This window comes from Pagrus major, chromosome 8 (genome assembly GCF_040436345.1).
Source record: "Pagrus major chromosome 8, Pma_NU_1.0".
NCBI classification, from domain to species: Eukaryota; Metazoa; Chordata; class Actinopteri; order Spariformes; family Sparidae; genus Pagrus; species Pagrus major.
In genome coordinates this window covers 4,218,976-4,291,064 of record NC_133222.1, presented here as the reverse complement: position 1 = coordinate 4,291,064, position 72,089 = coordinate 4,218,976, and the positions used below count along the sequence as shown (strand labels likewise).

General features: G+C 37.9%; 1 protein-coding gene and 10 non-coding genes across 11 annotated transcripts; 9 read left to right on the top strand and 2 right to left on the bottom strand.

Moving 5' to 3' along the window:
• The first annotated feature begins 16,035 nt into the window (after positions 1-16,035).
• On the top strand, positions 16,036-16,117 carry trnal-aag (transfer RNA leucine (anticodon AAG)). Its single transcript has one exon. It is a non-coding gene; the product is annotated as a tRNA-Leu (tRNA).
• A 1,817-nt stretch (positions 16,118-17,934) lies between these two features.
• trnal-aag (transfer RNA leucine (anticodon AAG)) lies at positions 17,935-18,016 on the top strand. Its single transcript has one exon. It is a non-coding gene; the product is annotated as a tRNA-Leu (tRNA).
• Positions 18,017-19,519: 1,503 nt separating this feature from the next.
• Positions 19,520-19,601, top strand: trnal-aag (transfer RNA leucine (anticodon AAG)). Its single transcript has one exon. It is a non-coding gene; the product is annotated as a tRNA-Leu (tRNA).
• A 1,356-nt stretch (positions 19,602-20,957) lies between these two features.
• trnal-aag (transfer RNA leucine (anticodon AAG)) lies at positions 20,958-21,039 on the top strand. The gene has a single exon. It is a non-coding gene; the product is annotated as a tRNA-Leu (tRNA).
• Positions 21,040-22,918: 1,879 nt separating this feature from the next.
• On the top strand, positions 22,919-23,000 carry trnal-aag (transfer RNA leucine (anticodon AAG)). Its single transcript has one exon. It is a non-coding gene; the product is annotated as a tRNA-Leu (tRNA).
• Positions 23,001-24,378: 1,378 nt separating this feature from the next.
• On the top strand, positions 24,379-24,460 carry trnal-aag (transfer RNA leucine (anticodon AAG)). Its single transcript has one exon. It is a non-coding gene; the product is annotated as a tRNA-Leu (tRNA).
• Positions 24,461-29,248: 4,788 nt separating this feature from the next.
• On the top strand, positions 29,249-29,330 carry trnal-aag (transfer RNA leucine (anticodon AAG)). Its single transcript has one exon. It is a non-coding gene; the product is annotated as a tRNA-Leu (tRNA).
• Positions 29,331-30,414: 1,084 nt separating this feature from the next.
• On the top strand, positions 30,415-30,496 carry trnal-aag (transfer RNA leucine (anticodon AAG)). The gene has a single exon. It is a non-coding gene; the product is annotated as a tRNA-Leu (tRNA).
• A 1,084-nt stretch (positions 30,497-31,580) lies between these two features.
• trnal-aag (transfer RNA leucine (anticodon AAG)) lies at positions 31,581-31,662 on the top strand. The gene has a single exon. It is a non-coding gene; the product is annotated as a tRNA-Leu (tRNA).
• A 2,871-nt stretch (positions 31,663-34,533) lies between these two features.
• Positions 34,534-34,615, bottom strand: trnal-aag (transfer RNA leucine (anticodon AAG)). Its single transcript has one exon. It is a non-coding gene; the product is annotated as a tRNA-Leu (tRNA).
• Positions 34,616-41,286: 6,671 nt separating this feature from the next.
• Positions 41,287-71,687, bottom strand: osbpl5 (oxysterol binding protein-like 5). Its single transcript, XM_073471684.1, is given in 23 exon segments — positions 41,287-41,629; positions 41,934-42,036; positions 42,131-42,245; positions 42,498-42,627; positions 42,752-42,931; positions 43,058-43,194; positions 43,548-43,637; positions 43,763-43,860; positions 44,917-45,015; positions 45,180-45,276; positions 45,452-45,513; positions 45,516-45,549; positions 46,396-46,477; positions 46,594-46,778; positions 47,037-47,250; positions 51,544-51,706; positions 51,800-51,884; positions 52,526-52,729; positions 53,088-53,189; positions 53,519-53,599; positions 54,923-54,996; positions 55,216-55,371; positions 71,631-71,687. Coding segments are annotated over 22 exon segments (2,607 nt in total). The 5' UTR covers positions 55,352-55,371; positions 71,631-71,687; the 3' UTR covers positions 41,287-41,493.
• Between the last annotated feature and the right edge of the window lie 402 nt (positions 71,688-72,089).

Genomic DNA, 72,089 nt, shown 5'->3' with positions numbered 1-72,089 from the left:
TTGGGTTTAGTTTAATGGGAGTGAGTCAGAGTCGGATACAGCAACACTTCTTATTCGTATTCTAGAAAAAAATATGGAGCTTGGAAATCTCCGGACAAGAGATGAGGTTATACTCGACCACAAAAATGACAAAAAATAAAATGTATCTGGTATCTTAGTGTAACATTTGTCCTCATGATGTATATTGAGTCCATATTTGACCAGATATGGAGCATTTCAATAATACTTTTCCTTGTTAGTTACATACAAAGTACACATGGTGGGTTTTTTTTAAACTTAATCCCATTACATCTGATTGTTTTTAGACACACATAAAAAAAATACAACATTCTTGTATGGATATCTATTTTCTAACATCATGTACATATATTGAAATATCTCATTTTATGTGATGTCGTTTTGTTGTTTGTGTCAGCTCATTATTTGTTGAACCTGTCCTGGTATTATCCGTGTCATTTCATTGGCCACACGTGTTGCTGTGTTGACTTTTTTAACGATTTTAATATTATTTAGCATTTCACTCCTTGTCTGTTACATTTTCGTGTATTTGGAGGGCTTGGATCTCCTTCTTCGTCTTTTAAAAAACTTATTTGTGCTGCCAGATTTATATTCAGGTCAAAAGGCTTTAAGATTTCCATTGTATAAATAATCAGATCACCCAAAAAGTACCAAGAAATTTCTTCATGATGAGTGTACAGGGTTTGTTTTGTTTTGTCAGATGAGGAGTTCAGATGAGGAGTTTTGACCTCTCACGATTTGAAGTAAACACTCAGGAGGCCGGCAGGACGGGGAACAAAAGACAAGCTTTAATCACAAGCTGCAAGATCCAAAAAACAAGAAGTGCTAATAGTGAAACAAAAGCTAAACAAAGCACAACCAAGAGCAGAGTACAAACTAGGAACAAAAAAACAGGAACAAGGAGGAGAAACAAGATGAACACGGGAACGAACTGACAAAGACAGAATGAAGCACGAAGGCTTAAATACAAACAAAACAAATGAGGGGATGAGGAGCAGGTGGAGAAAACACAGGTGAGGGAAACGAATGGAAAAACACTGGAAGGAGGGAAAGTGCTAGAGAGGAAGATGCAGACTGGTGAAGACCACGAGGAAACAAAATGACAGAACCATGACAGACCTTATTATTTCTAAACAATCCTGGTTATCTTATCGTCCTGTTTTACACGCTGGCTCTTCTAAATGTCACATTTAAGGATAAAAGTTAAATCTTCTGCTCTAATCTCAAAGGTCCATCTACTCGCTTTTACAGATCTTTCAATCACATCTCATCTTCAGTCTTCTCGTGATCTTATTATATCACGGCTGAAAGTTACAAACTTAGATCACATGATGACACCTGAAGATTTTTATATTAACAACTCCTTGATCAGAGGTTATTCTGGATTTAAAGGATAAGGATGAAGGAGGTAAAGATCTCACCGTGGTGGAATCATCTTCCTCTGGATTGGAGAATGAAAGGATCTCGATTTCATAGCTGGGAGGTTCAGACTCTAAATATAGACAAGTTGTGATTCAGGTCGTGATGATGAGTCTGTTTTTACCTTAAATCTCACCTTGTGCGGCCTTGCAGCTCATTAAAAAGCATGTCTGGGCATTTCAGAGAGTTATAGCACTTTCAGGGAGCATAGTTTGATGACACGTTGACACCACTTCACTCCACAGCCCGACTCGTCGGTTCATTCACGTATGCGTCATCAGCGCGGCTCTCCACGCTGATTGAGGGTATCGCCCTGCTTCCTGTAAGCCACTATGATGTCGGAACTCGTGCCTTTGTTTTCACGTTAACCTGTTGTGTCATTTCCTCCCTCGCTCTTACCGTCAGAGACCAATCTGACGCAGGCGGGTCAGGACACAACACTCGTGGTTCGTGTAAATATAAACCTCCTAAAACCCAAACAGCGGGAGGCTACCAGGATATTATGCAAGGCCTTGAGAGATTGTCTGATTACTAACAACCTCCACGATCTGTGTCATGTCTCTGTGGTGAGCAGCAAACACAGCAGCCGTCTCTACAGGCCTGCAGCACTTCACTCGGTATTTTGAAAAGACATAGGAATGGCATTATCTCAGAGAGGTGCTATTCATGGGCTTGTTTTACAGGAAAACGACCTCCCTCGGTATTTCACCTTGTGACGCATGGCTCAGGTGAGCGCATACCTGAGGGCATACCTCAGCAGAGAGCGACACACACCCTGAGGCCACACCTGAGGTAACAGTCGCAAGGAATTTGCAGTAAAACAGAACTTCTTGAGAATCAAAATTGGGCTTCCAACGGGGAAAAAGATGACCGTCCAGCCCTCCACGGATCACTGCTGTTTCACATTCATCATTCCTTCATCCAAGTTAAGGTCATCCGATTCCCAGATCTGGTGTTGTGGATAAAATTGACCGATCCTCCCCCCTCCCCCCTTCATTTTTAGCCACAAAGGCGTCATTCTCCTAATCGGCTGTTGCCATGTCAACAGTGTTTGTGTTTTTCAGACATCCATTTTTGTCTGCTGAGTCACTGGGAAAGAAATCTCCAGACCCGCATCTTCAGGTCCATCGTCCCACAATCACAAACCTGTAACTTAGTGTATATTATGTCCTATACACTCAGACTCAACACGTCTTTATAAACCCTCCTGTCGCAGATTACGACAACAAAATAATCAGCAGAGGGTCTGACTCGTCATTTTATGTTTGTGGGACATTCCCCTGATGTAACCCAATCGCTCTCTGCATCCAGACCACTTCCGCTGCTCCGAGAAAAAAAACCTACAACAACAAGAAACTCAACACATGTCAGAGTAAGGCGATATTTTCCCAAATATAGCTGGAGTCTCTGTCTTTGTAGGCCTGTTTTCAGTGAGAATCTTACGAATGTGGCACCTCTCATATGTAAGACATGCGTCTGTATTGGATATACGCAACCACACACACACACACACATGCTGTATATATACACACACAAAGTGTCGGCAGGGGCTGCACTGCTGAGTGGGATCATGTTGCTTAAGACCCAGCTGTCCGGAGAGAAGCCTCAGACAGAGAGAGGAGACGCTGTCAGGAATGTCTACAAGGCAGCGAGGGGGCGGACGGCCGAGGACGAGGGAGCTCCACGTGCACTCTGTGGCCTGAGTGGGCGGCAAAGATCAGTATCAGATCCAGACGTGAGAGGTTAGACTTGGACTTAGACTGACCTACCTTCCCCTACCATGTATTCACACTAACGGACCGGATCACTGTGATGTCGCGCCAACAACAGTCACCTCCGGGTAGACGAGTGGCGGTTGACGTTTCTGCTTCTGCTTTTTAAAGAGGTCATATTATGCTAATTTTCAGGTTCATACTTTTATTTGGGGGTCCTAGTAGAATAGATTTACACACTTTAATTTTCAAAAAACACATTATTTTTCTCATACGGGGCATTGCTGCAGAACCCCTTTACACACTGTGTCTTAGCTACAGAGTGAGACATCTCGCCTCTGTTCAATCTTTGGTGAGAGTTGCACATGCGCATTACTTAACGGGCAGGATGTAGCCAATCAGAGGCAGAGTAGGGCGGGTCATGCCGAGCGAGGTAGTGTGATCTAAAATAACTCCGCTACAGCAGTAGCAGCTGTATGTCTGCTGAGTTACGGAAACGTACAATTAAATTACACGTAAGCAGTTTTCACAAGAGTCTGTCTTATCAGCTGTTTAAAGTTGCATAATGTTCACACGTGCGAATATTTGCTAATTATCACTAAGAACAAAGTACAGCTGAGGCTGATGGGAAAAGAGCAAAATGTTGGACAAATGACATTTTCTAAAGGTCGATGAAATGTCAGGGGATCACTGAAGTTATTGCAACTCATCCTGAAGGTGGAAATGAACATCTGTGTCAAATTTAAAAGCAATTGCTCAAAATCACAAAATGCCACCCTCCCTCACGGTGAAAAAATAAAAGGTCAGGTTCACCAAAGTCAGGAGGATTCGTCACCTGGGAAGACGACTGTCTCACAAAACACGTGTGCCGATCCATTTGGAGGTATTTTACATATTCAGATATTTTTTCAAAGCTGTGAACTCAACATAAGAATTCTTAGAAACTCAGTCATGGTTTCAGTTTTTGGTTGAGTTATTTTCTGTTTTATTTTCTCTCCTCGTGTGTCACTTTCCACTTCCTCCCTTTGTCTGTTTTCCTGCCCTTTTTCTTTGTACACCTGTGTCTCATTAGTTAATCACCACCTGTATACTGAGCCAGTGTTTTCCCCTCAGTCTCTGTTTGTTTGTTTGGTTCGTGTGTTTCCTCGTCCTGTCGACATATCGTGTTCTCCTGCATTTGCTTCCTGAGTCCTTGTGGTTTGTTCTTTGTTTTGTGTTTTTGGCTCTTGGATTACTCCTGTTTTTGTTGTCTGCCTTTTCCCCTTTGTGTTAAAAAGAAACAATACTGGATGAGTAAGACAGAAACTGCGTGAGAGGTAATTGATTACATTTCGGTGAAACCAAATCCTTCAACTTGTGTGTAACAGAGAGATGCGGATCACAGCAGGACGATGATAAGACTGTGAGCGGTGGAGCAGAGCAGCTGGGGTTCATGAGTCTGATCACAACTGGGCTCCTGAGGGGGGGGTTTGGTTACCAGCACCTGCCTGAGTGGGTGTGTGAAGAGATGACCAAGAACAGATTACAATAACATTACATTTCCCAGCCTGGAAGTCTAATGTTAGACATCACACAGAACGACAAATCCTTGCCTTTTTTTTTTAATAGAAGTAAATGTCTGTTTTGACCATCTCTGCAGACAGTGTGTGTGGAGAGTCAGTGATGCATGGTGATACAATGTCTGGAGAAAAGATGAACCCATAATGGATGAGATTTTTGATTAATCCTCCAGATTCTTTGTTCATTATGCATAAATAGCAGCTGATATAATCATGAGTGCCTAGTTTGAGAAATCAAATGAGAACAAAGCAAAAAGCCTCAAAACTCAGCTGTAAATCTGAGGGCAAAGTGCGGGTTAGACTATGTCATGATATGTCATGATGCGTCTTCAAAGTGCAACTTAATAACTGCACGGCGCCTGATTGTCTGTCACATGATTCACCGACAGTTACATCAGACTGTTGCCGCAACCAAATAAGGCTCCAACATGATCGACGCTACCTGACATGAAACTGAAGGTGAAATAAATGGCTGTAATAACCTGTAATGATGACCCCGGGTCCAGAGCTGCTATCAGGGCGGGAGGAAATGAGTTCACTGCAGATATTGCGCAAGAGGATGGCAAGGGAAAAAGAAAGATAAAGATAAATGAGCGCATAAAGGGAGGGAGGAAAAAATTCCAGCACGGAGAAGATTACGAGTCAGAGAAAAAAAAAAAAATGGATGCAGGAATTCCCCCGGTGCCGCACCAAAGCCAACAACACATCAGCCAGGATCTAATCAACGGGTAACTCAGCAGGGATACTGCACCCTGCACAAACAGCCGGCTAAATGATTTTCAATCTATCTTTGACTCTGTGTTTATTCTTAGGAAATGTCGTGACATGAGCAAAGAAATGGAACATAATGAAGAATGACGAACCTTTATGAGAAGAGCGTTTTACGATCTGTTCATCGGAAGCTTATCTGTGTTTTTTTAACCATAATGAGTTGAAGAAAGATGTTTATAAGTTAATTATGATCCTAGTTCCTCATAGTCATGTGCTGACAGACCATGTGGTGATGTAGAGGGGGATTTAGGCCAAGCCAGAGACCACTGTTCACGACTGTGTTTCAACATTTCCTTGATGTTTTTCTTAAACCTAACCAGAACATAAACACAGCGTTTTCACAACATTAAATTGAATATGCAACCTTAAAAAACACCCAAAGAAAGTTTGAATATGTCCGTGGTTTTCAGAATTGTACACTGGCAACATTTATTTTGCCGTTTGGGTTGGTTTAGGTTCTGGTTTTGGTATTTTGTGTACAAAACAGTCGGCGTTGGAGGTTCAGGAAATCACTGTTTGCTTTTTGAAGAAACCACAAACTCTAATTACTTCATCGTTAATCAGTTTCATCCGTCTCCAAAGGATATTTTGTCAATATTCCATAATTACATGTTATTACTTTAACAAAAGAAGAGTGAGAGAGAGACGTATCTGTTATTTACCTTTGTTCAGAGAGTCCTGTGGAGAGAGTACAGTTATTTGATATCTTTAGTTGCTACTTAATTTGCAGATTTAACACTGAATCAAAGGCAAAGTAGCCTCTTTTTTTGATTAATTTATTTAATTGGCTGTAAATTGCAAAGAAAACAAAAAACAAAACGTCGATTCCAATAATCAGAAAATATAAATCGGCCCGGCTGATAATCAGTCAACACGTAGTATAACTGTACACACATGTTATAATTTACTTGTCCTTCTGATACTTCAGCACATTTAAAGACTCAATAACTATCCATATAAGTGATAATATTTTTACTTTTTATTTTCTTCTACTTTTGGGCAACACTGTGAGAGAAACATTTGGAAAACGTTATATTTTACTGGACATTTAGTGTTGAGTGTACAACTGGGAGATTAAGGGGCTGTTTTGTCTGAAAATGTCTCTTTCAGTGTAATGAGGCCACAAGGAGCAGGCCGGGGGAAGCTGGAAAGTCCCTTTATAAGACTACAGATTCTCACACAATGCATTCCTGTTAGTCCCAGGTCCTATGTATTGTTTCGCTGCCTGGCTCCGGCTCCCTGATCACTTCAGCAGTGTGGTATTGACCCAGCAACAAATGTCTCCATCAATCATAGCAGGACGCAGCAGGGGCGTATTGTTCAAAGGGTGTTTAAACACTGATGATCGGGGTGTAGGTTTGTGTTTCCGAGTCTGCATACCTTTAACTGAGGTGAGGTGATCTCTCAGCAGCCGCACCAGGAACTGGACGCCCGCGTGGGTGGATATGTTGATCTGGTGGACAGATGGATGGATGGATGGAGGGCAGGAGGGTGGAAACAAAGGAAACACCAGGTTTCACATGTGCTTCTCTTATTTCTTTTTCTTCTTATTACAGGACAACTTAGATTTATTACAGCCTGGGTATTATTACTTTCACAGCTCTGATCATCAGTTATCAGTTCTGATAATACTGCATTCAGCAAAATAAATGCTGAGATCTCAAAGCATGGCTACACGGCTGAAAAGAAGCTCCACCATGGCAAAGTAAACCATAGTTTTTGTTTAATACAGGTTTTAAAAAAACACTATGTAGACAGTTGTAGCATTAGCTAGCTACTAGCTGGCCTATATAAAATTAGGGCAACTAGCAGTCCTATAAGTAATACTGCGATAGCAATGGCTAGAGCTCCATTAGCATTAATTTAGAGTCATGTTTCAGGCCAACTTACAAATGTATTTCAATAACTCCTCCTGTATTTTATGTGTTTTTGTTTGTATTTTGTCGCCATCAACTCCTTATACATAGATAAGAAGACATAGAAATTAAGCTTTTTAGCAGCTAATGTGCGGCCTCCTTCACATGAGGGGAGAGCGGGGTAAGATGATCAGTTTACTGCAAAGTAAAAGTGTTTTTGTTTCTAATAATGGTTGCTATTTATACCTCAGGCTGGTGTGTACCCATGGAAATTATCTAATTATGATGGTTTCAGAACAATGACCAATCAAAAAAGAAAAAGAAGTCCTGTGGCACAACCCAAGGTCGGGGTAAAATGAGTCCTCTAGGGGTGAACAGCGACTGTTAAATACTGATATAACGATAAGTAGAGTAATTCAGTGAGTTGTAGTTATGAGTTGGTACAGTAGGGTGCTAGCTGCTGATTATCAGTTAACATGAAGCACATCAACACTAATAAAGCTTTAATTTGAGCTAAACTGCTGCTCATCCATTGATAATTCCAGTACAGTCCACATAAAGTGTTTTTTATCTTTGCTTCGTGGTTTAGTTGAATAGTTAAACGTCTTTAATAGACTGTAGGGCCTTCTCACAGAAGCCAGGAGAGGCACAGGTGGAACTAATTACCTTAATGACTCATCGTGTTTAACAGGGCCTCGCCAACATATCTGTCATTAAATACACCTGTTCTTTTCACATGCTGCGACAGGTCAAAATGTCTGCTGCGAAAACTTTTGTCACACATTTGAAAATCTGAGCAGAACATAACTCAGCAACACTCCGACCTCGTCAAACCCCGCTGCTGCCCGAAGCTGAATTTATGTGACACTAAAGTAGCTGCTCCATAAATCCCCCATAGAAGACGGACATGGGAAGACTGAAGCCCGAAATAAGAGGAAATCCTGTTTGTCATGGCTCAAGGGTCTTTCCCAAAGGAGCAGGGAGACTCACAATGGTCCTCTCTGTCCACACGCTGCCCCTGCGACTGAGCACAGTGGCAAACCTTTTGCCAAATAGGCTACGGTTGTGTTGGAGGTCAGCGTGAATCAAATTAGACAGCACGCTTAAAATGCAGCACGAGCGCACTCCAGCAATGTAAACACGGCATTCACACAGACCTGTTACATCTGTCGGCACCTCATCAGCAACAGCTTCCTTAATCTTTCTCATCCTTACTAACATCACACAGTCCTGTCATTTATTATATGCCAAGAGGAACACAACTTACATCTTGAGCTGTGGTTATTGAAGCTTTTAATTTAGCAAACTGTTGACTTCTTCTTTAAAACTCTGCTTTAGTTTTGATTTTGGACGAGAGGTTTGAAAGCCCTGCACTGCACAGCAGCCTCACCGACTCCACTTGTTTTCTCCACCCTGCCTCGTGATTAACGCTGAATCAGCCCGAGCGCAGACTGTGAGGCGGGAGTTTCACATTACACTTCATGCTCATTTATAAATGCAATGTGTTCAAGCTTTTTTGAAACATTTTCCCATGAATGCAGAGGAACGTTTGGTGAAGCAGAACATATTTTAAAAATCTAATTTTGCTCTTTGTGCTCCAGACAGGAAAGACCGAGTGATGTCACCTCCTACGGATGTCATCTCTAATGAGCACGCTCGTACACAGACACCCAGCAGTATGTTAAAAACATACACTTCTCCCCGACCCGATTGCTAAAACATGGGGCGCAGATGTCTGGATTCGTCCCCCCACGAGATATGTCGCAGATGTGTGTTCACACCAGTCAAAGGTGGGGGTATGACCAGTGTGAGGCTGTGGGAACGGGAGTTTGAGGTGTAGGTTTACACAACCCCCCCCAAGGAAACATGAAGAAACAGCTCCAGCAGATCTGGAGGCACAGATTAGGATGTCAGGTTTATACATGAAAAGTTAAAAGATTACATATGAAAACTGAGATCTGGGTCTGGTAAAACTCGTTCCACATGTTGATAAAACCTGAGAAATATTAGATGAGTTGGTGCATTAGCTGCATGCATGCACACTGACGTACAGTACAACATCTACACACACAGAGGAGTCTTTCACAGCGGTTCGATCCACACAATCCCTGTTACACTGAAACAGAATCTCTTTTCTTCACGATCAGTGAGTGTGTGTGTGTGTCAGTGTCAGCTAACTGTGCCAGAGGACAAGGGGCAGGGGCGGTGGCTGGGGCAGGGGCGAGGATGGAGATGTTTGGGGGGTGTAGAGGACATGGAGGGTGGGTGGATTGTTGGGTAATGAGTCACTGGAGCCTCCTTCAAAGTCTGCTCTCCAACCCCAACACCCGAGCAGGGAGGTCCGCTGGAATCTGGGCCTATGGATGGAAGAGCTGAGTGGGCAGGCCACATGCACTCATGCACACACACTCTCACACACACACACACACTTCTTGTCTTTCTAACTAGGGTCAGGATCTCGTCGCAGAGGATGTGGCCCCTGCAACAAAGACCTCTACTGTAGAATATCTGCAGGGTGCATAGACAGTGTGTACTGTGTCTGTACTTTGTGTAAGTGCAACGCAATTTATTATCTTTCCATAGCGAGCTGCTTTCCACGCCGTGAAGCTGTGGCTTGTATGTCCGAGCGTGGGGCCGAACACAGTTTCAGTTTTGTGTGGACTCATTCTGAACCTAAAGGATTCAAAATGAAACTATCTACTTGCCCTCGAGCAGATAGAACGTTTGGGGATATTTTTTTTTGTCCATGAAACATTACTGGAGCTTCACAGCAAAATAAGTAGATATGGACATGCTTTAAAATGTAAAAAAATAAATAATAAGATAAAATGGCTCCATACATCACGTCTCAAGAAGCCCAGAGATCCTAAATTAAATAAAGCTGAAATTTTCACTGTAGCTGCAAAGCTAAAAGTGTTAGCATGCACCCTGTCTGTGTGGGTACGTGGGTGAGTGGGTGCTCAGCCACATGTCAAGGGTTGTAAATAAAGTCTTTTCAGATCAGTTTGGGATCTCAGGAGACTTGGATTACGCTGTACGAGCTGTACGGAGCCATTTCATCTTTATTTCAGTTGTTTTGTTACTTTTAAAACAAAGTTCCCGTCTTCTTCAGCTGTTCAGGAGAATGCTGTTGTTTTGTGGGACTTTCCATCAGTATGTGGGTGAAGAGCTAATGACTGAATATTCATTCCTGGCTCAACTTATCCTTTAACGATCCTTTAACTCATCTTTACCAAAAGATGCAAGGGCAGGAGTGTTTCCTGGACGTCTGGACTTTGTTAGACGTGCTCTTTTAGACATAAAAATCACAGTAAGACAGTTTGTTTTTAGGTCTTACACGACCATGAAAGTATTTTAATTGTTCAGGAAGAGAGCGCCTCTGAGTTTTCATGTGGTTTTTAAGATATTCGGTGTTTCGCGGTCTGTGACTTCCTTGTTTTAATGTCTCTTCCTCTGGTTTTCATGCTGTCGTGTGACGTCCTTCGACCCGGAGACGAGCTTGTGTTTGTTTGAATAACACAACAACAACCTGCTGGCAACAGACTCTCTTGTGTCACATAACTGTGTCAACTCACAGCTAATGTTGCTGCTGGTAGCAAGTATAGGAAGCAAGTGCGTATAGGATTTCAAACACACACACACACACATTCAGCATACACACCAGCTGTGACCTCATGTCACGGCTTTCACTCTCCGGTTTATTAGATCACGAGCAACTGTTTGACCGACGGACGGAGAAGAGAAGAGAAGAGACGAAGGCGGCAGTTCGAACAATCACTCCTCCCTGAGTTTCAGTAACTGACCGATGCTGAAAGGACGAAACAATGAGACGCAGACAGGAAGCAGGAAGCTGAGATCAGCCAGCAGCAGCTTTAACACGTGTAAACAAGACACACAGAGGAACACGATCAAACAGGCTCGAGCACAAACACAACCCCGGCACTGCACTCCATACATAGATGCCACGACTATATTTAGACACCATACATCCTCATGCGACCGCAGGATTGCCCGCATTGCTCTAAAGGTCAAAGGTCACTCCTCCGGTGACACGGCAGTTCGTAAAAGTTTAAGAGAAGCGATTAAAAACGATCGATCCTCCCTTTTCCCGCAGTCACGCCTGATCTCTCGTGTGTTTGAACAGACGGGACCCGATGGCCTTTTTTATTTCCGAGGAGACTGTAAGTTACAGGGAGGTGCTGATGGGTGTGTGTGTGTGTGTGTGTGTGTGTGTGTGTGTGTGTCTCGTAAAAACTGGGACAAGACTCGACATGAGCAGCAGCTCCACTTGGAAACCTGACAGGCGGGCGGCGTTACACCGTGCAGCCGGTAATAACTGTGATTGAAAGTTATGTAATTGCTGCTCGGTGGTGATTTTCTTACATTAGAACTGAGCGAGAGGCTGTTCATTATCACGCCTGAACGCTTTTTTAATGTTTTTTTTGCACCTCAACTGTGGATGCATCCTGCGAGGTTGAAAGAAGACCTCCTCGCGTCTGTGTTTTAACAGGTCGTGTCTTACCTGTCTGCACAGGAAGACGACCCCGCATCCTTTTCTTCCTCACGATCACATCACACGCTGTGGGCGGATTGGCACGGCAGCAGACAGGCAGGGCAGCGCCAACAGCCACCGCAAACAAATCAGCACTCGCCTTAAAGAGTTTTCCTTTTATAGTGAGACATAATGATTCATCCTTTGAATCATCAGGAGTTTAACGAGGAAACAAAAAGTCTGAGTTTGGTTTTCATCTTTTTAAGGAAGTGGAGTTTGTTCACGGTCAGTGAACACTAATGACATAAAGACACTTAGACAGATGATCCCACACTAAATACAGACGATGCTTCAGAGCGCTGCAGTCTCAAGGCTCAGACACACATCACATGAATTATTGGATTGAATTAAATCAAACTGAATGAGGTTAAATCATTAACCTAAGGGCTTCATCTGGACTCTGACATGTCGATCCTCCCTTTAAACAAGAGAAGAAGAAAAAAATATGACTGTGAAAACATTAAAAACACTCATCAGATGACCTTGAGAAGCTTAAAGGTGCACCGTGTATTAAAAATGTATCGTGTTAGTCTGACTGACATCGTACTAAATCAGATTTCTCAAAGTCGGACCAGCACACCCAGATAATGTGGTTGGAAGTCGATTTACTCTTTCATGTATACGTCTTAGTCGGACCTGAACTGGACTAATTTTGACTTTTTGTCTCATAATTCTGACTTTTTGTCTCATGATTTCAACTTTTTATCTAATAAATTTGAGTTTTTCTCATAATTTCGACTTTTTGTCTCATAATTTTGACTTTTTGTCTCATGATTTTGACTTTTTGTCTCATCATTTTGACTTTTTGTCTCATAATTTCAACTTTTTGTTTCATAATTTCAACTTTTTATCTGATAATTTCAACTTTTTGTCTCATAATTTCAACTTTTTATCTGATAATTTCGACTTTTTGTCTCATAATTTCAACTTTTTGTCTCATAATTTCAACTTTTTATCTGATAATTTCGACTTTTTGTCTCATAATTTCAACTTTTTGTCTCATAATTTCAACTTTTTATCTGATAATTTTGACTTTTTGTTTCATAATTTCAACTTTTTATCTGATAATTTCAACTTTTTATCAAATAATTTTGACTTTTTGTCTCATAATTTTGACTTTTTGTCTCATAATTTCAATTTTTTGTCTCATAATTTCAACTTTTTATCTGATAATTTCGACTTTTTGTCTCATAATTTCAACTTTTTGTCTCATAATTTCAACTTTTTATCTGATAATTTTGACTTTTTGTTTCATAATTTCAACTTTTTATCTGATAATTTCAACTTTTTATCAAATAATTTTGACTTTTTGTCTCATAATTTTGACTTTTTGTCTCATAATTTCAATTTTTTGTCTCATAATTTTGACTTTTTGTCTCATAATTTCAACTTTTTGTCTCATAATTTTGACTTTTTATCTGATAATTTCAACTTTTTATCAAATAATTTTGACTTTTTGTCCCATAATTTTGACTTTTTGTCTCATAATTTTGACTTTTTGTCTCATAATTTTGACTTTTTGTCTCATAATTTTGACTTTTTGATTTGAATTTCTTCTCCCAAAACTACATTGTGCCCCTTTAAACAACATCCATGTCTCACATGTTGACCCAGTAAAATGCTAAGTGGACACAAGCTCTTAGCGATCGTTCACATCAGTGTAATACATTCTGTATTACAGAAATGATTTCCCTTTTTCCTGGGGATCCCATTGAACCCCCCCTCAAGGACCCCAGGGGGTCCCAGGACCCCACTTTGAGAACCACCAGCCTGAGCATTAATAGGGACTCAGTGTCAGCAAGTATTCAGAGACCTTAGACACTCTGTAACAGTGATTATTGCTGGAATAAAGAGCTATTTACACTTATCTTAATAAAAAATACACTTTAAATATTCAATATTAGCTGAATCCATATCACTATTTGATAAGCTGATCATATTGTGTATGTAAAAATATTATTTTAAAAGGTAGCTAGCTGTAAAGTAAGAATAAAAGAAATACTTGGTTTTGAAATCTAGTGGAGTGCAAGTATAACATACAGCATAAAGTTCAGCTCATGTGACGGGGCTGAAAGCTCCAGATGAAGCAGGAAGGTGGACCTTGAGTGGAGACTGTTTTTGTCAGAAGCATTAAGTAGCTTAAGAGAAATCTTCAGCTACAAAGTAAAGTAAAACACCAGTAAATGTGCAGCTGTGTGTCTGTTTCTTTACTGGTGCAAAGTTAAGACAGTAATAAAAGTATTCCAGTTCATTAAACACAGAGTTCACTTCATAAAGGGACTTTTGTTAAAATCAGGATCATCAGTAAATCACTGAATCATTCACCTGACAGCCTGTCATCTTCTCGTGCATAAAGGAACAGACACATGACACATTAGCCTCAGGCTGCTCCACACTGCCAGCCTCCCTCCCTCTGTTCTCCATCTTCTCCTGTTTGCTCTCTGAAGGCAAGTCCAGACAAGTCCTCTGTCTCTGCCTCATTCGGGCCGGGCCTGCCCGAGCTGCAAAACAGGGCTGCAGCCCGCAGAGCAAACATCCGACACGACTGCTGCTGCTGCCGCTGCCCTTCAGCCAAAACAAGCAGCACACGCCTCAGAGCAGCTGGCCTCCCCGCTCGCTTACCTGGGGAGGAAATACAGAGGAGGAGAGGGTGGAGAGGCCGCGGCTCACAGACAGAGAATAAAGGGATTATTGATGTCTAAGTTTGGCTCAGTGATGTTAAAAGTTGGAGGGATAAAAGCTAAAACATTAAACAATGATAGTGATTCAAAACTGATTTCTGCCCATGACAGGAAGTCCATCTTTTAGATTCTATCAGATGATCAGTCTCATGTCGACTTAAATTGAAAGGTACAGTTCGACAGTGTTGGATTTACATGCTTCTGATGAAAGTGTCAGTTCCCTCCTCAGGTCTTCACAGGAGCTGCTCATTGTTCTGACGGCACATTATTACAAAACCCAGATATAGTCTGAAAAATGTCCCAGTGGAACATTTGTGTGTAATTTTGGAACAACGGCCGTTTGTTTTCAGGATAAAGAGCCGCTGGACTCATGAGCTCAGTCCAATTCTGTCAGCCACGAAACAAGATGATGAAAACAAGCCTTGATTAGAATAAATCATGATTATGAAACTTTTCAAAATGAATAAAAGTCACTTTTTGTCTCATAACTTTGACTTTTTGTCTCATAATTTTAACTTTTTGTCTCATAATTTTGACTTTTTATCAAATAATTTTGACTTTTTGTCTCATAATTCTGACTTTTTATCAAATAATTTTGACTTTTTATCTCATAATTCTGACTTTTTATCAAATAATTTTGACTTTTTATCTCATAATTCTGACTTTTTATCAAATAATTTTGACTTTTTGTCTCATAATTCTGACTTTTTATCAAATAATTTTGACTTTTTATCTCATAATTCTGACTTTTTATCAAATAATTTTGACTTTTTATCTCATAATTCTGACTTTTTATCAAATAATTTTGGCTTTTTGTCTGACAATTTTGGCTTTTTGTCTGACAATTTTGACTTTTCATCTCATAATTTTGACTTTTTGTCTCATAATTTTGACTTTTTGTCTGATAATTTTGGCTTTTTGTCTGACAATTTTGACTTTTCGTCTCATAATTTTGACTTTTTGTCTCATTATTTTGACTTTTTATCAAATAATTTTGACTTTTTGTCTCATAATTCTGACTTTTTGTCTCATGATTTTGACTTTTTGTCTCATAATTTTGACTTTTTGTCTCATAATTTCAACTTTTTATCTAATAATTCTGACTTTTTATATAAGAATTTAAAACATTTATCTAAGAATTTCAATTTTTTATTTAATAATTTCAACTTTTGAACATAATTTCAACTTTTTGTCTCATAATTTTGACTTTTTGTCTCATAATTTTGACTTTTTGTCTCATAATTCTGACTTTTTGTCTCATAATTCTGACTTTTCGTCTCATAATTTTGACTTTTTGTCTTATAATTCTGACTTTTCGTCTTATAATTTTGACTTTTTATCAAATAATTCTGACTTTTTGTCTCATCCCAGGATGGAGCTGGCCTTCTTGATAAGTTTATCAAGTCTCTTCCTACCTGCTGCCCAGATGCTGATTCTCCAGCAGACTACTTCATAGAAAATAGTGCAGGTAGTGTGGCCGAGTGGTCTAAGGCGCTGGATTAAGGCTCCAGTCTCTCAGGAGGCGTGGTTTCAAATCCCACCACTGCCATATAACAGTGTTAGTCATCTGTTAATATGATGGCATTACACAGTTCAAACATGTACAGGGCTCTTCCAAATCCTTAGTCTATGAAGAAGAGTGTATACTGCAGCCCAAATCTTTGCTAAAGACGTTTGCAGCTGATCATGCTGACAAATGCTTCATGCATGTTTGTGGTGGCTGTGGCTCAGGGGTAGAGCCAGCATCTTGTTATCAGAAGGTTGCTGTTTGGTTCTCCTGGTCTGCGGTTTTTGTCTCATAACTTTGACTTTTCGTCTCATAATTCTGACTTTTTGTCTCATAACTTTGACTTTTTGTCGTATTATTTTGACTTTTTGTTTCATAATTCTGACTTTTTGTCTCATTGTTTTGACTGTTTGTCTCATAATTTTGATTTTTTATCTAATAATTGTGACTTTTTGTCTCATAATTTTTTTTTGTTATCTAATAATTCTGACTTTTTATCTAAGAATTTAAAAAAATTATGTAATAATTCTGACTTTTTGTCTCATAATTTTGACTTTTTGTCTCATAATTCTGATTTTTATCTAATAATTTTGACTTTTTGTCTCGTAATTTTGACTTTTTGTCAAATAATTTTGACTTTTTGTCTCATAATTTTGACTTTTTGTCAAATAATTCTGACTTTTTGTCTCATAATTTTTACTTTTTATCAAATAATTTAGACTTTTTATCAAATAATTCTGACTTTTTGTCTCATAATTCTGACTTTTTGTCTCACAATTTTAACTTTTTGTCTCGCAATTTTGACTTTTTGTCTCATAATTTTGACTTTTTGTCTCTAATTCTGACTTTTTGTCTCTAATTCTGACTTTTTATCAAATAATTCTGACTTTTTCTCTCATAATTTTGACTTTTTGTCTCATAATTCTGATTTTTATCTAATAATTTTGATTTTTTGTTTCATAATTTTGACTTTTTGTCTCATAATTGTGATTTTTATCTAATAATTTTGACTTTTTGTCTCGTAATTTTGACTTTTTGTCAAATAATTTTGACTTTTTGTCAAATAATTTTGACTTTTTATCAAATAATTCTGACTTTTTGTCTCATAATTTTGACTTTTTGTCTCATAATTTTGACTTTTTATCAAATAATTCTGACTTTTTGTCTCATAATTTTGACTTTTTAGCAAATAATTTTGACTTTTTGTCTCATAACTTTGACTTTTTGTCTCATAATTTTGACTTTTTAGCAAATAATTTTGACTTTTTGTCTCATAACTTTGACTTTTTGTCTCATAATTTTGACTTTTTGTCTCATAATTTTGACTTTTTGTCTCATAATTTTGACTTTTTATCAAATAATTTAGACTTTTTATCAAATAATTCTGACTTTTTGTCTCATAATTTTGACTTTTTATCAAATAATTCTGACTTTTTGTCTCATAATTTTGACTTTTTATCAAATAATTCTGACTTTTTGTCTCATAATTTTGACTTTTTAGCAAATAATTTTGACTTTTTGTCTCATAACTTTGACTTTTTGTCTCATAATTTTGAGTTTTTGTCTCATTATTTTGACTTTTTAGCAAATAATTTTGACTTTTTGTCTCATAACTTTGAATTTTTGTCTCATAATTTTGACTTTTTGTCTCATAATTTTGACTTTTTATCAAATAATTTAGACTTTTTATCAAATAATTCTGACTTTTTGTCTCATAATTTTGACTTTTTATCAAATAATTCTGACTTTTTGTCTCATCCCAGGATGGAGCTGGCCTTCTTGATAAGTTTATCAAGTCTCTTCCTACCTGCTGCCCAGATGCTGCTTCTCCAGCAGACTACTTCATAGAAAATAGTGCAGGTAGTGTGGCCGAGTGGTCTAAGGTGCTGGATTAAGGCTCCAGTCTCTCAGGAGGCGTGGGTTCAAATCCCACCACTGCCATATGACAGTGTTAGTCATCTGTTAATATGATGGCATTACACAGTTCAAACATGTACAGGGCTCTTCCAAATCCTTAGTCTATGAAGAAGAGTGTATACTGCAGCCCAAATCTTTGCTAAAGACGTTTGCAGCTGATCATGCTGACAAATGCTTCATGCATGTTTGTGGTGGCTGTGGCTCAGGGGTAGAGCCAGAGTCTTGTTATCGCAAGGTTGCTGTTTGGTTCTCCTGGTCTGCGGTTTTTGTCTCATAACTTTGACTTTTCGTCTCATAATTCTGACTTTTTGTCTCATAATTTTGACTTTTTGTCGTATTATTTTGACTTTTTGTTTCATAATTCTGACTTTTTGTCTCATTGTTTTGACTGTTTGTCTCATAATTTTGATTTTTTATCTAATAATTGTGACTTTTTGTCTCATAATTTTTTTTTGTTATCTAATAATTCTGACTTTTTATCTAAGAATTTTAAAAAATTATGTAATAATTCTGACTTTTTGTCTCATAATTTTGACTTTTTGTCTCATAATTCTGATTTTTATCTAATAATTTTGACTTTTTGTCTCGTAATTTTGACTTTTTGTCAAATAATTTTGACTTTTTGTCTCATAATTTTGACTTTTTGTCAAATAATTCTGACTTTTTGTCTCATAATTTTTACTTTTTATCAAATAATTTAGACTTTTTATCAAATAATTCTGACTTTTTGTCTCATAATTCTGACTTTTTGTCTCACAATTTTAACTTTTTGTCTCGCAATTTTGACTTTTTGTCTCATAATTCTGACTTTTTGTCTCTAATTCTGACTTTTTATCAAATAATTCTGACTTTTTCTCTCATAATTTTGATTTTTTGTTTCACAATTTTGACTTTTTGTCTCATAATTCTGATTTTTATCTAATAATTTTGATTTTTTGTTTCACAATTTTGACTTTTTGTCTCATAATTGTGATTTTTATCTAATAATTTTGACTTTTTGTCTCGTAATTTTGACTTTTTGTCAAATAATTTTGACTTTTTATCAAATAATTCTGACTTTTTGTCTCATAATTTTGACTTTTTATCAAATAATTTTGACTTTTTGTCTCATAACTTTGACTTTTTGTCTCATAATTTTGACTTTTTAGCAAATAATTTTGACTTTTTGTCTCATAACTTTGACTTTTTTTCTCATAATTTTGACTTTTTGTCTCATAATTTTGACTTTTTGTCTCATAATTTTGACTTTTTATCAAATAATTTAGACTTTTTATCAAATAATTCTGACTTTTTGTCTCATAATTTTGACTTTTTATCAAATAATTCTGACTTTTTGTCTCATAATTTTGACTTTTTATCAAATAATTCTGACTTTTTGTCTCATAATTTTGACTTTTTAGCAAATAATTCTGACTTTTTGTCTCATCCCAGGATGGAGCTGGCCTTCTTGATAAGTTTATCAAGTCTCTTCCTACCTGCTGCCCAGATGCTGATTCTCCAGCAGACTACTTCATAGAAAATAGTGCAGGTAGTGTGGCCGAGTGGTCTAAGGCGCTGGATTAAGGCTCCAGTCTCTCAGGAGGCGTGGTTTCAAATCCCACCACTGCCATATAACAGTGTTAGTCATCTGTTAATATGATGGCATTACACAGTTCAAACATGTACAGGGCTCTTCCAAATACTTAGTCTATAAAGAAGAGTGTATACTGCAGCCCCAATCTTTGCTAAAGACGTTTGCAGCTGATCATGCTGACAAATGCTTCATGCATGTTTGTGGTGGCTGTGGCTCAGGGGTAGAGCCAGAGTCTTGTTATCGCAAGGTTGCTGTTTGGTTCTCCTGGTCTGCGGTTTTTGTCTCATAACTTTGACTTTTCGTCTCATAATTCTGACTTTTTGTCTCATAATTTTGACTTTTTGTCGTATTATTTTGACTTTTTGTTTCATAATTCTGACTTTTTGTCTCATTGTTTTGACTTTTTGTCTCATAATTTTGATTTTTATCTAATAATTTTGACTTTTTGTCTCGTAATTTTGACTTTTTGTCAAATAATTTTGACTTTTTGTCTCATAATTTTGACTTTTTGTCAAATAATTCTGACTTTTTGTCTCATAATTTTTACTTTTTATCAAATAATTTAGACTTTTTATCAAATAATTCTGACTTTTTGTCTCATAATTCTGACTTTTTGTCTCACAATTTTAACTTTTTGTCTCGCAATTTTGACTTTTTGTCTCATAATTCTGACTTTTTGTCTCTAATTCTGACTTTTTATCAAATAATTCTGACTTTTTCTCTCATAATTTTGATTTTTTGTTTCACAATTTTGACTTTTTGTCTCATAATTCTGATTTTTATCTAATAATTTTGATTTTTTGTTTCACAATTTTGACTTTTTGTCTCATAATTGTGATTTTTATCTAATAATTTTGACTTTTTGTCTCGTAATTTTGACTTTTTGTCAAATAATTTTGACTTTTTATCAAATAATTCTGACTTTTTGTCTCATAATTTTGACTTTTTATCAAATAATTTTGACTTTTTGTCTCATAACTTTGACTTTTTGTCTCATAATTTTGACTTTTTAGCAAATAATTTTGACTTTTTGTCTCATAACTTTGACTTTTTTTCTCATAATTTTGACTTTTTGTCTCATAATTTTGACTTTTTGTCTCATAATTTTGACTTTTTATCAAATAATTTAGACTTTTTATCAAATAATTCTGACTTTTTGTCTCATAATTTTGACTTTTTATCAAATAATTCTGACTTTTTGTCTCATAATTTTGACTTTTTATCAAATAATTCTGACTTTTTGTCTCATAATTTTGACTTTTTAGCAAATAATTCTGACTTTTTGTCTCATCCCAGGATGGAGCTGGCCTTCTTGATAAGTTTATCAAGTCTCTTCCTACCTGCTGCCCAGATGCTGATTCTCCAGCAGACTACTTCATAGAAAATAGTGCAGGTAGTGTGGCCGAGTGGTCTAAGGCGCTGGATTAAGGCTCCAGTCTCTCAGGAGGCGTGGTTTCAAATCCCACCACTGCCATATAACAGTGTTAGTCATCTGTTAATATGATGGCATTACACAGTTCAAACATGTACAGGGCTCTTCCAAATACTTAGTCTATAAAGAAGAGTGTATACTGCAGCCCCAATCTTTGCTAAAGACGTTTGCAGCTGATCATGCTGACAAATGCTTCATGCATGTTTGTGGTGGCTGTGGCTCAGGGGTAGAGCCAGAGTCTTGTTATCGCAAGGTTGCTGTTTGGTTCTCCTGGTCTGCGGTTTTTGTCTCATAACTTTGACTTTTCGTCTCATAATTCTGACTTTTTGTCTCATAATTTTGACTTTTTGTCGTATTATTTTGACTTTTTGTTTCATAATTCTGACTTTTTGTCTCATTGTTTTGACTGTTTGTCTCATAATTTTGATTTTTTATCTAATAATTGTGACTTTTTGTCTCATAATTTTTTTTTGTTATCTAATAATTCTGACTTTTTATCTAAGAATTTTAAAAAATTATGTAATAATTCTGACTTTTTGTCTCATAATTTTGACTTTTTGTCTCATAATTCTGATTTTTATCTAATAATTTTGACTTTTTGTCTCGTAATTTTGACTTTTTGTCAAATAATTTTGACTTTTTGTCTCATAATTTTGACTTTTTGTCAAATAATTCTGACTTTTTGTCTCATAATTTTTACTTTTTATCAAATAATTTAGACTTTTTATCAAATAATTCTGACTTTTTGTCTCATAATTCTGACTTTTTGTCTCACAATTTTAACTTTTTGTCTCGCAATTTTGACTTTTTGTCTCATAATTCTGACTTTTTGTCTCTAATTCTGACTTTTTATCAAATAATTCTGACTTTTTCTCTCATAATTTTGATTTTTTGTTTCACAATTTTGACTTTTTGTCTCTAATTCTGACTTTTTGTCTCTAATTCTGACTTTTTATCAAATAATTCTGACTTTTTCTCTCATAATTTTGACTTTTTGTCTCATAATTCTGATTTTTATCTAATAATTTTGATTTTTTGTTTCATAATTTTGACTTTTTGTCTCATAATTGTGATTTTTATCTAATAATTTTGACTTTTTGTCTCGTAATTTTGACTTTTTGTCAAATAATTTTGACTTTTTGTCAAATAATTTTGACTTTTTATCAAATAATTCTGACTTTTTGTCTCATAATTTTGACTTTTTGTCTCATAATTTTGACTTTTTATCAAATAATTCTGACTTTTTGTCTCATAATTTTGACTTTTTAGCAAATAATTTTGACTTTTTGTCTCATAACTTTGACTTTTTGTCTCATAATTTTGACTTTTTAGCAAATAATTTTGACTTTTTGTCTCATAACTTTGACTTTTTGTCTCATAATTTTGACTTTTTGTCTCATAATTTTGACTTTTTATCAAATAATTTAGACTTTTTATCAAATAATTCTGACTTTTTGTCTCATAATTTTGACTTTTTATCAAATAATTCTGACTTTTTGTCTCATAATTTTGACTTTTTATCAAATAATTCTGACTTTTTGTCTCATAATTTTGACTTTTTAGCAAATAATTTTGACTTTTTGTCTCATAACTTTGACTTTTTGTCTCATAATTTTGAGTTTTTGTCTCATTATTTTGACTTTTTAGCAAATAATTTTGACTTTTTGTCTCATAACTTTGAATTTTTGTCTCATAATTTTGACTTTTTGTCTCATAATTTTGACTTTTTATCAAATAATTTAGACTTTTTATCAAATAATTCTGACTTTTTGTCTCATAATTTTGACTTTTTATCAAATAATTCTGACTTTTTGTCTCATCCCAGGATGGAGCTGGCCTTCTTGATAAGTTTATCAAGTCTCTTCCTACCTGCTGCCCAGATGCTGCTTCTCCAGCAGACTACTTCATAGAAAATAGTGCAGGTAGTGTGGCCGAGTGGTCTAAGGTGCTGGATTAAGGCTCCAGTCTCTCAGGAGGCGTGGGTTCAAATCCCACCACTGCCATATGACAGTGTTAGTCATCTGTTAATATGATGGCATTACACAGTTCAAACATGTACAGGGCTCTTCCAAATCCTTAGTCTATGAAGAAGAGTGTATACTGCAGCCCAAATCTTTGCTAAAGACGTTTGCAGCTGATCATGCTGACAAATGCTTCATGCATGTTTGTGGTGGCTGTGGCTCAGGGGTAGAGCCAGAGTCTTGTTATCGCAAGGTTGCTGTTTGGTTTTCCTGGTCTGCGGTTTTTGTCTCATAACTTTGACTTTTCGTCTCATAATTCTGACTTTTTGTCTCATAATTTTGACTTTTTGTCGTATTATTTTGACTTTTTGTTTCATAATTCTGACTTTTTGTCTCATTGTTTTGACTGTTTGTCTCATAATTTTGATTTTTTATCTAATAATTGTGACTTTTTATCTAAGAATTTTAAAAAATTATGTAATAATTCTGACTTTTTGTCTCATAATTTTGACTTTTTGTCTCATAATTCTGATTTTTATCTAATAATTTTGACTTTTTGTCTCGTAATTTTGACTTTTTGTCAAATAATTTTGACTTTTTGTCTCATAATTTTGACTTTTTGTCAAATAATTCTGACTTTTTGTCTCATAATTTTTACTTTTTATCAAATAATTTAGACTTTTTATCAAATAATTCTGACTTTTTGTCTCATAATTCTGACTTTTTGTCTCACAATTTTAACTTTTTGTCTCGCAATTTTGACTTTTTGTCTCATAATTCTGACTTTTTGTCTCTAATTCTGACTTTTTATCAAATAATTTTGATTTTTTGTTTCACAATTTTGACTTTTTGTCTCATAATTGTGATTTTTATCTAATAATTTTGACTTTTTGTCTCGTAATTTTGACTTTTTGTCAAATAATTTTGACTTTTTATCAAATAATTCTGACTTTTTGTCTCATAATTTTGACTTTTTATCAAATAATTTTGACTTTTTGTCTCATAACTTTGACTTTTTGTCTCATAATTTTGACTTTTTAGCAAATAATTTTGACTTTTTGTCTCATAACTTTGACTTTTTTTCTCATAATTTTGACTTTTTGTCTCATAATTTTGACTTTTTGTCTCATAATTTTGACTTTTTATCAAATAATTTAGACTTTTTATCAAATAATTCTGACTTTTTGTCTCATAATTTTGACTTTTTATCAAATAATTCTGACTTTTTGTCTCATAATTTTGACTTTTTATCAAATAATTCTGACTTTTTGTCTCATAATTTTGACTTTTTAGCAAATAATTCTGACTTTTTGTCTCATCCCAGGATGGAGCTGGCCTTCTTGATAAGTTTATCAAGTCTCTTCCTACCTGCTGCCCAGATGCTGATTCTCCAGCAGACTACTTCATAGAAAATAGTGCAGGTAGTGTGGCCGAGTGGTCTAAGGCGCTGGATTAAGGCTCCAGTCTCTCAGGAGGCGTGGTTTCAAATCCCACCACTGCCATATAACAGTGTTAGTCATCTGTTAATATGATGGCATTACACAGTTCAAACATGTACAGGGCTCTTCCAAATACTTAGTCTATAAAGAAGAGTGTATACTGCAGCCCCAATCTTTGCTAAAGACGTTTGCAGCTGATCATGCTGACAAATGCTTCATGCATGTTTGTGGTGGCTGTGGCTCAGGGGTAGAGCCAGCATCTTGTTATCAGAAGGTTGCTGTTTGGTTCTCCTGGTCTGCGGTTTTTGTCTCATAACTTTGACTTTTCGTCTCATAATTCTGACTTTTTGTCTCATAATTTTGACTTTTTGTCGTATTATTTTGACTTTTTGTTTCATAATTCTGACTTTTTGTCTCATTGTTTTGACTTTTTGTCTCATAATTTTGATTTTTTATCTAATAATTGTGACTTTTTGTCTCATAATTTTTTTTTGTTATCTAATAATTCTGACTTTTTATCTAAGAATTTTAAAAAATTATGTAATAATTCTGACTTTTTGTCTCATAATTTTGACTTTTTGTCTCATAATTGTGATTTTTATCTAATAATTTTGACTTTTTGTCTCGTAATTTTGACTTTTTGTCAAATAATTTTGACTTTTTATCAAATAATTTTGACTTTTTGTCTCATAACTTTGACTTTTTTTCTCATAATTTTGACTTTTTGTCTCATAATTTTGACTTTTTGTCTCATAATTTTGACTTTTTATCAAATAATTTAGACTTTTTATCAAATAATTCTGACTTTTTGTCTCATAATTTTGACTTTTTATCAAATAATTCTGACTTTTTGTCTCATAATTTTGACTTTTTGTCTCATTGTTTTGACTTTTTGTCTCATAATTTTGATTTTTTATCTAATAATTGTGACTTTTTGTCTCATAATTTTTTTTTGTTATCTAATAATTCTGACTTTTTATCTAAGAATTTAAAAAAATTATGTAATAATTCTGACTTTTTGTCTCATAATTTTGACTTTTTGTCTCATAATTCTGATTTTTATCTAATAATTTTGACTTTTTGTCTCGTAATTTTGACTTTTTGTCAAATAATTTTGACTTTTTGTCTCATAATTTTGACTTTTTGTCAAATAATTCTGACTTTTTGTCTCATAATTTTTACTTTTTATCAAATAATTTAGACTTTTTATCAAATAATTCTGACTTTTTGTCTCATAATTCTGACTTTTTGTCTCACAATTTTAACTTTTTGTCTCGCAATTTTGACTTTTTGTCTCATAATTTTGACTTTTTGTCTCTAATTCTGACTTTTTGTCTCTAATTCTGACTTTTTATCAAATAATTCTGACTTTTTCTCTCATAATTTTGACTTTTTGTCTCATAATTCTGATTTTTATCTAATAATTTTGATTTTTTGTTTCATAATTTTGACTTTTTGTCTCATAATTGTGATTTTTATCTAATAACTTTGACTTTTTGTCTCATAATTTTGACTTTTTAGCAAATAATTTTGACTTTTTGTCTCATAATTTTGACTTTTTGTCTCATAATTTTGACTTTTTGTCTCATAATTTTGACTTTTTATCAAATAATTTAGACTTTTTATCAAATAATTCTGACTTTTTGTCTCATAATTTTGACTTTTTATCAAATAATTCTGACTTTTTGTCTCATAATTTTGACTTTTTATCAAATAATTTTGACTTTTTGTCTCGTAATTTTGACTTTTTATCAAATAATTCTGACTTTTTGTCTCATAATTTTTACTTTTTATCAAATAATTTAGACTTTTTATCAAATAATTCTGACTTTTTGTCTCATAATTCTGACTTTTTGTCTCACAATTTTAACTTTTTGTCTCGCAATTTTGACTTTTTGTCTCGTAATTTTGACTTTTTGTCAAATAATTTTGACTTTTTATCAAATAATTCTGACTTTTTGTCTCATAATTTTGACTTTTTATCAAATAATTTTGACTTTTTGTCTCATAACTTTGACTTTTTGTCTCATAATTTTGACTTTTTAGCAAATAATTTTGACTTTTTGTCTCATAACTTTGACTTTTTATCAAATAATTCTGACTTTTTGTCTCATAATTTTGACTTTTTATCAAATAATTCTGACTTTTTGTCTCATAATTTTGACTTTTTATCAAATAATTCTGACTTTTTGTCTCATAATTTTGACTTTTTATCAAATAATTTAGACTTTTTATCAAATAATTCTGACTTTTTGTCTCATAATTCTGACTTTTTATCAAATAATTTAGACATTTTATCAAATAATTCTGACTTTTTGTCTCATAATTCTGACTTTTTGTCTCACAATTTTAACTTTTTGTCTCGCAATTTTGACTTTTTGTCAAATAATTTTGACTTTTTGTCTCTAATTCTGACTTTTTGTCTCTAATTCTGACTTTTTGTCTCATCCCAGGATGGAGCTGGCCTTCTTGATAAGTTTATCAAGTCTCTTCCTACCTGCTGCCCAGATGCTGCTTCTCCAGCAGACTACTTCATAGAAAATAGTGCAGGTAGTGTGGCCGAGTGGTCTAAGGCGCTGGATTAAGGCTCCAGTCTCTCAGGAGGCGTGGTTTCAAATCCCACCACATGTACAGGGCTCTTCCAAATCCTTAGTCTATGAAGAAGAGTGTATACTGCAGCCCAAATCTTTGCTAAAGACGTTTGCAGCTGATCATGCTGACAAATGCTTCATGCATGTTTGTGGTGGCTGTGGCTCAGGGGTAGAGCCAGCATCTTGTTATCAGAAGGTTGCTGTTTGGTTCTCCTGGTCTGCGGTTTTTGTCTCATAACTTTGACTTTTCGTCTCATAATTCTGACTTTTTGTCTCATAATTTTGACTTTTTGTCGTATTATTTTGACTTTTTGTTTCATAATTCTGACTTTTTGTCTCATTGTTTTGACTTTTTGTCTCATAATTTTGATTTTTTATCTAATAATTGTGACTTTTTGTCTCATAATTTTTTTTTGTTATCTAATAATTCTGACTTTTTATCTAAGAATTAAAAAAAATTATGTAATAATTCTGACTTTTTGTCTCATAATTTTGACTTTTTGTCTAATAATTCTGATTTTCATCTAATAATTTAGATTTTTTGTTTCATAATTTTGACTTTTTGTCTCGTAATTGTGATTTTTATCTAATAATTTTGACTTTTTGTCTCGTAATTTTGACTTTTTGTCTCTAATTCTGACTTTTTGTCTCACAATTTTAACTTTTTGTCTCGCAATTTTGACTTTTTGTCTCATAATTCTGACTTTTTGTCTCTAATTCTGACTTTTTATCAAATAATTCTGACTTTTTCTCTCATAATTTTGATTTTTTGTTTCACAATTTTGACTTTTTGTCTCATAATTCTGATTTTTATCTAATAATTTTGATTTTTTGTTTCACAATTTTGACTTTTTGTCTCATAATTGTGATTTTTATCTAATAATTTTGACTTTTTGTCTCGTAATTTTGACTTTTTGTCAAATAATTTTGACTTTTTATCAAATAATTCTGACTTTTTGTCTCATAATTTTGACTTTTTATCAAATAATTTTGACTTTTTGTCTCATAACTTTGACTTTTTGTCTCATAATTTTGACTTTTTAGCAAATAATTTTGACTTTTTGTCTCATAACTTTGACTTTTTTTCTCATAATTTTGACTTTTTGTCTCATAATTTTGACTTTTTGTCTCATAATTTTGACTTTTTGTCAAATAATTCTGACTTTTTGTCTCATAATTTTTACTTTTTATCAAATAATTTAGACTTTTTATCAAATAATTCTGACTTTTTGTCTCATAATTCTGACTTTTTGTCTCACAATTTTAACTTTTTGTCTCGCAATTTTGACTTTTTGTCTCATAATTCTGACTTTTTGTCTCTAATTCTGACTTTTTATCAAATAATTCTGACTTTTTCTCTCATAATTTTGATTTTTTGTTTCACAATTTTGACTTTTTGTCTCATAATTCTGATTTTTATCTAATAATTTTGATTTTTTGTTTCACAATTTTGACTTTTTGTCTCATAATTGTGATTTTTATCTAATAATTTTGACTTTTTGTCTCGTAATTTTGACTTTTTGTCAAATAATTTTGACTTTTTATCAAATAATTCTGACTTTTTGTCTCATAATTTTGACTTTTTATCAAATAATTTTGACTTTTTGTCTCATAACTTTGACTTTTTGTCTCATAATTTTGACTTTTTAGCAAATAATTTTGACTTTTTGTCTCATAACTTTGACTTTTTTTCTCATAATTTTGACTTTTTGTCTCATAATTTTGACTTTTTGTCTCATAATTTTGACTTTTTATCAAATAATTTAGACTTTTTATCAAATAATTCTGACTTTTTGTCTCATAATTTTGACTTTTTATCAAATAATTCTGACTTTTTGTCTCATAATTTTGACTTTTTATCAAATAATTCTGACTTTTTGTCTCATAATTTTGACTTTTTAGCAAATAATTTTGACTTTTTGTCTCATAACTTTGACTTTTTGTCTCATAATTTTGAGTTTTTGTCTCATTATTTTGACTTTTTAGCAAATAATTTTGACTTTTTGTCTCATAACTTTGACTTTTTGTCTCATAATTTTGACTTTTTGTCTCATAATTTTGACTTTTTATCAAATAATTTAGACTTTTTATCAAATAATTCTGACTTTTTGTCTCATAATTTTGACTTTTTATCAAATAATTCTGACTTTTTGTCTCATCCCAGGATGGAGCTGGCCTTCTTGATAAGTTTATCAAGTCTCTTCCTACCTGCTGCCCAGATGCTGCTTCTCCAGCAGACTACTTCATAGAAAATAGTGCAGGTAGTGTGGCCGAGTGGTCTAAGGCGCTGGATTAAGGCTCCAGTCTCTCAGGAGGCGTGGGTTCAAATCCCACCACTGCCATATGACAGTGTTAGTCATCTGTTAATATGATGGCATTACACAGTTCAAACATGTACAGGGCTCTTCCAAATCCTTAGTCTATGAAGAAGAGTGTATACTGCAGCCCAAATCTTTGCTAAAGACGTTTGCAGCTGATCATGCTGACAAATGCTTCATGCATGTTTGTGGTGGCTGTGGCTCAGGGGTAGAGCCAGCGTCTTGTTATCGCAAGGTTGCTGTTTGGTTCTCCTGGTCTGCGGTTTTTGTCTCATAACTTTGACTTTTCGTCTCATAATTCTGACTTTTTGTCTCATAATTTTGACTTTTTGTCGTATTATTTTGACTTTTTGTTTCATAATTCTGACTTTTTGTCTCATTGTTTTGACTTTTTGTCTCATAATTTTGATTTTTTATCTAATAATTGTGACTTTTTGTCTCATAATTTTTTTTTGTTATCTAATAATTCTGACTTTTTATCTAAGAATTTTTAAAAAATTATGTAATAATTCTGACTTTTTGTCTCATAATTTTGACTTTTTGTCTCATAATTCTGATTTTTATCTAATAATTTTGATTTTTTGTTTCATAATTTTGACTTTTTGTCTCATAATTGTGATTTTTATCTAATAATTTGGACTTTTTGTCTCGTAATTTTGACTTTTTGTCAAATAATTTTGACTTTTTATCAAATAATTCTGACTTTTTGTCTCATAATTTTGACTTTTTATCAAATAATTCTGACTTTTTGTCTCATAATTTTGACTTTTAATCAAATAATTTAGACTTTTTATCAAATAATTCTGACTTTTTGTCTCATAATTCTGACTTTTTATCAAATAATTTAGACTTTTTATCAAATAATTCTGACTTTTTGTCTCATAATTCTGACTTTTTGTCTCACAATTTTAACTTTTTGTCTCGCAATTTTGACTTTTTGTCAAATAATTTTGACTTTTTGTCTCTAATTCTGACTTTTTGTCTCTAATTCTGACTTTTTGTCTCATCCCAGGATGGAGCTGGCCTTCTTGATAAGTTTATCAAGTCTCTTCCTACCTGCTGCCCAGATGCTGCTTCTCCAGCAGACTACTTCATAGAAAATAGTGCAGGTAGTGTGGCCGAGTGGTCTAAGGCGCTGGATTAAGGCTCCAGTCTCTCAGGAGGCGTGGGTTCAAATCCCACCACTGCCATATGACAGTGTTAGTCATCTGTTAATATGATGGCATTACACAGTTCAAACATGTACAGGGCTCTTCCAAATCCTTAGTCTATGAAGAAGAGTGTATACTGCAGCCCAAATCTTTGCTAAAGACGTTTGCAGCTGATCATGCTGACAAATGCTTCATGCATGTTTGTGGTGGCTGTGGCTCAGGGGTAGAGCCAGCGTCTTGTTATCGCAAGGTTGCTGTTTGGTTCTCCTGGTCTGCGGTTTTTGTCTCATAACTTTGACTTTTCGTCTCATAATTCTGACTTTTTGTCTCATAATTTTGACTTTTTGTCGTATTATTTTGACTTTTTGTTTCATAATTCTGACTTTTTGTCTCATTGTTTTGACTTTTTGTCTCATAATTTTGATTTTTTATCTAATAATTGTGACTTTTTGTCTCATAATTTTTTTTTGTTATCTAATAATTCTGACTTTTTATCTAAGAATTTTTAAAAAATTATGTAATAATTCTGACTTTTTGTCTCATAATTTTGACTTTTTGTCTCATAATTCTGATTTTTATCTAATAATTTTGATTTTTTGTTTCATAATTTTGACTTTTTGTCTCATAATTGTGATTTTTATCTAATAATTTGGACTTTTTGTCTCGTAATTTTGACTTTTTGTCAAATAATTTTGACTTTTTATCAAATAATTCTGACTTTTTGTCTCATAATTTTGACTTTTTATCAAATAATTCTGACTTTTTGTCTCATAATTTTGACTTTTAATCAAATAATTTAGACTTTTTATCAAATAATTCTGACTTTTTGTCTCATAATTCTGACTTTTTATCAAATAATTTAGACTTTTTATCAAATAATTCTGACTTTTTGTCTCATAATTCTGACTTTTTGTCTCACAATTTTAACTTTTTGTCTCGCAATTTTGACTTTTTGTCAAATAATTTTGACTTTTTGTTTCTAATTCTGACTTTTTGTCTCTAATTCTGACTTTTTGTCTCATCCCAGGATGGAGCTGGCCTTCTTGATAAGTTTATCAAGTCTCTTCCTACCTGCTGCCCAGATGCTGCTTCTCCAGCAGACTACTTCATAGAAAATAGTGCAGGTAGTGTGGCCGAGTGGTCTAAGGCGCTGGATTAAGGCTCCAGTCTCTCAGGAGGCGTGGTTTCAAATCCCACCACTGCCATGTGACAGTGTTAGTCATCTGTTAATATGATGGCATTACACAGTTCAAACATGTACAGGGCTCTTCCAAATCCTTAGTCTATGAAGAAGAGTGTATACTGCAGCCCAAATCTTTGCTAAAGACGTTTGCAGCTGATCATCACAAATGCTTCATGCATGTTTGTGGTGGCTGTGGCTCAGGGAAGGTTGCTGTTTGGTTCTCCTGGTCTGCGGTTTTTGTCTCATAACTTTGACTTTTCGTCTCATAATTCTGACTTTTTGTCTCATAATTTTGACTTTTTGTCGTATTATTTTGACTTTTTGTTTCATAATTCTGACTTTTTGTCTCATTGTTTTGACTTTTTGTCTCATAATTTTGATTTTTTATCTAATAATTGTGACTTTTTGTCTCATAATTTTTTTTGTTATCTAATAATTCTGACTTTTTATCAAAGAATTTAAAAAAAATTATGTAATAATTCTGACTTTTTGTCTCATAATTTTGACTTTTTGTCTCATAATTCTGATTTTTATCTAATAATTTTGACTTTTTGTCTCGTAATTTTGACTTTTTGTCAAATAATTCTGACTTTTTGTCTCATAATTTTGACTTTTTGTCAAATAATTCTGACTTTTTGTCTCATAATTTTGACTTTTTATCAAATAATTTAGACTTTTTATCAAATAATTCTGACTTTTTGTCTCATAATTCTGACTTTTTGTCTCACAATTTTAACTTTTTGTCTCGCAATTTTGACTTTTTATCAAATGATTTTGACTTTTTGTCTCATAGTTTTGACTTTTTGTCTCATTGTTTTGACTTTTTGTCTCATAGTTTTGACTTTTTGTTTCATAATTTTGACTTTTTATCAAATAATTCTGACTTTTTGTCTCATCCCAGGATGGAGCTGGCCTTCTTGATAAGTTTATCAAGTCTCTTCCTACCTGCTGCCCAGATGCTGATTCTCCAGCAGACTACTTCATAGAAAATCCTTAGTCTATGAAGAAGAGTGTATACTGCAGCCCAAATCTTTGCTAAAGACGTTTGCAGCTGATCATGCTGACAAATGCATCATGCATGTTTGTGGTGGCTGTGGCTCAGGGAAGGTTGCTGTTTGGTTCTCCTGGTCTGCGGCTTTTGTCTCATAACTTTGACTTTTCGTCTCATAATTCTGACTTTTTGTCTCATAATTTTGACTTTTTGTCGTATTATTTTGACTTTTTGTTTCATAATTCTGACTTTTTGTCTCATTGTTTTGACTTTTTGTCTCATAATTTTGATTTTTTATCTAATAATTGTGACTTTTTGTCTCATAATTTTTTTTTGTTATCTAATAATTCTGACTTTTTATCTAAGAATTTAAAAAAAATTATGTAATAATTCTGACTTTTTGTCTCATAATTTTGACTTTTTGTCTCATAATTCTGATTTTTATCTAATAATTTTGACTTTTTGTCTCGTAATTTGACTTTTTGTCAAATAATTTTGACTTTTTGTCTCATAATTTTGACTTTTTGTCAAATAATTCTGACTTTTTGTCAAATAATTTTGACTTTTTGTCTCTAATTCTGACTTTTTGTCTCTAATTCTGACTTTTTGTCTCATCCCAGGATGGAGCTGGCCTTCTTGATAAACTTATCAAGAAGGCCAGCTCCATCCTGGGAGACTGGAGCCTTAATCCAGCGCCTTAGACCACTCGGCCACACTACCTACACTTTTCTATGAAGTAGTCTGCTGGAGAATCAGCATCTGGGCAGCAGGTAGGAAGAGACTTGATAAACTTATCAAGAAGGCCAGCTCCATCCTGGGATGAGAGAAAAAGTCAGAATTATTTGATAAAAAGTCAAAATTATTAAACAAAAAGTCAAAATTATTAAACAAAAAGTCAGAATTATTACATAAAAAAATGTAATTCTTAGATAAAAAGTCAGAAGTACGAGACAAAAAGTCAAAATTACGAGACAAAAAGTCAAAACAATGAGACAAAAAGTCAAAACTATGAGACAAAAAGTCAAAATTATGAGACAAAAAGTCAAAATTATGAGACAAAAAGTCAAAGTTATGAGACAAAATGTCAAAATTATTTGCTAAAAACTCAAAATTACGAGACAAAAAGTCAAAATTGTGAGACAAAAAGTCAAAATTGTGAGACAAAAAGTCAAAACTGTGAGACAAAAAGTCAAAACTATGAGACAAAAAGTCAAAATTATGAGACAAAAAGTCAAAACAATGAGACAAAAAGTCAAAATCATTTGATAAAAAGTCAAAATTACGAGACAAAAAGTCAAAACAATGAGACAAAAAGTCAAAACTATGAGACAAAAAGTCAAAATCATTTGATAAAAAGTCAAAATTACGAGACAAAAAGTCAAAATTGTGAGACAAAAAGTCAAAATTGTGAGACAAAAAGTCAAAATTGTGAGACAAAAAGTCAAAATTATGAGACAAAAAGTCAAAATTATTTGCTAAAAAGTCAAAATAATGAGACAAAAACTCAAAATTATTTGATAAAAACTCAAAATTACGAGACAAAAAGTCAAAACAATGAGACTTAATTCTTAGATAAAAAGTCAGAATTTCAAGACAAAAAGTCAGAATTGTGAGACAAAAAGTCAAAATTATGAGACAAAAAGTCAAAGTTATGAGACAAAATCCGCAGACCAGGAGAACCAAACAGCAACCTTCCGATAACAAGACGCTGGCTCTACCTCTGAGCCACAGCCACCACAAACATGCATGAAGCATTTGTCAGCATGATCAGCTGCAAACGTCTTTAGCAAAAATATAGGCTGCAGTATACACTCTTCTTTATAGACTAAGTATTTGGAAGAGCCCTGTACATGTTTGAACTGTGTAATGCCATCATATTAACAGATGACTAACACTGTTATATGGCAGTGGTGGGATTTGAACCCACGCCTCCTGAGAGACTGGAGCCTTAATCCAGCGCCTTAGACCACTCGGCCACACTACCTGCACTATTTTCTATGAAGTAGTCTGCTGGAGAATCAGCATCTGGGCAGCAGGTAGGAAGAGACTTGATAAACTTATCAAGAAGGCCAGCTTCATCCTGGGATGAGAGAAAAAGTCAGAATTATTTGATAAAAAGTCAAAATTATTAAACAAAAAGTCAAAATTATTAAACAAAAAGTCAAAATTATTAAACAAAAAGTCAGAATTATTACATAAAAAAATGTAATTCTTAGATAAAAAGTCAGAAGTACGAGACAAAAAGTCAAAATTACGAGATAAAAAGTCAAAATTATGAGACAAAAAGTCAAAACAATGAGACAAAAAGTCAAAACAATGAGACAAAAAGTCAAATCTATGAGACAAAAAGTCAAAATTATTTGATAAAAAAAATAAATTCTTAGATAAAAAGTCAGAATTTCGGGACAAAAAGTCAAAATTACGAGACAAAAAGTCAAAACAATGAGACAAAAAGTCAAAACTATGAGACAAAAAGTCAGAATTACGAGACAAAAAGTCAAAACAATGGGACAAAAAGTCAAAATTACGAGACAAAAAGTCAAAACAATGAGACAAAAAGTCAAAATTATGAGACAAAATGTCAAAACGATGAGACAAAAAGTCAAAATTATGAGACAAAAAGTCAAAGTTATGAGACAAAAAGTCAAAGTTATGAGACAAAATGTCAAAATTATTTGCTAAAAACTCAAAATTACGAGACAAAAAGTCAAAATTGTGAGACAAAAAGTCAAAACTGTGAGACAAAAAGTCAAAACTATGAGACAAAAAGTCAAAACAATGAGACAAAAAGTCAAAATTATGAGACAAAAAGTCAAAACTATGAGACAAAAAGTCAAAACAATGAGACAAAAAGTCAAAATTACGAGACAAAAAGTCAAAATCATTTGATAAAAAGTCAAAATTACGAGACAAAAAGTCAAAATTGTGAGACAAAAAGTCAAAATTGTGAGACAAAAAGTCAAAATTATGAGACAAAAAGTCAAAACTATGAGACAAAAAGTCAAAATTATGAGACAAAAAGTCAAAGTTATGAGACAAAAAGTCAAAGTTATGAGACAAAATGTCAAAATTATTTGCTAAAAACTCAAAATTACGAGACAAAAAGTCAAAATTGTGAGACAAAAAGTCAAAACTGTGAGACAAAAAGTCAAAACTATGAGACAAAAAGTCAAAACAATGAGACAAAAAGTCAAAATTACTAGACAAAAAGTCAAAATCATTTGATAAAAAGTCAAAATTACAAGACAAAAAGTCAAAATTGTGAGACAAAAAGTCAAAATTGTGAGACAAAAAGTCAAAACTGTGAGACAAAAAGTCAAAACTATGAGACAAAAAGTCAAAACAATGAGACAAAAAGTCAAAATTACTAGACAAAAAGTCAAAATCATTTGATAAAAAGTCAAAATTACAAGACAAAAAGTCTAAATTATGAGACAAAAAGTCAAAATTATGAGACAAAAACTCAAAATTATTTGATAAAAAGTCAAAATAATGAGACAAAAACTCAAAATTATTTGCTAAAAAGTCAAAATAATGAGACAAAAACTCAAAATTATTTGATAAAAAGTCAAAATAATGAGACAAAAACTCAAAATTATTTGCTAAAAACTCAAAATTACGAGACAAAAAGTCAAAATTGTGAGACAAAAAGTCAAAACTGTGAGACAAAAAGTCAAAACTATGAGACAAAAAGTCAAAACAATGAGACAAAAAGTCAAAATTACTAGACAAAAAGTCAAAATCATTTGATAAAAAGTCAAAATTACAAGACAAAAAGTCTAAATTATGAGACAAAAAGTCAAAATTATGAGACAAAAACTCAAAATTATTTGATAAAAAGTCAAAATAATGAGACAAAAACTCAAAATTATTTGCTAAAAAGTCAAAATAATGAGACAAAAACTCAAAATTATTTGATAAAAAGTCAAAATAATGAGACAAAAACTCAAAATTATTTGATAAAAACTCAAAATTACGAGACAAAAAGTCAAAACAATGAGACTAAATTCTTAGATAAAATGTCAGAATTTCAAGACAAAAAGTCAGAATTTCAAGACAAAAAGTCAGAATTGTGAGACAAAAAGTCAAAGTTATGAGACAAAATCCACAGACCAGGAGAACCAAACAGCAACCTTCCGATAACAAGACGCTGGCTCTACCTCTGAGCCACAGCCACCACAAACATGCATGAAGCATTTGTCAGTATGATCAGCTGCAAACGTCTTTAGCAAAAATATAGGCTGCAGTATACACTCTTCTTCATAGACTAAGTATTTGGAAGAGCCCTGTACATGTTTGAACTGTGTAATGCCATCATATTAACAGATGACTAACACTGTTATATGGCAGTGGTGGGATTTGAACCCACGCCTCCTGAGAGACTGGAGCCTTAATCCAGCGCCTTGAGACAAAAAGTCAAAATTATGAAACAAAAAGTCAGTATTATGAGTTAAAAGTCAAAATTACGAGTTAAAAGTTGAAATTATTAGATAAAAATTTGATATTATGAAACAAAAAGTTTAAATTATGAGACAAAAAGTTTGAATTATGAGACAAAAAGTTTGAATTATTATATAATAATTATTTTATATATATTCTCGACAGAAAGGGCCTTCTATACTGTTCTGCTGTCTTTAGCCTGCAGTTTCCGTGCTTAGCTAAGCTAACCACTGCTAAGCTAACGATTTACTGAGCGAGAAAGCGAACAAACATTCTCATAATGTCAGAGAGAAACATTTTGACTCAACGTTAGAGAGAAGCAAAGTTTGAACAGATCCATTTAGTCTGTTTGAGGTCACACTCCTCCACTTCCATGTGACTCAGTGTTGTTTGTACGTTCCCCTCAGTGTGTTCATTGATGCTGGCAGTGTGTGGGCATCTGACCAGAGAGCAGTTTACACTCGTCGCTCCGCCAGTGCCAGGAGAAGTAAACACACACCGACACACACACGGAGACAAAGAGGGATCCAGAGCAGGGGAACTGTTACAAACACACACATTGACAGGAATCTCCTTTGATGGAGTTCTTACAGGCTGCAAAACAAACACACACACACTCTCCTCTGGCCTAATTTGGGCAGCCGCTCCTTCCGCCCCACACATACAGTCGGGCAACACAATGGCTCAGTGTGCAACCCACTCAAACATCCAGCTAACTGGAGCTAACTGGAGAACAGAAACACGCCACGGGGGAGGAGATTACCCTTTTGATCCTTACACTGCTACCAATCTGCCCACTCTGCCGCTTCAACCCGCAAACCCGGTCCACCTCACGAGAACACAGCATGTGACCATCTGGGTCAGAGATGGAGGGAATGTGGCTTTACAGGTTTTAGATCTGAGGTGCTTGTTGGATCTTCATGGTGGCAGCGAGGACATTTTTTAGCAAATATCTGCCCTGCTGTAGCACCTTTGAGCAAGGCACCAGATCCCTACCACCTGCATCTAATTGTTCTGGTGCTAAAACTGTAAGCGACTCTCAGAAAGATATATAAGAGCTAGTTTAAACTCTTTCATGGTGACAGTAACAATGGAGCAGAGCTGCAGGCCGTACTTTGTGTCACAGGGCTGACAGTTACTAACAACTCAATGTTTTTAAGGTTTTATGCTCCAGGTAACTACAGTGACCGCTAAGCCGCACACGCGTTCCACCTGTGCAGATAAATGTGTGTTTGGATAGACCTGACACTCAGATATGACAGGTATTCACCTCAGCACACTTCAAAGGCTCTCTCTGTGAAGCGGACGGGAACTAGACTCATCAGTGCCGTCATTCATCGTCTCATGTGTGGCGGCTGTGTACGTTGGCACAATTCATCCTATAATGAAGTATGAGTAATTTAAAGGTGCATTATGTAGTTTTTTAGAAATACATTTTAATCAGAAGAGAAAGATCTTCATGGATTGATGTTTTTAATGCCTAAATAAACAAACTCTCTTTGTTTTCATGACTGAATAAACAAACTGATCTTAAAGAACAACACAATTTCATACTGTTTGAGTGCATATGTGGCGGACCCTGCCACCTTTCCAGCTTCAAACAGTGGTCTGGGGACCTCATCTTCCTCTGAGAGCAGCTTGTTTATTCAGTTATGGAAAAAAATATTGTAAATATTACAATTCTGAGTTTTAATTTCTTCTCTACAGCCACGTAGTGCCCCTTTAAGAGTTTTGTTTGAGCGTGTTTAAGCCAGTGATGCCGTTCTTACTTTAGATTTATTGGAGCTTTACTAGTCGGGACATTTCTTAAACTAAAAATGGTGTCGGCTTCCTATTAAGCACCGTAACACTGGACAGCTGTAGGGTCACTCAGAGAGTTTATGGGGAGTTTCTCCTTTTCAACTCTGGGATCTAGACTGTGTCATGTGGTAAAGATTGTAAAGCTCGTTGTGGTTTGTGATATTGGACTGTTTAACACAATTGACTTGCTTGTGAGCATTATTTTATATCAGCTGAATCCAGTTTGAATTCACATAGTAGTGCTGCTCCTTTCTAAAATCCAGCTTTGTAACCTCAAGAAATAAGCTCATCTTTACATTTACTAATCCACAAGCAGGATAACTGACAGTATGTCAGCAGTGTTTGAGCGTCAGTCGCTCTCCCGGCCTCCTGCGTTGTGTGAAGGCTCCTGAACACAATGCAGTTCCCCCTCACAGGGGCTTAAATCTGTGAGTGTGGCAGAGATGTTGATCCATGTGGTGTCTACAAAGAGATTTACACCTGCTCAGGTTCAACTCTCAGGCCCATGAGAGGGATCAGCAGTTAGCATCAACCACGCAGCTCACACCTCGCGTAGTTTGCAAAACAATGTTGCCACCAACGTCGTTCAGTCTCGTGTGTGGGCCGCTGTGAGGATCTGTCGCCTGTGGTTATCCTCTAGTTTTGTCTATTCATTTGTATCCAACGCCTCAAAGAGTTTCCAGCCTGACTGCAGAAGTCTAGTTTTGAAAAAGGACATTCACTGCACTGATACTTTTGGTTTGGAGTTTACCCACAGCAACATCTCCCTCTAGTGGACAATACGTAAACACACAGGAAACAAATTTCTTATGTAAAAGTTAAATATTTCTTTCCTCTGGATGCAATTTTCTATTATAAACACATTAATGAGAGTCAAAGACAGTGTCAGGGTTAAAATGTTTTTACTGTAGTGCTACAGTACGCAACAGGTATGAATGAAAACATCGGGCAACATCATGTTTTCTGTAGTTTCGTTCCATATGACAAAAGTATCTGGCATGTAGAATCCCCACAACATGGCAGTAGAGTAGAAAAAAGGAAAATAATGAAAAAAAACATGAACAGATTAAAGTGTAAATAAAAGCATTCAAAGAGTCGACTTCCTTCTTTGTGCTCCCCGAGTCTCTCCCATTGGGTAGATCAGTACTGACAATGGAGACCGAAGTGCAAGGGGTTTAAAAACCGGTAAAAGCCACGATCACAGACCTGGCTTTGTATAGCACAACCAGAATGGCTTACTCGCACACATGTGCTCCCTCACACTGACACACACACACACACACACATACACACACATACATACATACACAAATATGACGAACCCACGCAACCCTGGGAGAGCGATTGTCACCCCTGGTCTCCGTCCTCCAAGCTGAATTAGATTAGGAAAGTCAAGGTTAATCACCCAATAAATACATTCTGAAATCTCTTTGTGAAACAACAGACAAATATATACAAATTGATTAAAACGAAGAAAAAAACAAAACAAAACAAACAACAACTTATTACTAAGTGTTTACATCTTTAAACAGTCACTTGAACATGGTGTGGACCGAGATGCACACACAGACTCATTCTATTAGGCCAAAGTTATTTAAGTATTTTCTTGTTTTTTTCTTCCCACTCGCTCCTTCTGTCCCTTCCTCCACACGCTGCCTCTCTATGTAACTGATTGTACACACTAGTGTCATGGTCTAGACCAGAGCAGTGCTATGCTATTATCCCTTCTGTTACAGCACTACAGGCACACAAATACAAAGACACTCTGTTTGGCTCTCTGCCCCTGCTTCATCCCCATTATCCCTCCTTCCTTAAAAACACACACAGTGCTCCCTGTAAACAAGTAGGCTTTGTCCTTTTTCGGATTATAAATACTGTTTTGGTAAAATCGTCATCATTAAAAGATGAGACAGAGTGTATTTGAGCGCACATCGATATAAAACACACAGAATTGCACTGTTGGAAGATATTTCCTTCTTCGTTTGTATTTGTCGTGTTTTTCTTCTTCTTCTTCTTCTTCTGCTTTTTTTGGCTTCAGCGTTAAGGCCCAAGAATCTGGAGTGGAAGGAGAGTAGAAGTCCAAGCGGTGATCTGCCTGCGCCCATAGGGCCTACTGTACTGTAGGTACGAACAACACACATACAGTCACACGAACAGAATAGACGGTATTGCAGGGCGATATATAAAAAGACACTAAGGAATGGTGAAACATCCTCTCTGTCATTTCTTTTTGCAAAATCATTCTTCATCATACATTTCATCTTGTTTTATTCAAAATCTTTTTTTTTATTTTTTTTTTAGCCGTGCTCGTCTCTCATCCCTCCTTTTCCTGTCCAAAGTGCGTGGGTGCCGGTGCTGTTTCAGTCTGGCTACACTAGGGGGTGCCGTTCCTCTCTGCAGATGACTGACAGGCGGTGGCTGTGGCTGTGTTTATTGCTATAATGTCCGTGCTCCTCCCCTCTTAGAGGAAACAAAAAAAAAGGGGCAAAGTTTCCCGTCGTATCACTGATCTGAGGTCTCTGCCCTCATCTGCTGATTAGAGTCTGTGCTTTTTTAGAGGGATCGAATGACAGATCAGTGCCGGAGGGAAACTCCTCCCAGCCCCCCACAGAGGAGCAGGGCTCAGGTGAAGACGTAGTTGAGGAGGAGCTGTGAGAGAAGCAGGACACAGAGGATGAGACAGTGACGGCCTGTCAACGACACGCCGTCGTCTGTCGCCCTCTGACGAACCATCTGACGACTCAGAGCCACCAGGTTCCTACAGGGAGAGAGAGGGGTCAAGGTTAACAAGTGTTAATGAAGCTGACACTGAAGGAAGTAATCCTGGATATTATTTTTAATACATGTACTGACTCCATTTTGTTTTCAGCCAATAGTGGATATGAATGTGTGAGTTTATAATTTTGGTCTTACCATGTCCTTACCCTAAATCTAAACATGACTTTTCCCATTTGTTTCTTTCCACCAGTAAGAAACTGATTACAGTCAACATATTCAAGGTCCATATGAAGTCATTAACCCCAATTCCCTCCATAAATGTGGGAGTGAGAGTTATTTTTCACCTCTGGATGTCCTGCTGTGTCTTCTGTATAGATGTGATGGAGGCCTCTATCAGTGCGATGTCCTTCACTTCTTTATTGCACCGTGCACACTGGTTTGAAAATCCTGCGCACATGAACGAAGAGAACATTAGACTGAAGAGAGCATTTTGTGAAAGAAATTGTTTTTAAGTGTGTGTGTTTGTGTGTGTGTGCCTCACCTTCATTGTCAGATGACTCATGTGTTGGCTCTGGGGTGGTGCTGCTGCTCTCAGTGTTCTGGCTGCAGCTGGACGGCTGGCTGCTGGCCTTCCTGCGTTTCCCGTTGACCTCAGCCTGCGAGGAGGCAGAAGAGTCACATTGACCACGAGCTGCTAGCCGCTATATTCAACATGCTAACACTTAAATCAAGACGGGTTTTAGCCGTCTGGGCGTCACTGAATAACAAGTGAGACAGAACAGGGTTGATCTTGCTTGTCAGTGACGTTGGAGCAGGTGCAGTTTGCTTTTTCAGGAAGCAGTGTGCCTTCATTTTGATTAAACAGATATATCAATATAACTTGGATGTGTCTGTTTTGACTGGCTGACCTTCTGTTGGCTGGCCCAGCTGTGACTGTAGGAGAGCCCGTTGTGCTGCCTCTGGCTTTTCTCGTGCGTCTGAATCACTCCGTCCTTCTCAAACTGAACCAGACAGCGCTCTGGGTCCCATGGCTGCACACTGTCAAACAGGACAACATATCACGTTGAGGATGCGGTGTAATTTAAATAGAACATGTCATCCTGACCTAAACTCTAAATCTCAATCTGTGTTTTATCTGCCCGGTGTGAGAGTGTGTTCATACTCCATGTGTCTGTAGCTCCACTCCGAGGAGACGGGGTCCTGATGGAAAAGTCGTGGGATCCAGGGTTTGTCTCCTCTCTCCCTGGCCTCTCTCCGCTGAGCCTCCTCCAGCACAAACTTCTCCTGGGTGGCCCGCACCTGGTCCCGATCCATGATGGCACTGGTCACGTGCTGCCACAGTCTGTCAGGAGTACATTAAACTTACGTGAACGTGAGGGGCAGACATATTATTATTAGTAAACTTCAAATTAAGTGTATGGACATATATAGATGACATGTGAATTCATTAAAGAAACAAGCGATTTACCTTTCAGACTCAAACTCCCCCTGCTGGTCTATTTGTACCACTTGTCTCTTGAGGCGGCTGTTGCGGATCTCCTGGCTCGGGTTCCACAACGTCTCCTGTATTCCTGAGCGCTTCTCGTGAATGAACACCTCACTGTCCTGAATACGACAAAAAAAAAAAGCAACAAAATATTCAGTCCAAACGATCAGACCTCTTGATTATTTTGTCTCTGGAAGAACTGGACAATATTTGTGGTTTCGTCAAATAATTTCAAGAATGTAAAATTAGCTAAGCTTTAATCTTTTCCTTACTTTCGTGCTTTTTCAGACCCTCCCTGCTGCTCCTAAACCTCTAATCACCACTTCTGCCTCCGATTACTACAGAGAATTACTGAATATCAAGTCGCAGCGAGTAAGTAGCAGAGAGGGATGCTAACAGATGCATTTAAGAGGGGAGATTGAGGCGGAGGGAAGGGATAAAAGGATTAAAAAAGCTGGATAAAAGCTCTCACCCAGTGTCCATCAACAGTGGCCAGTAGCTCCTCTCCTACAGAGATCTTCCCGCTGATCTGATTCACAGAGCAAGAGCCTCCAAGGAAAGGCTGCAGTAAACAAAGAGAGACTGTAACGCTTGTACTGAAACTGCTGTTACCTCAGATAAATGTAAGAAAACAGCAAATTTACAAACTTTACTGATGTGCACAAAATCTTTAGTTTAAAAATATACCTTTAGTTTGAACTCCAGCTCTGTGAAACATTTGGTTTTCTCACACTCGATGGTGACCTTCCCACCCAGCTCTAGTGTCATAGTGCCATACAGGATACCTTTTGAGGGACAGACACAGTTTTACAACATCAGACCAACAGAACATCAACAAACAGAATGAAGATGATTCTGCTGGAAGTCTATAAATAAATCAAACCATTCCCTGAGTTTTTGTATGGTTCGTTGTTAATTTATGATTTAGGGACTCACAGTGACACATTCTTTGACTGGACTGTGAGACAAGATAAAGGCGATAATTTACAATTCACTCAGAGAATGAAGAGAAACTCAGCCCGACTTAGATCATCCGTCTCTAATTTTTGCCATGTGAGTTGTCATGCTCAGAGCAGAGCGCTATTTGATTTACAGTAGCTCAGACATATTGGCTCCGACAGATGGCTGCAGAACTTTCCGCCCACACATGATTTGTCACAATATTTGTATCCATGGTGGATGAGTTTGTGTGTTGAACTCCTTAAGTGTGATAATGAGACAGGAAGTACAAAGAAAAAACAAGGGGGACCAAACATGTTTCCTAATCATACTTTGCTTTCGGGCACAATACAGACTGCAGTTCACCTGAATTTTTGGCAGCGCTCAGCACCCGACAAATAATCAGTGTCGTTGTTTGAGGAAAAACAGAAGAAAACGCTTGATGCATTAAAAATGTGCTTCGAGCTGTTACGCAGCCTGTGGAGACAGACGGATTGAATAAAAGACGAGCACATCCTATTTTTACATGAACTACTAAAAAATGCGACTGGAACATTTCCTGTGTAGACAAACTAAATCCATCTTTTTCTGCATTAAATGTGAGTGAATTCATTGTGTAAGAACTTTGATTGCTCCCTGCGATCGTCTTAAGTACGGTACTTTGGTTTGCTTTTAATATAACAGCTCCAAGGACGACATCGACACCAAAGTCGACCTGTTATCCGCCCTGAGAGTATCAACAATGTGTTGCAATAAAAACCTCCTCACAATATATTTTTCCAAAAATAGATGAGGCAGCGTTATGGAGATTAAGGGAAGCTACTGCCGATACCAACATAGCAACATGGTACATGGACAGAATAATTAATAGTCATGGTCAATATTTACTGCAGATCTATTACCTTTGCAGTGAGCGTAGGGCATGGTGATGACATACTCCTCGTCCCTGCTCAGGAACAGCAGCCTGGCTTTGCCATCCAGAATAGCTGACAGAGAGTTACCTACAACAGCAGGACAGAGAAGCACCATATTCAAGAACACAACTATCAATTTCCCTTGTAGATCCTAATTAAAAAGCTTATATTCGTCATGCCTCAAAGCCAGTGTGAGAATTTCTCGAGACGTACATGGACAGCTTTGAAAAACAGATTACATATTGCTGTACCATAGAACTTGGACTTTGCCAAGATGCTCCCGCTGATAGAAAAACCATCCTTCCTGTTGCAGACATAAAAGGCAGAGATGGGCGGATGGTGGGACACCTGGCAGAGGAAGAAGAGAGAGACATTTGAGCAGACTGCAGGGAGAGAGAGAAAGATGTGCAAGCCCACAGGCATGGATTCATTTTACACTCGCTGCATTTCACAGGTGTGTGGTCTATGCAAAATATTTCACATAAGGGATGAATCATGTCCTGTGCATCGAGTCTGGTCTAACCTGTTCAGCTATGTAGAAAGTGCAGCTGTCGGTTTGAGGATGGAGCCAGCAGCAGCGAAATCTTTCCCCAGGATTGGGTTGTAAGGCTTCTTTAGACCCTGGAAAATACAACCACATCGAGCAGCGTTAGTATCACTGTGAGCATCTTTGACACACAAACTAAACTGTCTTGGGTCAAATGTGGAAATAGTTGGGCAAGATTACAGTTTCTGCACACTTTCTCAACACCCGGTGCTGAGGAGCAGTTACATTGCAGATGTACCAAACTGGCCTGAGATTTAAAAGGTTAAATTGCAGGTGATAAGCATCACAACTGAACACTTTACCAGTTGTCTGGAGTCAAATACCCAGTAGGAAATAATGCACAACATTGCAGGCTGACATTCCTGAATATGTCCTAATAATAAGAGGTTATCAAGTTTCTACCTATCCATCACCAGTGGTAGTCAGCCCAAAAAGTGCTGAATAAGCCCAGTGTAATCTGTAAGCATTATCTGCTGGCTCATGTGGGGTGTTTTGCTGCCACTGAGGAAATATATTCCTAACGGAAGAAAACTAATGGGAAGAGTCTCCTGACATTTTTACTGCAGAAATAGATCCAAGGCAGAGTCATTCGTCAAGCTGGCCAAGAAATACAGCGTCAGAGACTGTCATGTTAGAAGATGGTGTGCCTCTCAGGGACAGTCTGAAATATGCTAACAGAAAATCTTCCTGCTATGGAGAGAAGACTAAGCTGTAGTTTACTGTATTTTATTAATAATACTAACTCATTCATATGATTTATTCCCTTGTATGCTGTTATTTTTTAACAGCATACAGGGGGGATACTGCGTATTCATCATCTTTAAAAAGTCTTTATCCAAAAACAGGTGATGCGTCTTATCTATATTTGGGCCACTATGATGACAATGAGCCATCTGGTATAGCAGTTAAAAAAATCTTACCTTGGGCTTCTTGTAGAAGCCAGACAAGTACCATCTCAGCACCTGCTTGATCCGACCATATGCGCTCTCCTCCAGCGCAGCTCTGTGGCAGGAAACACAGTGAAGGGGACAATTATGACAAGAGAAGAAGGCGGACAATATTTCCAGTCTTCATCAGACTTCACACACACAGATTACTGCGATTTTAAAGGTACTGACTGTGAGAGCAGATCAGCGTGGTAGTAGTAGTCTGACAGCTTGTCCAGGAAAGAGCGCGGCTCCAGGATGAAGGTGGGCAGCACCACCTTGGACAGGTCCATGCCCGGCCGCAGCTGCTTCAGCAGGCCCCAAATCAGACCCTTGTTCTCCTCCGATACAGTCTCCACCTGGGACGCCTCCCCAGCCTGAATCGCATGAGTACAATATGAGTGAGGTCAGCAGAGAGGTGGCTTTACAGTTAGAGGCCTGGGTTGAGAAAACAGAATTTCTCAAAGGCATCCAGGTATGTTTTTATTACTACTGGGACAGAGCAAGTAAGAGGAAATACTGACTGAACTATGGAGGATATGTTTTGAAGATTTAAGCATACTGTTGCCGAGGGAACTGTAATTCAAACAAAACAAGGTAGAGCTCCCTCATAAATACCATAACTGTAATCTCACCTCAGCCATCTCCTCTGTGCTCTGCTCTACATAGGCTGTGGCCTGTGGCCCGGGGGACAGCTCGTCCGATTGGTCCATGTCGCTCTCCTCCGTCAGCCTTCCACCGTTCTCATTGGCCGTAGTGTCCCAGTCATCGTGAGCCTCGCGCTCGGATTTGTCTGAAAAGCCGTCATGCTCCATGTGGTGGTTGCCCAGCAGCAGGGTGTCATTTAACCTAATATGAACAGAGGAGAAGCAAACAACATGAGATCTATATCGAGCAAATCTAATTTTCCAACCATTTTACTGCAACAACATGATGCAGATAATGAATAATCACATGATTTAATGAGATGCTTCCGCTGTAAAAATGTGCGTGATGATCTGGTCTTTGACTTATTGTTGTATCTTAATAGATTTGAACTGGTTTAATATGCAACTCTCATAATGTCACTAAAGTGATTAAAAGGGATAATCTAACTGAGTGTGGAAGCATAAGAACTTAATGACCATGATTAAGCATTAAAGATGAATAATGCCACATGACTTTGCAACCATCTTAATTTCACTTCAGTGCTGCCAGAGCTTTGATGAATCAAACATGACGCAGAGGAAAACAATAATTATCTGCTATGAACCGTCATAGCTCTGGATGACCTTTGAATGTGAATATGTCATGTCGTCTTGTGTCCTCAGTAAGCCCACACCACATTACCTCATCCTTATCCTCCTTAACTCCCCACCTCCCATTCACCTGGTCTCGATGTGAATGGCTACAATCAAGGGACACGAGGTAAAAGTATGCAAATGCATGTACTTTAGATACACGCAAAGTTGAGAGATAACCAACTCAAACTGCACCCTCTGCTGATTTGTCATTGTCTTGATGAGGAATGTTCCAATATTGGACACACCAAACTCAAACAGGGATCTGTCAGCGCTCTAACAACCAGAACAAAGCCGAAAAAAATCAGAAACACAGAGAAGAAAGTCACGCATCAGCCTATAAATGAACAAAGAAAGGAGAAGCGAGAATGAGAGAGAAGGGAGGGTGAAATCGACACTTAAAAAGGAACATCATGGTTTCAATCCTACAGCCATTTTACAACTCAGACAGTGGACGTCTGTGTGGACAGACAGATATTAAAACAGCTCTTAATCATATGATTACTCCAAGTTTCACAAAATCTCCAGCTAACAAACACATACAAACATTAGAGCAGAAGAAGATAATTGCAGTGTAGTCATATGCTTTCAAAACCCCATTCAATGAAGGGATTATGGTCCCAGCAAAAAAACAAGGAAATGGCTTATTTGCCCAACAACCATGGAAGGGAGCTCAATTTTCAAAAAGCCAGAGGGCTCGACAGACCAGTAGAGTCACATTCCTGCACACTCTGTGAATCACTAACCAACCACTAATGTTATTTATTGACCCAAACACGCCCTGGAACAGAGCTAGCCTTTCTTACCTCAGAGACATGCAGCATACACACAAACTCTTCCTCAGGAATCAAAACACCCTCGATGATGTTGCCAGTAAATCCAAACACAGACGCAGTCTGTCCTTGTCTCCTCTCCTGTCTGTGTGTGCGTGTGTTTTTTTTTAATCTAGTGACTAAAAAGGTGCAGTTTTGTTTCCTCGACTGGCACGCCTGCTTCCTGAATGTGTGTTTGTATATTTCTGTCTGTGTGCCAGTGTTGTGTGTGCATGTGTGTGTTTGTGTGCGGGCTCGCAGCGGCTGTGCTGCTGCCGTCTCTTTCTGGGCGGTGTATGGTTCACACACTATTCCATCTTCCTGCTCCTCTGTCAGTCACATGAGCGTACGGGCTGCTGTGATTGGCCGGGAGAGGAGCAGGAGAGGAGGGAGAGCTGGGATGGATGGCCAGAGGGAGGGTTCAGCCGTCGGGGGAGGTGAGGGGAGGAGGGGGATGGGGAGGAAGGGGATGTCTAATGTTGTACGTAAACAGAACTAAAAACAGCAATGCACACTTCAAGGAAGAAACCAGAAGAATAATTATAATGGATGAAAACCAGCATGCATAAAAAGATGTAACAGACAGACACGCATGCTAACTCACAAGCAGGAGCACGCTAACAGGTTGTTAAATATTTATGATATATAATAATACAATCACTGCAGATGCAGAGGAGGGTAGGATGTTGCATATAGAGAGCTATTATCGGATGCTCTTAAAAACCCTGGGTGGTTCGGTGTTTTATAGCTCTGTTGTTACACAACAGTTAATGGATTGCCACACTGACGCATGCACACATTCAAACATCCACATTATTAGTTTCCCCTGTTCTGCTCCTCATCACATTCAGAGATCAACACATTCGCAGTCTGCTTCTGTTCCCCATCTAACAGGGCTGCAAGGATTACTTTCATTGTCGATGAATCTGTCGTCAGAAAATTGTGAATAATGTCGATCAGTGTTTCCCAAAGCCCAACATGGCGTCCTAAAATGTATATCCACAACTCAAAGATATTCAGTTTACTGTTATAGAGTAAAGAAACCAGAAAAAATTCACATTTAAGACGTCAGAACCAGAAATTGAGACTTTTTTGCCTCATGAATCCATTATCACCACAGCTGGTTATTAATTTAATAGTTGACAACTGATCAATTAATTGCTTCCTGCTTAAGGGCACATTAAAAGCAGCTGCTGAGGAGTAATTATTTAAGCATTCACTATCTCCATCATACTTTCCAGGCAAAGTAAATGTCAACACAATATATATAAACAATGCTTTAAAAACCTTTTTTACATTTCCACACTTTAATAATCCATCTACAATAAACACTCTGTCCAGTAAAGCAGATTTTCAACCACTTAACCACATTTATACACTCAATAAAACAAAAGGTGAATAGCAAGGTTAAGTGACTGTAATGTTCAAATGTAAAAAAATAAAAAATAAAAAACAGGATTATATGAGAGGCTGAAACTAGGGCAACATCACACTACTAACACACTGTTCCAGCATTGGACAAATGCGTCATACTGCTGCTTTGTAATAATTTACCTCGTTTCATCAATGAAAAATGACACACTGCAAAAAAAATGCAGCTAATTTATCTCTAGATTCCCTCTCACCTCTGTCTGTGTGTCACACACATACAGTAAAGCCAACACATAACATAAATGACACCTATGACTCAGCTAAACTAAAAATATAACAAAATAAAACCGTGACAGACAAGTTTTAGCACACAACATTTAGATTCAATCTGCAGGGTAATGGCTTCTCAATGGTTCATTAGCGCCAATAGGTAGAGGAGCAACAGCTGCTACATCCTACATGACAACAAGATCAGCTGCAGTCACGGTTGTGCAAAAGAGGTCAAGCTGAAAATAACATTTTGTTTATGAGAATGTAGCTAAGTGCTGTTAAAAAGTAATTTGGTTCAGTTCTATTTTGAAGTGAGGAGTCGTGTTGTGTTGTGTCGAGTCTCAGGCCTGTTTCACCTCTCGCATTTGGAAAAGTTTCTGCTTAACTCACTCAACCAAAGGATACAACTAATCATTTTTAAGACAGGAAAATTGGTTTTCAAGTGGGGCCACACAATGAAAAGAAATGTTCGACAATGGCCAAAGCTAGTTGCCGGGGGCAACCATTAACGTCAAGGCTCAAATATGACTAACGGTTGACCGGATCACCTATTTTTCATGCTGTCTGTCTTTGTGCTGACGTCTCAACGCAGCATAAAATCATGTCTGAGCAGTCATTACACTCCTATTGTTCATGTCCACAAGTACGTGTGTGTTGCTGATGAATACCTGCATCTGACTAGACGCTGGTATGGTTTCATATTACAGTCTCAGGAAAACCAGACAGAGAAATGTTTTCATTTGTTTAATATTCTATTTATAAATTCATAGCATGTGAGTGTGTCTTGAGATATCGCTATGTGCGACTGTTCATTAAGTAAACAAACAACAGCTATTTTTGCTCTAGACACCAGTTGTAATGATGATTAATTGAATGTATTTATGTGTGAAACATATTCATTCTTCTTTCTTAAGCATTTCTAACGGTTACAGTTATGATCTCCCCACGATTTCCAGGCACAACACGACTTCAGATCAGAAGCTTGAGTAATCATTTGCCAAAGACATTAAAAAAAATACAAAAATGGTGCACCTTACCACGCTAGCACAGCTTAGCTTGTCTGTTGCATTGGGGGACAGTGTTCTGCAATTAGCAGAGAATATCTCTGGGAGTTTGTGTTGCTTAAGCCGTTATGCCGAGTTAATGACCAGAAACCGTAGAGTCTATATTTTAGATCTACCATCTGGGATTTCTGACTACTGCACACATAAGACAGCAACAATATGTTTGGTAAAACTGCCAACAGTCTTGTGCCTAAATGGGCAAACACAACAACTTGTGATTGTGACTTGCGACGTGATTACAGGAAACACAGATCATCCAGTAACAACAACTAATAAATGTAAGAAAGATTAAGATGATAACTGAGAGGCTCTCTGTGTGTGCAGCTGTACGAGTGTATTGCTTACTGTAGCAGCTCTGTTTCACTGAGTGCGGTGGACTGCAGCAGGTGGAGTATATGCGAGGACTCTGAAGACGTGCTGATATCTGCTTCTCTCCCTGCTTTGGCTGTCAGCTTGTAGAGACTGGAGCAGCTGAGAGCCAGCTCCAAGGCATCCATCCAGCACCGTCCTGGAGAGACAGACACATTATTAGAGACGGGAAGGGGAGCCTTCATTAAATTCAGTTCATAAAAAAAAAAACAAAAAAAAACAGCAACCTCACCATCAGACTCAGATGCTGCTCTGAAGATCAGGTAGTTGCTGGGTAGCGGCTGCGTGATGGAGCCAACGTTCTCTCCTTTGGGACCCTGAGCATATGGATGAAACAGTGAGTCACGCTTCATGCCATTTTAGTCATGTTGTACCAACAGAAGCAAATGGCTCTCTCTCAAGGGCTACGAGCGTAATGGAGCACTGAACAGGATAATTGTCACTCAAAACTGAGCGTCAATATGCACGACAAAATTTACTGAAATCAAACACAATTACAGATACTCGCTTTCGTTTTAATCAAGCAGCTCAAGTAAACCCTGCATTTTCATTCAGTGGCGAGAAAACGCTTTTTATTTAAAATCTCTGTTGAAAAGAGCTTTTTTACAGCTCCTCAGACTATATGATGCATGGTTATTAATTTCTAATTTGTAATTAATTGTATTATATGTACATTACTGTCAGCCACAGTATCTTTTTTGATACTACCACTAGGAGGCAGTAAAGTGACACATTTCCAAACCTACACACAGGGGCATTATCAGCGTTTGTATAAGCATAACGCACCCTGTTGCTTGTTGCAAAAAATAAATCAGACATAATTAATGCTAATCTGTAATTATATATAGCATTATCCTGGAACTACGTGAATAGTTTTATTTAAATCTTAGTCTGAAGTCTTCTTGATCATCTGTTATTATTGGATTTATAAAAATGCCAGCCTACAAACACGTCTGACCTTGACAGCCCAGATGGATTTTTCCAGTGGGTGGTAGAGCTTGAAGCAGAAGCCGTCCTTCTTGGAGGGTCTTTCAATCAGTTTGCATGCACTGAGCAGGATGGTGCCCACCCAGTGGTCCGTTTTGGGTGTCTTATAGATCAAAAGAACTCCAGGCTTCAGAGCACACCACAGCTTGGTCCAACTCTTTAAAGAGCCACGGATCTAAAGAAAGAAGAGGGATGATAAGAAAAGAGGGATTTTCAGTATCACATAAGGTGGGAACACACGAAATATAATGGGATTCTACAATCACACATAACAAGAAACTACAGGAGTGACATGCACGGTGCAGACAAGGTTAACTTTGAGTTCAGTAAACTGATTATGAAAACATTCTTAGCTGCAGCATTGTTCCATTGTTGCACAGCAAATGTGCAAACTACAACAAGGATGGTAATTAGCAAAAGGTGTAAATGACAAACCGTACAAAGTCTGAAGCATGCTGTCAGTGTGACTACAGAGATATAATTATTCTGGGAGTCGATATAATGGCTCTGTTAAATACTAAACATCCACGCACCTTTAGCCAGTTGGACATGATGACGACACTGGGATCTTTTAGTGCGCTAAACAGTTCTTTAGCTGCCCGTTTCTTTTCTTGCCTGTAATTCTGCTTTTGTACCTGTGAAACGGAAAAAAAGAAAAACAATACACATGGATGAGTCATCAGTCTCACTGGTAAGAGGACTGGACCTGGAGCATCAACACTAGGTGGAAGCAGAGTCTAACAAAAGCTTGCAATCATGCTGTCATACTGTTGTCTTTGATAATCATTAACATGATTAACTGTTTAAAACATTTAAAACATGCACAAAGGTTCACAATTAGCACATGTACGTTTATCCCTCTGACAGAGACACAGGAGAGCTAATTGATATGGACTATGATAAATCTAATTTGATAATAATTAACATTTTGAACGACAGTCTCATGCAAGGATGTGATGTGTACCTTGAGAGACTCCTTCCGGGCCAGCTTCTCTGTTGGGGAGGGGCACTCCTTCTCAACACCATTAAACATCCTGGACTCAGACTGGAGGAGAGAGGAGAGAAGACTGTCAGTGAGGACGAAGAGAAGAAATATAACAACTTCTGTAGAGATTATAGTTGTAGACAAGTAGCCAACAATAAACAAAACTTTTAACAGATTAACAAAGAGGACATAGTTTTAAACAGACTTTTGAGATCATATTGTGGAAGATAACGGTGCGGCCTTATTTAACAAACAAAGCACGTGATGTATTGCCACAAGAGTTAACTAACTTAACTTTGTTGCATTATGAAAACCACATTGTTTAATGTTTCCCTTTGCCATGTAGCACAACTGATCTACCACAAGTGTGTATGAAGCAGGTGGGTGGCCCTTTCTATCAGCGAGCTCTGGTGTTGTGACCACAAACCCACTGACTTCCTCGGTTAGGCAGCAACGGGCCCTGACTGTTTGATGGTCCCCTCTGATCACTAAGTGAGGGTTTTGAGTCTCGGTGGTAAATTGTGCTGTAATGTGTAATTACATAACTCCTTGTTCTGAATGCACTAAACCAATATGAGTCAATAATATTTGGGGAGCCCACACAAGCGCTTAGTTTTATCAATTTCTGTTGAAAGAAGCTATTCTGAAAGCGTAGGACACTGCTGCAACCCTGAATAAATGACAACATGCAAGGACGAGCCTGTGTTCAGACTCCTATTGTCCCATAAAGGGCTTTCAGGATGGAAGAAGGGCAAAAGGTCAGAGATGCAGCTGCGCCTGTGAATTATTCCACATATAAACAGGCGAGGCGAGGCGAGGCGAGACGAGGCGAGGCGACAAGAGGAGAGGAGACAAGACAAGATGAGGTTACCCGGTTGCCATTGGAAACATTTACTGACCACTCCTAATTAGTATTACTGAAGGATGCAGACAGATTGTTATGACTAATACATCTAAAGCAAGAGAGGCAGCTCCAGGTCTGGATTTCCAAATAAATGGCTTGTGGTGTTATAGACACAGTTCCCACCATGGCCCTGACATATAAAATCCCACAGCTTCCATAAAACCTTACCATACTGGTGCAGTGTTATGACTTAAACAAAGTTATTAATTTCCTGGCATGTTAGGGTTGATTGACCTGGTTTCCATTTTAAAAAAGGGACTGAATGTTTGAAACAAGTTGGAAATCAGAATCGTATTTTTCACAACGCATCTGTAAAATTCCCTGATAGAAATTTTAGGTTTGTCTACTTCAAATCTTGATGTTTCAAGCAATCAGAGGAAAATAAATCATCACAGAATACAAAAAGGCAAGCAGCTCACCTAATGAGTCAGTTAGAGTGAGCTGCCGAAGAGCTGCCCAATCAGGTACCGTGTTCTTACCTTGCTGCCTGGTGATTGGGCAGGACTAAGTTCATTACTCAGCATGGAGAGACCGTCCCTGTCTGTCTCACTGCCTGGTGGGAACCCACAACACACAGTCACATACAAATGAACTCTTTAAACCTGCTGACAGACAATCAAAGCATGGCAGCCCTACAAGCAGCTAATATGCAGCAGCTGAGGTTTGTTGATTTAAATGCAGTAAGTACAGCCATCATTTCACAGACACTGGCATATCATATTTTGTCATATTCACATTTCATTTGTCACGTTTGACCTCTTGGCCTCTTTACCTGGGCTGAGGCTGTAGAGGTCGTTGTCTCCTCCATAAGACAGGTTCCGGGTGAGGGTGCTGGGGTCGATTTTGGGTGGGGAGGTGGCATTGGGGCACAGAGAAAACCTCCGATGGAACAAATTCTCCTCCTTCATCCTGACAGCCTGCTCGTCCTCTGCGGGGGGGGAAGAAGCGCAGAGGGAAGAAAGGAGGGAAGGGAAGATTTGGAAACACAGGAAGAGAGAAAATCTCAGATTAGAACAAAATGTGACTTTCAAGATTCTTGCATGTATCCATTTATTAATCTAATATTAGGATTTAAAAACAAATTAAGTGACTCATTCTGTCTTTGTAGCTCTTATTCTTTTGAATACAATCTTACTTGTTGTTTCTCCTTGCGACACTGACTCTGAGCTCTTAAACTCTGTGTGTATATCAATCGTGCTGTATGAACCCCCACCCTTTCTCTCCTCTCCAACACTGACAAAGACCTACTGTACCACGACATGTCAGCCTGTCCACATAACAGCACTGTGCATGGCAGTGACAGTGTATGCGACAGACAGCGAGATCCACTGTCCAAGACGACCCCCACACACCATCACCACCACGCCTCCGTCCTCTGCATCTGCCTGCATCAACAGGCTATAGTCCACAAATTGCTTCACCCTTAAAAATGCTGCTTCCTTAGTCATTCCCTTAATATCCACAAGGATCCCACCGACTAATGAGATGCACGTCTCTGCACACAAATGGGGACAAATTCAGCTACTGCAGATGTGTTACAGAATCAGGCTGCGGCTCTGCAGCCTCATGCTGTCATTGTTGCTTATTTACAGCTGTGAGTGGATTAGTCATATCTTCAGGAAACAATGCCCACATACAGGAGACAAAAACAAGCACACACATAAGAAACCTTACAGGCATTTGCATACCGTTCATAAGAACTGTGTCAGGACTTCAATTCTCCTGTGTATCTGTGCTCTGTTATGACATGTTTTGTTTTTCTTTGATACCCAGAGACTTAATGACGTAGCACTTAGCCTCACATTGCCTGTTTTGTCCTCTCTCCATTATGCTTTGTTTTCTCCTCTACTGAGCTCTATCGACAGGTTGTAAACTATTCATAGCATGTTAAACAACCGCTAAGGGCAGTGAGCTGATCATAGCAAATTCGAGCTGACGGTTGAACACTGAGGTAAATGGAGCGTAGCTGTTACCACCTGGGTCTGTTTGGACGGCCACACTGTGCTCCGCTCAGATCAATATAATCCCATTCATTTTCTTTCAGTGCACAAACACATACAGTAGACGAGACCCTCTGACTCCCAGCCTACAGAGCAGTCTCGCCTACAAAGTCCTCAATTATGACATCCAAGAGCAGAGTGTTACATAAAATTCATTCATAGAGCGTTTTTCACAGACTGATTCATCTTTCTCCCACATCATTCAACTGTGATTACACTGGTGCAGTATGTCACCGGGTACATAACTGGTAGGTGACAAGAGGAAAACCTGTAGGTTGAAAGTGGCTTAAATTGGAAACCACATGTAGAGCTGGAGGCGTGATTAACAAACTGTAACCTGTAAAAATACACGAGCACACTCACATCCGTATACTCATCACACCACTCCCTGCTTCCCTCTGTGTTCTACCCTGCTTCTGTGACTCACTCTCCTCCTGACTCCATTCTCGGTTCTGATCTTGCAATCTCTTCTCTGCATTCCTTCCTACTGCCCTCTGCTCCTTTGTCCTTTCAAATAGGCAGCTATGAAAGACCAAGATATGAGTGAGAAAAGGTACATTTATTCTTCCAGAAAAGGAGCCTTACTCGTCCTTGTGGGGCAGGTCTATAAATAGCATTCGGTTGCTGCAGTGCATGTGTGCATGTGTGGTACAGTCCTAAGACCTGCAGGCTGCATGGAAAAGAGCATGAAGCTTTGGTACTACAGTAAACACAATAGGCTGTCAAACTGTCCCGGGCCAGTCACACACAGAGAATTAATACCACTTACAGTGCCGGCCCGAGGGCGGGTCAAGACGTGGGCAGGCATGCAGACGGACAATACAAACCAATCACCGCTGGTTCTCGCAGCTGCAGGGCGGGATTTGTTGGGAGAAAGTGTATGAGCATATTACGCAGTCTAGACCGAGTATGGGTGTGGAATCCATGCATGCTTAATGTGTTTGTGTTGTGTGTGTGTGGTGCCTTATAGAGGCCGGTCCAACAGCGTTCGTGTGTTCGTGAATGACGTAAGGGTAAAAAATTAGTGTGTGGCTGTGCATACGTGACAGTGTGTGTGTGCCCGCCTTGTAGCTGCAGACTGAAGGGAGGATTACACATGCACATGTTGTAGTGCCAAAGAAAAGAGGAGACGCTGCTCTCCAACTAGACAATCCACGCAACAGTGGTGGAGCAGGCCGCATTTAGTCATGCACACACACACACACACACCAGCAGTTGTGTGTGGTACAATTTAAAAAAAAAAAAAAAAGACATCACAGGTGGTCTATCCATAAATTCAAACAATAGCCAATATATATTGTATTATTAGGGATGTGCGCTTTAGGTCGACAAGTTGATCAATCGTTGCTACCCTCGCTAGTCAACACCAGCAATACTAGTCAGTTAAACGTATTACTATTTTATTAATGTACACATTTAAATTACATATTGACATAATTTGTACTTACAATGTCATGTCTTCCTTTTTCCTTGGCTTTATTTTAAAATCGAGCATCTGTTACTAATGTTAACAACGCCGGTTAACTGCTGTGTCTGAGATGCAGCCTGCTGCTTGTAATGTTTTGTAGAATAATGTGCATTGTTGCATATTCACAGTACAGGGCACAAAGTGGCACACATTTCAGCGACATTTAAAATATGATTTATTTTTTTTATTAAAGAATGTGATTAGCAGTTTTTTAAAAGGTTTTTATTATATACACAATATCGTTTCTGACTGTTTTCAGAGTGTTTTATTGAGATGAGTCAACTACTCCAAGTTTAAACTTCTGTTTTAATCAAGGAAATTAGTCGATAACAGCAAATCTAAAACTAAATGAAAACACACTGTGCAATATGTAAGAACTGGCCACCTGTCCAACTTAAACTCAAAACAACTCCAAACATGGACGCTAACTGCTGCTAAATGTAGCTGCCGTTTGCTAGTAAGCTCAGTTAACTGTGCAGCTAGTGGTCACATTAGCTGACTCTGCCCAGACTCGGAGCCCTTGGAGCCCCCGCGGAGTGTTGTTGTTTAAGACTTAAATAGACCTTACTGCAACACAATAAACGGACATCTGACATAAAATCAAAACTGTTATTTCTTTATACAGTAGTTTGTTGGTATTCTAATTTTTGAAACTTTCAAACTAAAATTCTTACACGTTGCACCTTTAAAGAAGTAAAAGACGGTGCAGTGTGTGTAACAGAAAAGGTGCCACGGTGAGACATCAACAGATAGAGGCATTAGTGGAAAATCACTTTGACAAATAATGTGAGAGGAATCTTTCCGATGAGAGTCTGGGGAGGAATTCAAGCACCATTCTGCTTGCCCCTAGACAGTCATTCTACCCTTTGACTGACCTTCTATTAATACTGAAACACAAAATGCAATCGTGCCAAACCTCAACTCACATAACTCACTCTACACAGTACCTAAAGTTTGCCAAGCTAGGCCAGCATTAACTTTATACACCACAGTTATGCTACACAGGTGCTAGGCTAATATTTACCCTGTGATAGCAACATCTTGTGCAAAAGATAACAGCAAGGTAGCAGCACCAGTCCAGTCAATAGCGCACATTCATGTGTCAAACATTAACCTTGAACTTTGAGAAGGACAGACTAACAACAACAACAAAAGCATGTGACCCACAGTTACCTTGTCGAGGTGAAAACACTTGACTTGCTGTCACATGGGGCATGCTCGTTTTTAGTAATCATTACACCAACCGGGAGGAGGAGGTGGGAAAAACAGAGGGAGGCGTCTGGAAGGGAACATGTTGACATGTTCCAACCTGTACAGTTTATTGTTTACATGCTTGACTGATCTAACTAACATAAATCTTCAGTCTCTGGGAGATACGAGGCAGGCTGCCTGATAGTAACCTTGGCTGAGCTAGGAAAAAGTGTGCCACAGGTCCAGGTTTAGTGGGTAGACCAGTTCTGCAAACAGTTCACAACCTAACTTCTACTCACAGACGCTGTATTAGAATCTGCTGAGAGACTGTTGACTCAATTAATTGAGCACACATACACACATGCACAGCACACTGAAGCAGCGGGGTGACATGGTCTCATGCTGGGTTTTGGCAGTTGCACAAAGGACGTTTCTACATTAACGCAGCTAAATTTAAAAAACCCATCTCTTCCTGTTCATACTGGTCTTTACATCCACACGATTTGCATCATAATTTTCGCACATCAAACCTTTGCTTTTCAAACGCAATCCCAGTCTCGAGCTTTATTCAAATCCTTGGCATGTGTGTTCACAGACTGTCTGTGTCTGTACGGACACTCCCTGTCATTTGCTAATTTGCAATAAAAATCCAAAAGCCACACATTACATGCATACACACACACACGTCAATACCTTTTAGTTATAATGGGGTTAACAGTGTTTTTAGCTGACATCAAATCATGTTTTTTTACTGGGACTGTCTGACAACTGAAACTGAAAAATAAATATATATAAATGAGTATAAATAGTTTGTGAAACAGAGATTTACAGCAGAAGTCTATAGTCTAATATTTTTAGTCTCACGGCATCTGACAACACTGAAACCAAGCGGAGTAACATGTTTGTGTGGTTCACGCAATATCCAAAATCTTAATTTATACAATGACACCCAATCTGTCAACACTACTGCTATTTAAAGGAGGGCTATGTCATATGGAGTTTAGGTTCCCTGATTTAGCACTCGTGTTGGCCCTCCACCCTCCATCCCTGATATCATTCCCCCCATGTCTCTCTGCAGCCACACGCACCGAGTGTCAGAACATATTCAAATATTACATTTAGCTGAATGTAAAATAAATCCAGTTTGTGAAACGAGACAGAACTAGACGTTCATTAGATGGTTCCTATTGCCTTCACAGACTGTGATTTTCTGTTGTTTTACAAGTATCTTATAATCCAGCAGTCGGGTGGTCACGTTTTATTTGTAATTCAAACATCAATTCAATTGTGAGGGGAAAAGTTTAACCTGTAATGACCTGATCATATTCAAAATTAACAGCGCAACAGACCATTTGAAGTAGGTTCTCTTGTGATCCATCCAGGTTGCTCTAAAAATGGTGCTTTTGCATGCTGTATTGACCTTCATCAATAAACTAAGCTGTTATTTTGTTTGTTATGAAATGTAGTAGCGAGCAAAACCACCCTGAGCCGCCAATCAAGACACTACGTGTGCACTAAAACTAACTGCGTGTCATTTCTAATGTGTTTGGAAAAAATGACAGCCCTACCCTGCATCTCTCTAACTAGCAAAAAACAAACGGCCTGGTGGGAGACTCTTGTAAGTGAAGTTTGAAATTAAATTAACAAAATAAAAACCACGCACTATATTAACTCCAGATTGAATCAGAGCTACGACTGTCTACAATAAACCTGGGTGAACGTTCGTGGTTACCAGTGATCTACAGCACTTGTTCCCTACCACCGGGCCGTGAAGTGGAACGGACCACACAAGATTTGCTTCCTGGCAACAAGGATATGACATTATTATGCCAAAAAGGTGAACATGAATCATATTACTTAACAGACAAATATGAACTATTTTGTGGTAATCACAATTTGGCTTGTTTTGTCATGCAACAACAAGTAAAACTTAGTCATCATTTCATCATCACCTACTTGCCTGCTCAAGCTGCATCTGCTGTGGCCCTATGAATGTTGGAACCAGCTAACATGAGAAAGCTTGACAGTTTCTTCAGAAGTTGACGGGAGATAAAAGACGTGACGTGTGTTGACCTACTTTTAGACCTGACCCTTATTTCAGTCGTGACCCCCTTCATGCCAACAGGTCCACAATAATTCTGTCGATATAAAAATGGCCTGTGATAGAAAAGAGGTTGGGAAGGGTTGGATACACAGCACTGCCAGGAGCTGTATGGGACGATTTAATATAAATAATTCAAAAAAGTGCTGCTCTGACTGATGCGGTTTGCCACATTTTAAAAATGCAAATGCATCTAAGAACATGCTGACACACTTTTAGTCTCCAACATTAGGCAGTGGGAACAGATATATAATAAAAATATACCTAATTATGATTAGAAAACGTATATTCTTAACACCTACCTCAAATTTTCAACCTCACTTAAGACAGTTCAACTCACAAAAGCTTGAAACTATAATAAAAGAAAGTGGGTATTGAAGAACATCACACCACACCACTTGACACAAGAACAAAACCCACTACCAGAATCTCAATTCTGTCTCAAAATGACTCTTCATTGTGTGTGTACACATGTGCACACTGTAGTATGTCAGCCTGTGTGTGAGAGAGAGTGACAGCATCGCACCACTGACAGCCAGCACCAAGCCAGCTGTTGCTAATATGATGGCTCAGATTAAGTCCAGACACTCCATCCATCCTTCCATCACTCCATCTGTCCTCCTTTCAACACCCCCAACCCTGTTAACCCTCCGTCTCCAGTGACGATGGGACTAATGGACGGCCGTATGACCTAGATATACACCAATAGGCTGTGGGCAAGTACAGTAAGTGCATCAACAATGCACACTGCAACATACTGTAAATGGTGTAATGGAGAGAGTGGGCTTACAGAGACACACAAGCAGCAGACATTTCGTCTTCCATTTGCTCATTTCAACTACTGCTTCTTCTACTGCTGTTGCAGGATTGCTCACAGCCATTGTTTCTATCTTCACAACATCTACATTTTTAATTGCGTCCATTATTCATGTACAAGAAGCACCAGAAACACCATGTAGTTATGCATCTACTGCCATATCCTGTAAAACACACAACTATTGCCAAGAAATGCAATCAAAAAATGTTCTTCAATTTTATATTTCCAACAATAAAAATGAGAAGGAAAACTAAAACTACTGGTGCAAAAAAAAATGTGATGGTCACAGCTCCAAGTTGTTAAGCTGTTTCTCTGATTAAGAAATGAAAGAAATGGCCTCAAACTTTCATTCACAAGCTCTTAAAATCTCTAGCTGAAATACAAAGAAATGAAAAATCAAAAACTGTAACTACTGTGGAAGAGGACATGAAGAAGGCAAAACTAGGTCTGCTGTTAGACAGGAGGCACACAGGAGGCTAATTTAGTGACACTCGGTGGGAGGATGTGTGGTTTAGTTGTTCTATTCTGAGTCTGGCGGGGGTTGCAGGTGTATTTTAAGGAACTCACATGGAGAAAATGCCTTCCAGCCAGACTTCCCAATTGATCTTACTTAAAATAGGAAACCCCCTTTGTTGTGTGGGGACTGCGGTGGTTCATAGCCATGGCAGACCTTCCCTACACCACTGTAACCGCAATCTCCACCCTGTTCTACCCAGCATGGCCCTCCTTGATGCTGCTGTAATGTCAACAATTGTACATCTTGCAACTTGAGTTTAGAGTTCTTGCCCAGCTCTGATGGGAGGGGAAGGAGAGGGGCTGATTAAGGATATGTCATTTGGGCAGAGTGCGTCCACTGTTCCCTGTGATTCAGGTTAGACTAGCAGGAGACACAACCTCCCTTCGTACACACAGCCGATTCCTGAGAAACAGTGGTTTCTGTCAGGGAGAAGGGAAAATGCAAAGTAAACATAGCCTGAAAGTGAGACTGAAGTTTCCCTACAAGAGGGTGGGAAATGAGCTCAGATTCTGGTCCAGGCTGAAGGTGAAACGTCAGGGTGCCAGATTAACCAACAGAGCCAGAGATATGGCTACATCAAAACACAAGAACAGATCCAAAACAAATTGTGTCTCATCTCTGCCTCTAGTGTCCATGTGTTTGAGTGTGCAATTTTGTAATCATGAATCTACTAGGGTTTCCACAATTACAACACTTGTTTCACACCGACTCATAAGCACATGACAACATCGGTATTACATGGTACACCATCCTTTGACAAGACGCTCACTATCTGTAGAGCGCTGTGTTCACTGCTCTTCCAAACTGAACATTTCCTACGGCAGCAGATTCACATTAAATGCTGGTGAAACACCGGGTTGACTTTTATTTTGAGAAGGCTTGTCACAGGAAATGCAATGTGTTCGGTTAGCAATGCTATCGTTTGTCTGAAGAGCAAAACAATCAGTCATTTTTTGAAGCAAGTCAATTTTAAATATGTCAGGGAGTAGTTTTATTCAGTCTGTTGGAGTAATGGAGCAAGAAGGAACGTAGATGGAAAGATGCAGGGGGCTCCACACCACTGACTTTTCAGCAAGGTAACAAACTCCTTTTCCCTCATTAACTAAATCTGATTTATTGCCAAATAGACATTTGGTTTTCACTTTAACAACAAATCCTGAGCCATCATCTTGGCAGTCTACAGTCCTTATTCTTGTCAGGTTACAAGTAAAATCTGACTTCATCACGCAAATTCCCTGAAATCTTGAGGAAAATATCTATTGATATTAATCACAGCAGAGGTATGGCCAACCTCAGACCTCATTTTAAACTAGTTTTATTTATTTTCAAAGATCTGTAAGTGGACACATATCTAATTAAAGTTATATGACAAACATGTCTGGTGAATAGTCAAGCTGAGTTAGCTCAACCTAGAAACATTTTCATAGTTTATATGTATATAACTATTTTGATGAAGCAGTCATGTTCTCTTTTCTTAAACCTCTATGATTCACCAATCCTTTGCTCCAAGCACTGGAACCATGTTTGACCTGGTAGACAGACCAAGCCAGCTGGCTGTCTATATGGTTGGATGGAGGCCAGCGAGGGCTGTGTGTGAGAACCAGCCTTGGGCAGGCCTAGCCAGGCTGAGCTGATGAATGCAGTGGTGCCAAGCATGGCCCATTTGTTTACATACAAATGTGTCAAACGCAGACGCACATGTACAGGCAGAGAGAGAGAGCGAGACACTCCCTGAGCAATCATAAGTATCAGAAGACTTTAATAATGTTCTTTGAGAGGCTGCAGCCATGACTTTGACTTGCACCGACACATCCCTCCATTGCTTTCGTTTTCAGGGTGTTCTTTCTCTTAGAACATCACTGGCACTCATTGCACAGGGCCAGTTCAACACCATTAAAGATCATTACAACGTCAGTGGAATGAACCCGACACAGAAACACATCTGACAGTACGTGATGCATGAAAATCAGCATCTGCACACAGATTCCCACATGCAGAACATGCCAGAGGATTGGTGTTACATTGGGGTTGGTGTCAAGAAACATGGTCAGGCTGCAGCTATCATTTAAGCCTTTTACTGATTTTTCTGGTGATAAATAAAGTCATTATCCTCTAAGAATTCTTCTTTGAGGTGTTTAAGTAAATATGAAAGAAATTAAGTAGGCCTGGTAGTTATAAAATAAAAAATGCTGGTTATCCAAAAACATGCCATAATATTTAATGATGTTATTAAGAATTGTGTGATAAAAAACACTTCTATAAAAGAGCCTTCGTAACTGCACACACCAGTGTTTTTGCATGTTTTAGCTCCTTAAGTACATATTCCTCCGCTGCATTTTGCAATGCTATCTGTTTAGTGTGCTGTGATGCCTATGAACGTCACGCTGGCACTTTTATTTATACATATGTTTACTCAGCCGTTATTATACAAAGTCTGTAGGACCGGCTCAACCACCTTAAATTCTCCTCCTATCACATGTGAGATAGAACAAAAAAAGTAGTGGACGGTGAAGACAATACTTGAAAAGCAACATAGAAAATGATAGCTCAAAGTGGCAGGACCAACTAAGGAAATTGAGTCTGATAACATCAAAGCCGATGATCAGAATCTCCTGTCTGGCTGTGAAAATCTGATTGGCAGAGGTACAGAGGTAAAGTTCTCTCCGTCCAATTTATTTTAAAGTGCTCTTCAGCATGTCACTTCAGCCCAAACCGCAAAAAGGAAGAAGCAAGACTCAACAGCAATTTATTTTGCATTTACAAGGCCAACCTCTGTTTCCATTATGTATCTGTATGAGAGCACAGCAGCATAGGAGAAGAGGTGTCGTGAGAATGCTTTCCATGGTTACATAAACAGGAAAGTAGAATATATGTCCTTGTAGCACAAGATTGTGCTCATTAGGGGTGTCACGATCACCCCATTCAATCTGACTGTCAATTTTAAAGGTCACGATCTGATTAGAATTTTTTTTAAACTTATTATTTTAGCACCGAGGGCTTACCATTGTATCACATCTGTGCAGATCATTGGTTTTATGCCCTGCACAACTGTCATTTATATTTTCAAATCAAAAACACCTTGACTTTATCCTGGTGGCTTATTGCAGGTTAAGGTGAGGCAAGTTCAAGTCATATAAATCAAAAATTAAGAATCAAGAGTAGAATAAAAAATATCAATAATAAACAATCTACGCAGATTGAAGAGGAAAATAAACACAACATCTCTATCACTCTGGTACCAGTCAGTTGATTATCTCCATGCACACAAGAGATGTGGCTGCTGCCGCAGGCTACTCATAAGCTACCTGTGTCACCTTTGAAGTGTCTTTCAGTTTTTTCTTTACTACATGTGCAAGTAGGCGGAGATGGAGAGAAAAAAAATACTAGGAGAATCGCCAATCCTGCTTTTGATTTTGATGATTGAAATTGAGAGCTCATTTCATTCAATTTTCTATTTTAAATTGAAAATGCCCATAGCACTCATGCACCAAAATAGCAGTTTATTTATGAGAAAGCTTATCTAAAAGTTTGACAGCATCAACAAATGCTAAGGCACCTTGGTGTCATATCTACCCTCCCCTCAGTTCCAAATGCCACGCTCACATTTTTATTCCCAACACTGAAAAAGTCAAGGCGTGAAAAAGCAATGCATCGACCACTTTTACTTATCACGCTGCACCTTGAATTATATATAAGGGCGATGCAAATTACATTCTTCATTCTGCTCTACTTCAAGTCACTGCAGCGATTTAAAAGGCCCTGTTACATTATGACAAGGTCTTTTTATAGAGCAGCAAACCTCTGTGGCAGGAAAGGGAAATAATAGGCTGCGGAGGTTGTGTTGAAAGAGAAAAGAAGCAGTAAATGAGCCTGCGTCTAATTAAGCCAGCAGAGGCTAGAGGCAGGGCGAAGTGTGGTCCTCAGGGGAGTGAGTGTAGTGAGGGCAGGGGCTCTTCTGTCTGTCTGCAGGAGAGACAGGAGATGTGAGGAGCTGGGAGGAAGATGTCTGGCAGCAGAGACCTGGAGGCTGCCTATCGTGACTGGACAGAAGGAGGGTCATTAAGCAAGGGATGGTAGATGACAAGGTGTCGGATAAATGACTATAATTAATGATGCTTAAGTAAAGAGCAGAGGGTAGGATCCCATTACAGACTCCTCAGACTGTAAAATACCATTTAATCAATGGCAAGTTGCCAAAGATGAATAAATTACTGCCAATATATTTCCTGAAGTAACATTTTATTAGAGCGTTTTAAACGGCAACTTTAAGAACATTTGTCAGATCGTCATTACTTCTGCAACAGCAACTCTGTTTGGGGAAAAACAAACCTGCTGCCTCTACCTCCCCGGCAGCTCATGAGCCGGTTGTTAGCCCAAATGCTGACTGCATATTTTTAAAAACTGAATAGAAAACGCTGTGGCTATAAATATAAAACTGCTTTGCCAGCGAAACTGTGGTGCAAAACCTATAAGAAGCATTAAGCTTGGGCAAAAACTTTGGCCTCTCCTGAAGCTATGGAACTATATGAATGAACTAACTGGAGGAAAGACGAGAGGTCCCACTGAGCGCTGGAATGAGTCACAATCTGAGTAATCGCACACCTACACAGGCATATTAAGCACACAAGGTTGGTGAATGTTGCTGGCTAGATACAGCTATATTTTCAGTGCATTTTCAGTCTACAGAAAATAAACTTGGATGTCAAAAAACACAAGAGGTAATGCGATGAATCAGATTCAATTGTAGAGAATGTTTTGCAGCCAGTTGACAAGCAGCCATTTTAAATGAATCCAACCGCATCAATTGGATCCATCTATAGAGAAACCGAGATACTGGGTGAGACGCATGAGCTGCTACCCTCCTCTCCCACCTCTGATCTCAGCACAGGACTCTTCCAACTCTTCTTCTTCCCAGCAAGGGGCGGTGAAAGAGGTGGATCAAGCCAACTTCACACCACCTCTCACCAAACTCCAAGCCTCTCATATCTGGGAAAAAAATAAACTCTTACAAAAAAAAAAAAAAAAAGAGAGAAAATTTGGCTGACCACTCCTGGTCTTGGCCTGCTGGGTGCTCTCACACCAGAGATGAATGGATACTGCCACAGCAAGACTTGCTCATGATTTGTAAAACACTGAATGGGAAGTAATTGGGTCAACCTGCTAATTGTGCAAATTCTACCCTCTGTCCAAACAGTCACTTGATAGTCGTGTCACAAGCCAGCCAATGAGCTAAATTAACATGATGTAAAGAGGCTAGACTTCTCCTATAGATCTAATGACTGAACAACAACCAGTGCTGCTCTGAAATTATTAATGAAAATGCGTGAACTGTTTCATCAACACTAGAACTGCCAGGATTAGTACCACATGCTAACATGTCATATTATGGTGCTCCTGATTACATATCGCCAACATGTCTAGCTAAGATTTTCAGTGTTTCCTACAGAATGGCCACTAGTTAACTGATCGCAGATGGTGTCTCTCTCTCAGACTGATAGAAAGTATGAAATGTTAAAATTGGTTGCCAAATACACTTGGGCGGCAGTTAATATACCTGGGCGTCCTGCCCATGTAAAGTCTATGTGTGGAAACAGTGGTGAAGACTGCTATGAGCTTGTCAACAAAGGGAGGAAAAACTGCAAAAACAGACAAGGTTCACAAGGCTAGGGGAGCAGGTTTATTATTTTTTAAGTTATTTGATTTTTTTTGAGTGAAATTTACACAATTGATGTCATGATGGCTGATGCCTTTGTGAGCTTATCACCTTTCCCCACTTTCACTTCTTCCTTTCCTGTTTACCTGTACTGATGAAGGTTTTGGTCAACGGATCAACACTTCCCACAGCCTTTCCATCCTCCCTCTTTCTGGTCTACCACCTGCCCTCTTTCTGTCTCTTCGTCAATCCCACAATGATGGACAGTTTTATGCTTAAAGCTGGCAGCAGCACGCAGGCTTTTCACTGGCAGATACACAGGCTTATCCGAGCTGGAGTGCTAATCATATACTCAAGTCACTGGAGTGCATGTGCATAAAAAAGGATGCCACTTATAGCTAAGGATCATTAGCTGTACCCGCTCATCCTTTGAAGGGTTGTGGGGGCTGATCCCAGCTGAAAATGGGGGAGAGTTGGCGTCTACCCCGGACAGGTTATAGGTCAATCAAAGAGCTGACACATAGCGACAACTATTCATGCTCACATTCACACCTATGAGAGACTTGGAGATATCGAGATGGCTCTAAGACCCCTGAGAAACCCCAGTGCGCACAGGGAGAACATGTAAACTCTAGACTAAAAGGCCCCTGCTGGCTTGAGGGTTCGAACCTAGAACCTTCTTGATCCCCTTTAAGGCTCAGTTCAACATAATCATGTAAAATACTTTTTCCACACTGTCCCCCAGTGGTATCCATTCATGGATAAGGTTTCAGTTTAATTTTCCAAGGTTTGAGCTCTCAACTACATAAACTTTCATTGTGGCCATAATAAAAAGGAGATTTATACTTCAATAGTAGTTTGTTACTTTTGGTGTCTGTCTCAGAGAGAATCAGAAGTCCTGATTGGTTTCCACTGTCACTTACACACAGGGTTAAAATTTCACACTGGCTCCCTCAGTGTTGAACTCATTCAATGACACTTTGCTTTGCTGATCAAAAGAGACTGCTGGGTACTCCATTTTCTGAAAATACCCAGTGCAGATGCTATTCAGCATTACTAGCACAGCAGTCCCCCTAATTTATTCTGCCTGAAAACCAATTTGGACCTACTTTTCCTTTAGATTCATTCTAACAAGGCCAGGCCCTGAATGTATGACTAGTCTTTCACAGGCTCCAGGCTTAGGTAAAATATATACACCTAAGATAATTTACGTTATAAGCATAGCATTGTCCCATCCTATTCCTCTCACTGTGCCTTAAATCATTAATGTTATACTATGCTACATCAAGTAATTTGTTATACTATACCTAGCAGTAGCTCTTTCATTCAATAAAACACAGAGAACGCATACAAGTTTTAAGGTGAGTTGGTGGAGAGACAGTTTTCCACTTGTGTAAACCAGTTTGTGTAAGCAGTACTAACTTCAAACTGTTGGTATATGCTCAATGAAATGAACAAAGCCTGAGGGGATGGAGACTACATTGCGCGCACAAGCCAAGCCTTATTGGTGGAACACAGAACAGATAAGAGTACTACGTAGCCAGTCAGTCAGCTGACAGAAACACAAACCATAAGGTGAAGACAGTGGAGTGGAAGCGCTGTTGGGTCTTTATGGTGATCACATACAGGTGCTCTTTGGAAAACTTCAGGTGCGCTCTCTTCATCTTGTAATCCACCTTGTGAGGGGCTCATTGCTTGGGTGAAATATTGTCTTGATAAAAAATATAAGATGCAAGTCTGCTTCAAAGACAATCCAAAGCACACTGTAGGATTGGTGTAAAACTGTATTTAAAATGACAAATGTGTTGCGACCAACATATCAAACTTTATATTTTTTATCAAGACTATATTTCACCCATTCAGTGAGTCCTTCACAAGATGGAATAAGTTATAAATTACACGGTATCTATAACCACAGTGTTTAATCTATAATTGTTTTGTAGCACTGGTGGCAGGGGGTAAATTTTGTTTTGGTTAAAGTGCTATAAATGATTGGAGCACTGTTGTTTGTATTTAGTTACCTGATCATAATTAAAGGGCTACTTCTATGCCCTGGGCCTTATTTCTGTTTGTGTTTTTTTCCTTTGTTATCTAGATCATTATATTCAACTTGCCATTTTATCTAGCTGTGATGGTAATGTTCCTCCTGTGGTGGACCACCACTCTTCAATGCATGTGGAGGAAACACATTACCGTAACACTGTTGTAAATCTGAAAGTCTAATTTTGTGTGTGGCTTTTAAGGCTGATGAAAAAAAATGAGGCTACAGTAGCCTGGGTGTGACCTGCAGGATACGGGAGGTTGAGACATTTTTCCTGGTTAATGTGTAATTTGCTGTTAAATCTCGTGCGCTTCGTGCTGCGAACACATGCCAAGACAAACAGCTTGGGAATGGCTGAATCCAAACGCTTCCTGACTGATATGAGCAGGCAAGTGGTGTTTTTTCACAACTGCCACTGCACAATCTGCTACCATCTAAGGGCTGTATGGAAAAGCCAAGCAGTATATCCAAGTGATGGATAACGAAAGCAGAGACAGCATCGATGTGATTTCACTACACCAAAATAAACTTCTTTAAAGTAAGAGGACTAAATTCATTTGAGTAAGTGGAATCAGAACACCTGGTTTCCATCTTTAAACCCAATAGACAGATGTGCTGAACAGCTGACTTCCTGTAGTTACTGTTTATACATCTAACCAACATGCATAAAGACACTGGTTAACATATGTTTCCAGGAGAGCCCAAAATACACAGTGTACTAAGGATGGGAGGCTAAAAAAGAAGCTAGTCATTAAACCTCCTTTACCACTGTATGAAAGATCACCATGTACTCCAGGCAAACTGCCTGTTTTTGGGCTTTGTGTATCTCTCTGAAGTATTATTCTGTAGCCAACTGTCCTTGTGCAACCCCAAACATTTACTCCCTCTAACCCAAATGAATCTGACACACCCTGTAAGCTGCTGATCTCAGTTCTGTCAAACAGTTTCTTTTCCTTCAATGCTGCACTGTGCTCCAGCCTCGCTACTCTGACACACAACTGCTGACTGTGAAATGCAGAAGTCGCAAAAAGTGATCGAATAGTTGCAGAAAGCAAGTAGACTTAAAATGTAATAAAAACTGGCATTTAAACAGAAACTACATCTATTTCACACCTTAAGAGACATGCCCTAATTCTCCACTCCGCTCAAAACGTGAGCTCTCCCTCCCGGCAACACTGGGTAAAAATGTACTCGCATTTGTGTCAAATTTTGAAAGTAGACTGACGCCTGAGAGAAAACAGGTTCACAAATTAACCCTTATCCTTGGACTGTAACATATGAATGGCTCACACAAACCATTTGATTAAGTGAAGCTAAAACAAGATAGCCAGCCTCTTTAACCAACATATGCATTATTAAGACATTAAAGAGCGGACCAACAGGTGAGAGCTCAGCTTACCTTTCACCTGAGCCGCAGGAGACACAGCATCCAGATGCCTTTGTTGGAGCAGCCTGTCTCACCTGCAGAGATACAAAAGTAAGAGTAAGGTTTCACTTTAAATCACTCAGTACAAACTGACTAACTGGCTCACTCCTGGTGTCTCTCCTTCCCATGCTCCTCCTGGTCGCACCACTGTGAGAGGAGGGCGGAGCCTCACCTCACCCAGTCCCAACCCTGAGGGAGCTGCCAACGTCCCTCCGGGCCGAATGTACATGTCTGTTTGCCATCTGCACACACACACCACTGTCAGTCAGTTACAGGTACAGTACTCTCCAGCTCAAGCAGTTTACTGCAGATCCAATCCAATAAAAAGGTAACCAAAAGAAACAGTTTAGCTCAAAGCTTCTTCATGGAGAGAAACTGGATTCCATTCAGTGTACGTGTTAACTAAGTCAATAGACACACAGCAGCAGCTAA